General features: G+C 40.4%; 2 protein-coding genes and 1 long non-coding RNA gene across 4 annotated transcripts; 1 reads left to right on the forward strand and 2 right to left on the reverse strand.

Annotated features, from left to right (window-relative positions):
* Window positions 1-42,590: 42,590 nt before the first annotated feature.
* Window positions 42,591-43,299, forward strand: LOC127076645 (uncharacterized). Of its 2 annotated transcripts, none has more exons than XR_007786848.1 (3): window positions 42,591-42,716; window positions 42,811-43,038; window positions 43,126-43,299. It is a non-coding gene; the product is annotated as an uncharacterized LOC127076645 (long non-coding RNA). The 2 variants fall into 2 exon arrangements; XR_007786850.1 differs by having other exon boundaries at window positions 43,132-43,299.
* Window positions 43,300-43,596: 297 nt separating this feature from the next.
* LOC127076657 (formin-like protein 17) lies at window positions 43,597-44,419 on the reverse strand. Its single transcript, XM_051018366.1, has one exon. It carries the CDS (start codon window positions 44,273-44,275, stop codon window positions 43,703-43,705), a length of 573 nt encoding a protein of 190 aa, XP_050874323.1. The 5' UTR covers window positions 44,276-44,419; the 3' UTR covers window positions 43,597-43,702.
* Window positions 44,420-62,322: 17,903 nt separating this feature from the next.
* On the reverse strand, window positions 62,323-63,600 carry LOC127112391 (uncharacterized). The gene has a single exon (XM_051046345.1). The coding sequence runs from the start codon at window positions 63,598-63,600 to the stop codon at window positions 62,323-62,325; it is 1,278 nt and encodes a 425-aa protein (XP_050902302.1).
* Window positions 63,601-72,089: the final 8,489 nt, after the last annotated feature.

Below are 72,089 nucleotides of genomic sequence, written 5' to 3' on the forward strand. Positions count from 1 at the left end.
AATACAGAATGTGACTCACTCTTGTGCTTTAGGAATTTCACCCATGTCCAGCGACTGAAATCATCAACAATGACTAGTCCATACTTCTTTCCATTGACTGATGCTGTTTTCACAGGACCAAATAAATCAATGTGAAGAAGTTCCAGAGGCTTAGAGGTGGTAACAATAGTTTTCTTTTTGAAAGAAGTTTTTGAAAATTTTCCTTTCTGACATGCTTCACATAGAGCATCTGAAGAAAACTTCAGTTTAGGTAGGCCTCTGACTAACTCGAGTTTATTTAGCTGAGATAGTTTTCTCATGCTAATGTGGCCCAAGCGTCTATGCTATACCCATTGCTCTTCGTGAACAGACATCAGACATTTCACATTTTGTTCCTTTAAATCAGAAAGATTAATTTTATAAATATTGTTTTTCCTCTTGCCTGTGAATATGACAGAACCATTGTTTTGATTTATGGCTTTACATGTTTTTTGATTAAAGATCACGTCATAACCGTTATCACTTAATTGACTTATGGATAACAAATTATGCATTAATCCTTCCACGTAAAGGACATCAGATATAGAGGGAAGAGTACCATTACCAATAGTTCTGGAGCCTCTGATCCTTCCTTTCTGATCTCCTCCGAAGCCTACAAATCCAGCGTCTTTAAGTTCCAGGCTTTGGAACATAGACTTTCTTCCCGTCATGTGTCGCGAGCATCCAGAGTCCAGGTACCATGACTGGTGTTTGAACTTTGCTGCATAGGATATCTGCAACATAAACAATCTTATCTTTTGGTACCCAGAGTCTCTTGGGTCCTTTCTGATTAGTTTTCCCAGAGTTTCTTATAACTTTGGGTTTTCTAGCATTTTCAAATTTTTGTTCTTGTGTGTGTGTGTGTAGTGATATGAAAAAGGAGATTTAAGTTGGTCACTAGTAGAAGTTTTATCTTCCGTAGGATCATACCCAATTCCCTTTTTATTGTTTTGACTGACTCCATAAATCATGGATGCCATAACACTCCTTCCTATCCCATTTTTCATAAATTCTTGAAAGGCTTCTTCGTATTTATAAATTATTGTATTTGAAGTCTGTGGAGCTTGAGATAACGCTTCTTCCAGTTCTAAACGATTTTTATTTGCTGCATCTCTTTGTAATGTTAAAGATCTGATTTCATCTTCTCGTTTTAGAATTGTCATCTCAAGTTTGCCACATTCTTCAAATTTTTCTTCAAGACAGCCTTTTATTGCTTTAAACTTTTGTTTTAGTTTCTGATATGAGCTAAGAGTTTCAGACAAGCATGATTCAAGATCAGATCGAGAGAATTCAGAAAATACCTCTTCAGATTCTTCATCTGAACTGTTATTAGATGTGGTAGCCATGAATGCTACATTGGCCTGTTCATCAGAGTCAGATTCTGATGAGTCAGATTCACTATCGTCCCAGGTAGCCATTAGTCCCTTCTTGGTTCTGAGGGGATTTTTCTTGAAGCTCTCTTTTCTGGAATTGTCTTTCTTTAGCTTGGGGCATTCATTCCTGTAGTGACCTGTTTCTTTACATTCATAACAAGTAACATCTTTGTTAGTTTTACCTTTTGAGGTTGATTCTGATCGATCCCCTCTGGGTCTTGGTCTTCTGAAGTTGTTGTTCCTTTTTTTCCAGAGTTGTTTAACTCTTCTGGTCAGGAGGGACAATTCTTCTTCCTCATCAGAATCTTCTTGTTCAGAGTCATCTGCATCTTCTGTCTCGGCCTGGAATGCTTTGGTTCTGTCAGATTTGCGTCTTTCAGATCTGGACTTTAATGCTACAGACTTGTTCTTCTTCTGAGGTTCATCTTCCTCTAGTTCTATCTCATGGCTTCTGAGGGAACTGACAAGCTCTTCAAGACTGATATTGTTCAGATCCTTAGACAGCTTCAGAGCAGTGACCATGGGTCTCCACTTCTTTGGCAAGCTTCTGACTATCTTTTTGACGTGGTCTGCAGTTGTGTACCCTTTGTCTAGAACTTTGAGACCTCCAAGAAGAGTTTGGAATCTAGAGAACATTACCTCTATGGCTTCGTCATCCTCCATTTTAAGGCTTCATATTTCTGGATAAGCGCCAGAGCCTTTGTCTCTTTGACCTGAGAGTTTCCTTCATGAGTCATCCTCAGAGAGTCAAGTATGTCTTTGGCTGTTTCTCTGTTGGTGATCTTTTCATACTCGTTGTAAGATATAGCATTGAGAAGTATGGTTCTGGCCTTGTGATGATTTTTGAAAACTCGCTTCTGATCATCTGACATCTTACTTCTGGGAACTTCAACTCCATCCTCTGTGACAAGAGGTTTGTATCCATCTGTGACAATGTCCCAGAGATCAGCATCATAGCCTAGAAAGAAGCTCGCAATCCTATCTTTCCAGTAGTCGAATTTTTCTCCATCAAAGACAGGAGGCTTAGCATTGTAACTGTCTCTTTCATTTGTGTGGGCCATGGTTTTTCTCGTTCTGAATCTCTCTACACTGTTAAGTGTTTGATTAGAAAATCAATAACAGAGCTGAAGCTCTGATACCAATTGAAGGTGAGAAAAACAAGAAAGGGGGGGGGGTTTGAATTGTTTTGGAAAATAAGCGCTTTTTCAGACAAAGACCACACAAGGAATTTATACTGGTTCGCTTATAACACAAAGCTACTCCAGTCCACCCGGCCAAGGTGATTTCGCCTTCAATAAGGACTTAATCCACTAATCTTGAAAGATTATTACAACCAACGTCTAAGAGAAAGATCTCTTAGTCCTCTAAAGTATACAGACTGCGCAGAGTCACTTGAGGAAATAAAGTAATAGATAAAAAAGGACTTTGTAATCTAGAGTGCTTCTAGGATAAAGCAAATATTACAACAGTAAGAACAAAAGAATGTTTCACGTTCTAAGCAAAAAGCTTCGTGAAAAATTGAGAGAGAGAGAGAGAGGAAAAGGTTTATGTGCGTTCAGGTGTCTCTCAATGATGTTTGTTGTCCTTTATATAGAGGTGAAAGGACCGTTGAAATTGATGGCAGATAATTTTGTCTTGATTAAGAATCAATGCCATAACTTCTCTTGTTTCTTGCCAAAACAACTTTGTCTCCCTGAATAACTTCTTTCCCATAATAGTTCCTTTCCATTTAAATTCGAAGTTGACGTTATTCATTCTGAATTAGGAAATCCATTATCAGAGTCTACGTAACTCTGTTAATCTGAGATCTTGCTATGTGGCTTCAGAGCTTCTGATGATTTTGATCGCTTAGAGTTCTGATGGTGACTTCAGATACTGATGTGAGCTTCTGGAATTTGATATACCGTTGTTCAGAGTCAGATCTTCTAAAGCGTACTTCTTCTTCAGATGCTTCTGATATTCTGATAATTTGTATCTGATTTGATTATGAATCTGATGACGTAGTCAGATTCCTTTTAGAGTCCTGCACACTTAGAAACTTTTCGTTAGAGTGCCATTTTTGGTTTCATCCTTTGTTATCATCAAAATCCTGGAATCTGTTGTAGAACAATTTTTGTTCTTACAGAATAGACCCCATTCGAAACTGTTGGAAGTAACTCAAGTCTTTCCCTTGTGTTGACTGATCACCCGGATAGAACCCACAAAGTGTCTTGGATGATGTTTAAGCTTTTAGGATCTGATTCTGATTGACATGATGAAATGCAATATGAAATGTTAAATCACCTAAAAATGAATGCATGAATAAGGAGGGCAAATTTTGGGGTGTTACACCTTTATACTTTTCAAAGTCAGGTACTTTGAACTTCATTGGGATCTTGATGTTGGGCACTAAACACAACTCAACAGCACTCTTTCCAAACAAATCCTTACCTCTTAGCGTCTTCAATTCCTTGTGTAGCTCAAGAAACAGATCCTTCATTTCATCCATTTTATCGTAAACATCCGGACCCTCAGACGGCTCGGAGTGATAAATGGTGTCCTTTACACGAGGTAAGGTATGCACAATGGGAGGTGGCACGGACATGACCAGGCTAGATGCCAGCATGGAAGCAAAAGTAAGCGCAAAGCCTTCAGGCATGAAGTTGGATGGCATTCCCCACGGGAATCCGGCAGGAATAGTGGGTGCAAAATGAGCGGTAGCAGCAGGCATGGTAGAGGTAGCCACCTCTGAAATAACTCTCCTCGCAGGAGGAGTTGCAGGCGTTGGAGAATATTGACTCTGAGCAGCAAGAACTGACTCCATCATGGCAGTTAGGTGGGCGATCTCGTTCTTCAGCTCTATGTTCTCTTGCTCTAGATGCTCCATAATTCTGAGATGATTAGCGCGGGTGTTGTACCAATGAGTTAGCTTGGCTAAAGCAAAGAAGAAACACCAATGAGACATCTGGCTAAAGAGAAACCTGTTTATGCAAATGATGCATGAAATGCAATGTTTGTTTATTTATTTTTGTTTTCAAGGAACTTACTATATCATTTGCAAATATATATATATATATATATATATATATATATATATATATATATATATATATATATATATATATATATATATATATATATATATATATATATATATATATATATATATATATATATATATATATCAACAATTGTAATAACTTTTATATGACCAAAAATTTCTTTTTCATTTATATAATTGGAAGGATTACATTGAGTACAATTTCAGAAACCAAATGAAAAATACAAGAGAAAAGGAGACTAGTCATCCTAAGGATCCCTAACAACGTCAGAAGATCTGGCTGAAGGCGCGTACTTCCTTCGAATGCGTCGGATCTTGGTCTCAAAAGAAGCATTCATCTGAGTCTTCTCGAGGACAAGCTGATCAACAATCTTCTTCCAAGCAACGGAAGACTGAGGCATGCTAGAAGATGAAACCTCTGGCTCTCTTTGTCTCTTCGTCACTCGGTCTTCAAGTAACTCAATGAGTGCATCTTTGTCCTTAGACTCCAACTGCAACTCTTCATGCTTCTTGCTCAAAGCACAGGAACGCTCTTCTAATATGTCCTTCTCTTGCTTCATCTTGGCGAGCGTGTCTTCCAACTCCTTTACATCTTGGTTAGGAAGAGTTAATGGCTCAACCACAACCATAGATATAGGTCTTTCACAAGGATAAGGCATCTTCAATTCCAAAGCTCTCTTCTTTACCCAAAGAGTGTAAGCTTCCAAAGCTACACAATTGCATGGACCACGCTCAGATCTTCCTTTCCTATGCACATTATGCCAAACACGCACAATCTTTTGCTTCAAATGTTGGGGATCTTTACCCTCTTGATATAAAATACCTTCTAACAAAGTGTTATTAGGTTTGTCTCTCAAGGGGAACCCAAGTTGACAACGAGCCAAAGCAGGGTTGTAGTTAAATCCTCCTTGTGTCCCAATGAGAGGCACATTAGAGAATTCACCATAACTATCAATAATCTCCAAACTGCTTAAAGACGGATCATACCAAACTATATCATCATTAGTGAGAGGCATAAGTCTCTGAGACCACCTTAGACATTGTTTGTTCTCGACAAAAGCAGGCGTCTGAGGCAAGTGCGAAATAAACCACTTGTACAGAAGAGGAATGCAACAGACAATATTTCCACCACCCTTAGAATTCCTTAGATGCAAAGAGAAATACATATCACCCAACAGAGTAGGCACAGGATTCCCAATCAGAAAAAGTCTAATGGCGTTAACATCAACAAAACCGCCGATGTTAGGGAACAAAGCTAATCCATAAATGAGTAACACAAAGATATCTACAAAAGCATCCACACTACCAGCTTGAGCAAAAGCAGTAGCTTCCTTGATGAGGAAATCAGATGGAAACCCAAACAATCCTCCTGTCTTCACCCAATGAGCCTTTATCTCAAACTACTTCAAGTGAAGAGCTTCAGCAATAAGATGAGATCTGGGAATCTCCTCCAATCCACTAAAAGGCACTCTACTAGAAATAGGTATCCCCAAAATATGAGAATACTCCTCCAAGGTAGGCACAAGCTGAAAATCTGGGAAAGTGAAACAATGGTAAAGAGGATCATAGAACTGCACCAATACACTCAAGGGTCCTTCAACCACATCATCAGATAAGATAAACAGAAGCTTCCCATGACGTTGTTTGAAGTCCAAGGGATCTAATACAAAAGATGCTAGCTTCCTTAAATCTTTCAAGTCGGGACATCTGAAACTGTACTTCTTAGTGTTCCTTCGTCCATAATCCATGGTCTGAAAATATTTGCAAATAATACCTTAGTTCCTTGAAATTTTCGTGTGATGAATGTTATGATGCGCATGAATGCAACAATCACAAATAAGGAATCACACACAAGGCAAACAAAGGTCAAGGATTGAATCAAGTCATTGTCAAGATCAGTCATCCATTTTGGTGGATTATGGTTTGCACCTTATCAACACCCAAGTTCCATTGATATTGACAAGACTTGATTGGATCAACCAAGAATCAAGGGTTTGTTGTGAATCACGAGCATGAAGTCTGGGTAAGAACCATCCCAAAGGAGTGAACCAAGGATAAAACCTGTAGATCATGTTCTAAAAAGTTCCCAGAGTCTTAATTCCATCTATCGGATATTACAGGTTAAGATGACTGACTCATCGACCCATAATATTCTCAAGAGAAACTCGTCTGAGTGTAGTATCGCATAACAATTGTTATCAAGTCTACACTTGTGTGGTCCGCACTACGTCCTAAATAGGCCAAAAGGGGGTAAATGTTCAACGGTCCTAAGCTTCTCAGATCCAAATTAGAGATAGTAATGCCTAACCAAAAATACTTGTGTGACATTTCCAAATCCAAAAGAGTCTCCACTGAGCAGATGGATCTCAAGCCAACTTGTTAAGGACTACTCCACACAAGTCGAACATGACTATACCATCCTCCTATCTTAATTGCACTCAAGTTCGGGTTAGAACTTATCTCACCACTCAGAGATCACCAAGCACAACAAGCAGATTTTATCACACATACATATATACAAACATCACATAGATACAAATATATACACAAAAAAAGTAGGCTAAACCCACTGGAGACTACTCCCCGGCAGAGTCGCCACTTAATTTTTGTAGCGGTAAATTCATGATCATCAAGCTATGGATAAGCTAGAGGTCAAATAACAAGAGTCGCCACCGCGCTTTTATTGTTTCCAAGGGAAAGGGGAAAAAGTACGAACAAAACCCAAAAGTAAGAAGTTTTCAAATCAAAACTAATAAAATGTCAGAGATTATAGGTAAGGGGGTTGGTTACACAGAGGGAAGGTGTTAGCACCCAAAGTGTCCTAGGTCATCCTGTCGCAACCTGAAAAATACAGTGTGCGAAAAAACAACCGGCGAAAGAAAATGACAGAAGAGTCGCCACCGTGCGTTATTTATCCCAAAGGAGGGAGAAGAAACGCTCGAATTTAACCTGAAAAGAGGAAAGGGAAAGACAATGTCTCGCAACCAAATCTTGGGTTCGGGAGTCGGTTATGCGAAGGGAAGGTATTAGCACCCCTACGCATCCGTAGTACTCTACGGGATCCACTTTTGTAGTTCTTGTCTAAAGGGTGTGAGTTTATCTTGTGCTGTTTACTAAAAAAGGGGTTAAATGAAAATGACTCGCACGGATGTCGCATCCACTGCATACGTATCTCATTTGAATATGAGAATCAGAGTCTTCGTAGCTCGGCTACCTAGGGGTTAGGGGGATGTGTGCTCGCTAAGACATCGCGTCTTATGCCTACGTATCTCATCTGGAATGAGAATCAGAGCAAGCCGTAGTTCGGCTAACTACGGGGTTAAGGATTATGTTTTGGGGGCGGACGACGTTACTACGCAATCTACCGGATGCTCGACCTTTGGAGACTTACTCACCTGTAGTAGAAGGAGTAAACGTGTGTTTAGGAGAAGAAAAATCAATGAAGGGTTAGGGTTTGGATGCTCATGCAAAAAGGCAGTCCTTGACGAAGGAATCGCGCTACCTGCGGGGATACGAACACATACAAAACAAACATGTATAAAGTAAATTTTCCAACAAGGCAATCAGAATAAATCTCCCAAATGGTATCCCACAAGCAAAGTGGAATATCCAGCGAGCTATCCCTGATTGGAGAGATCGGATGAAATCAAATGGCACGGCTGGATTTGCAAACCAATGTTAGGGTTTGCTTGAGCTGAAAGTGTGTGAGTCAGAATGAACCTTTCAGAGTTGCCTGGAGGTTACTCTGAACTCTGTTAGCTCTTCTCTCACTATCTTTTTCCCCAGGGTTCTTCTCTCACTATCTTTTTCCCAGACAGGGTAATAGGAATAGAATGAAATTTTGTTTCACTGAAACTCTGAATTTATAACTTGATTTTTGTGGACCTGTGGGCTCAAATGAGAGAGGTCCAAGTCCAAAAAAAATTATTTTTTTTTTTTATTATTTTATTATTATTATTTTTTTTCGTTTTTTTTTTTCGTTTTTTTTTTTTTTCAAAACACGTGGGCTTCGCCTAGCGAGCATGACAACTCATGAACAAACCTTTGCTCCTTCAAGATTAACGTTTTGACTGACGAATAGACCCCTGTTGGAAGTAACTCAAGTCTTTCCCTTGTGTTGACTGATCATCTAAATAGAGCCCACGAAGTGTCCTGGATAATGTTCAAGCTTATCGGATCCGATTCTGATTGCCATGATGAAATGCAAATGCTAAATGACCTAAAAATGAATGCATGCATGAGGTGTAAAGCGTATGCTTCCAGGAAAAATGAAGGGTAAATTTTGGGGTATTACAGCTGCCCCTATTCAATCAACTGGAGACCTGGAAAGAAGATAGCAGCGGCTTTCGTGCTTTCGAGGTACCAAAGGATTGAATACAATAAAAGCCCGAAAAATTGCACTTAAGTGAAGTGAAGTAACAATGCCTATCAGAATCGGCAAAAAGGTGGTCTTGAAAGAAGAATCCGTCTGGTACGGTGAGAGTCAGTCTGAATACCGAAAAAGAATGTTAACCTGGATACCAAAATAAATGGTAACACAGAAATAACCATGGCCTGAATGCCGCTCATCAGTCTGAATACTGAAAAAGAATGTTAACCTGGATGCCAAAATAAATGGTAACACAGAAATAACCATGGCATGAATGCCGCTCATCAGTCTGAATACTGGAAATGACTTCGATCTGAACATCGGGAGATATGAGATTATTAATATCGGTCTGAACACCGAGAGGCTGGCCTGAATGCCACAAGTTACGTCGACCTGAACGTCGAAAACTTCTTCGATCTGAAATCGGAAAATTGGCCTGAATGCCACAAGTTGCATCGACCTGAATGTCAGAAACTTCTTCGATCTGAACATCAGAAAATTGGCCTGAATGCCACAAGTTGCATCGACCTGAATGTCGGAAACTTCTTCGATCTGAACATCGGAAAATTGGCCTGAATGCCACAAGTTGCATCGACCTGAACGTCGGAAACTTCTTCGATCTGAACATCGGAAAACTGGCCTGAACGCCACTTCGGTCTGAATACCGGAAACTTCATGCCTGTCAGCATCGGCAGAAATAGGGAAAGATAATAGAGGCGGCGCATGGGCCAATGACACTTGCTGGGGATAACAAAGGTAAGTCATGAACAATCTTCAGTCTGAGTACTGGAAACAACTTCTGGCTTATCACTTGGGATACCGAGAATGTTTTATGCTTACATGTGTATGTTTGAATTTTTCAATGGCGTAATGCTCCATGAAAATGGAAATGCTACGCGATTTGGGAGGATGCAATGCAAAGGGATGCGAAATGCTGGGTAGAATGCCAAGCCGAGGCAAGGGAATCTGCAGGGGAAATGATAACCATCTTTTGGACCCTGGCAAGGCTGTTGGAGATGCACAACGCAAAGAACTCTGTGGGGAAATGACCCGCCACACGGTGTTCTAGCAATGACGAAATACCGAGACTCTGACTGGGGAGAGAACAGTACTGAAAGCTTGTTGTTGAGGAAAGCGATAGTGGTTCTGGCAACCATAATCTGCGAGAGAGACGACTTAGCAGGGGAAGCAAACACCGATACGGTACCGAGGTTCTACTTCAAGGAAAGAAACCATGGATTTGGCATTGGGATTATCGATCTGGCCTCGAACTCTGAGGAGCAGCCGCTTCTACTGGGAAGATACAATCTGGCACTGTCAACTCCGCTGGGGGTATATAGTCTGACACTGTCAACTCTACTGGGGAGTGTATAATCTGAAACCACCGCTTGGGGGGAGGTACAGTGGTGAGAACCTGCTGGGGATTGAATAATCCAACTCTTTGATCAGCTCTGCAGGGATAACATACCGAATTCGTCTATTGGGGGCAAACATTCACGATCATCTGCAGGGGATTTTAAGGAAATGCCCCGAGGGTACCTGTTCTGAATAGACGATCCAAAGCACTTAAAATTTACAGCAATTTTAAATGTTTATTAAGCATGTACCTGTAAAGCTCTTATGTGTCATGATGCAATGTTTATCAAAAATTCGGACGTCATTTTTGCAAACAAAACAAAAAAATGAAAATGAAAATAGAGATATACTGAATAACATGATTTTATGATTGAACGGCCTCTGAATAGGCATTTACATCAGGAAGCAATCCCTGGAAAGAGGTAATCGCACAACAGATAAAAACAGACATTAATCTAATGGCAATGTGAAATGGATTTCTATTGGGTTCCAATTCTGCTATGACTTGCTCGTCTTCAAGATCCTCCAGATGATCAGCTTTCTGAAAGAGTGATTGGAATGTTTCCTATCCTTCAAAAGTTTCCAGTCGTTGACACGAGATGAGATTCAGAACTACTCAGAACGCAGTCATTCGCTTAATCCCTAACTTTTGCCTGGATCGCCCTTTTCGGGTTTTCAATCCACCGGGATACCCATTTTTGCCTAAGTTGCCTTTTCAGGTTTTCAACTTACCGGGTGTACAATCTTTTCACTTTTAATCCCTAATTTTTTCCCGAACCTTTTTCATTTTCTTGGTTCACCGGGATGCCCATTTTTTCCTGGACTACTCTTTTTATTGTCCAGCGGGTCTATTTCATGCGAAGTATTTTTTAACCGCATCTGAGTTCACCGGGGAAGTGAAGTTTTCACCATCCATCGTTGCAAGCATTAAGGCCCCACCATCAAAAACCTTGGTGACAATATACGGCCCATCATAGTTAGGAGTCCACTTGCCCTTGTGATCTGTCTGAGGAGGAAGGATCCTTTTCAACACCAAATCTCCGACCTGGAAGCATCGAGGACGCACTTTCTGATCAAAGGCTCTCTTCACCCAACTTTGATACAACTACCCATGACAAATGGCTGCCATTCGCTTCTCTTCGATAAGACTCAACTCATTAAACCTTGTCTGAATCCATTCAACTTCGTCTAACTTGACATCCAACAGGACTCTTAGAGAAGGAATCTCCACTTCAACAGGTAGGACTGCTTCCATACCATACACAAGGGAGTAAGGGGTTGCCCCGGTCGATGTACGTACTGAAGTACGGTACCCATGCAAGGCGAAGGGTAGCATCTCATGCCAATCTCTGTACGTAACGACCATCTTCTGCACAATCTTCTTTATGTTCTTATTTGCCGCTTCAACAACACTGTTCATCTTAGGGCGGTAAGGGGAAGAATTGTGATGCTGAATGTTGAAGTTCTGGCACAACTCCTTCATCATTTTGTTGTTGAGATTAGAACCATTATCAGTAATGATTCTTTCGGGAATCCCATAGCGACAAATGATTTCTTTCTTGATGAATCGGGCAACCACATGTCTGGTGACCTTCGCAAATGACGCTGCTTCGACCCACTTGGTGAAATAGTCGATGGCAACAAGGATGAAGCGATGCCCATTGGAAGTGGTCGGCTCAATCTTTCCAATCATATCGATGCCCCACATAGCGAAAGGCCACGGCGAAGACATCACATTCAAAGGATTCTACGGCACATGCACCTTATCAGCATAAATCTGGAATTTATGGCACTTTCGAGCATATTTGAAACAATCAGATTCCATGGTCATCCAGTAATAACCTGCTCTCAACAATTTCTTAGCCATTGCATGTCTGCCGGCATGAGTACTTAAGGAGCCTTCATGAACTTCCTGCATTAACATGTCTGCTTCGTGTCTATCCACGCATCTAAGCAGAACCATGTCGAAGTTCCTCTTATACAGCACATCGTCTTTGTTCAAGAAGAAACTGCCTGCCAATCTTCTCAAAGTCTTTCTATCATTGTTGGATGCCCCTGGAGGGTACTCTTGATTCTTCAGAAAGCACTTGATGTCGTGATACCAGGGCTTGTCATCAACTACCAGTTCAGCAGCAAACACATACGCGACCCTGTCAAGGCGCATCACGTCGATCTTGGGAGCATGGTTCCACCAAATCACCTTGATCATGGAGGATAGAGTAGCAAGAGCATCTACCATCTGGTTCTCATCACGAGGTATATGGTACAACTTTACTGTTGTGAAGAAAGTCAACAGTCTTCTCGTGTAATCTCTGTAGGGGACCAGAGTAGGCTGGAGAGTGTTCCAATCACCATTCACTTGATTGATTACCAGAGCTGAATCTCCGAAGATGTCCAAAGTCTTGATTCTCAAATCAATGGCTTGCTCAATAACCAAGATACAGGCTTCATACTCAGCTTCATTATTGGTGCACTCAAAAGTCAGACGAGCGGTGAAAGGCATGTGGGCACCTTTCGGAGTAGTAATGACAGCACCAATTCCACTTCCTCTGGCGTTGACGGCCCCATCAAACATTAACGTCCACTTTTCGTCTGGATCAGGTCCCTCTTCAACAACTGGCTCTTCACAGTCTTTCATCTTGAGGAACATGATGTCTTCATCTGGAAAATCAAACTTCATCGGCTCATAATCTTCAACCGGCTGTTGAGCAAGATAGTCTGACAGAATACTCCCCTTGATGGCTTTCTGGGAAGTATACTAGATGTCGTACTCTGTCAGTACCATTTGCCAACGAGCAACTCTTCCGGTGAGAGCTGGCTTCTCAAATATATACTTGACTGGATCCATTTTGGAGATCAGTAAGGTTGTGTGAGACAACATGTATTGTCTCAATCGCTTAGCAGCCCATGCAAGTGCACAACATGTTTTTTCAAGCATTGAGTATCTCGACTCGCAATCTGTGAATTTCTTACTCAGGTAGTAGATTGCATGCTCTTTCCTACCTGTCTCGTCGTGTTGACCGAGAACACAACCCATGGAATTGTCCAGTACTGTCAAATACATAATCAGCGGTCTCCCTGGGACCGGAGGCACAAGGATAGGAGGATTCTGCAAATACTCTTTTATCTTCTCGAACGCCCTTTGACAATCATCATTCCACCTGATAGCCTGATCTTTTCTCAACAATTTGAATATTGGCTCACACGTGGCTGTTAGGTGAGAGATGAACCTTGCAATGTAGTTCAACCTCCCTAAGAAACCACATACTTGTTTCTCTGTTCTTGGCTCAGGCATTTCCTGTATCGCTTTCACTTTGGCCGGATCCACCTCAATCCCTTTTTCACTAACAATAAAACGCAGTAGTTTTCCAGATCTCACCCCAAAAGTACACTTGTTCGGATTAAGCCTCAACTTGAATTTTCTCAAACGCTCAAACAATTTCTGCAAATTCACCAAATGTTCTTCTTCTGTCTGAGATTTGGCAATCATATCATCAACATAAACCTCGATTTCATGATGAATCATATCATGGAACAGAGTCACCATCGCTCGCTGATATGTTGCTCCGGCATTTTTCAGACCAAACGGCATCACCTTGTAGCAGAAGGTGCCCCATGGGGTTATGAATGTTGTCTTCTCTATGTCTTCTGGTGCCATCTTAATTTGATTATAGCCAGAAAAGCCATCCATCAAGGAGAATACCGAGAACTGAGCCGTGTTATCCACCAAAATGTCAATGTGAGGTAAGGGGAAATCATCTTTAGGACTAGCCCTGTTCAGATCCCGGTAGTCAACACACATCCGTACCTTTCCATCCTTCTTAGGTACCGAAACAATATTTGCAACCCATGGCGGATAAATTGTGACTGCTAGAAACCCTGCATCCAACTGTTTTTGCACTTCTTCCTTTATCTTGACAGCCATCTCTGGTCTTGTTCTTCTGAGCTTCTGCTTGACTGGAGGACAACCTTCTTTGAGCGGCAAGCGATGTACCACGATGTCTGTGTCAAGCCCTGGCATGTCCTGATAAGACCAAGCGAAGATGTCAACATACTCTTGCAGCAATTCAATCAACCCCTTCTTCACATTGTCTTCCAAAGCAGCCCCTATCTTGATTTCTCTCTTGGCGTCCTCGGTGCCGAGATTAATCACTTCAACATACTCTTGATGCGGTTGAATGACCCTTTCCTCTTGTTTTAATAACCTGGTAAGTTCTTCAGGGAGTTCACAGTCTTCATCACCCTCTTCTTCAGCTTGAAAGATTGGATTTTCAAAGTCGAAGCGAGCCATAGCAGAACCGTTATCAATAGGATCCGGTGACGTGCATCTGCATGAGCGATGGTATGTGCTTATGAGTGTGAACAAGAAGTGAAAACTAAATAAAACATTGCCAAATATTTTTTGATTTTTGAAAACTGCAAAAATAGAAAGACAGTGAATGAAATATTTGAATGCAAAAAGACGTCCTTTATTTATGATAAAAAATGCAAGTGTCACATAGATGAGCCCTACAATAAGTCATTACGCCCTGGCGGAACGTATGACTTGGATATGCATGAATAAACAAAGAAAATTACTCCTCCAGACAAGTGGCTTGAACAATCTCCTCAGAAGACCAATTATTGAGAACTTCACCCGGGATCCTCGGACGCACCCAGTTATCGATGTCGCAATCACTATCCCCATCTTCATTGTTGACCGCAGAGACTAATTTGACTTCTCCTTCAACCATGTTAACGTTGGCTCCACCATGCTGGGGCATGGGATTGTTGACGACATTAGGAGTTGGTGCAAAGTTAACGGCCTTTGAATCAATGAGGTCCTGAACTACGTGCTTAAAAGCTTTGCAGTTCTCAATATTGTGGCCAGGTGCCCCATAGTGGAAGCTACACCTAGCATTGGCGTCATAACCCACCAGAAGCCTACCAACGGGAGGAGCCAGAGTGCGCAACTGCACAAGTTATAGTTGTTGAAGACTAGAAAGCAACTGAACGTACAACATTGGAAGAGTGTCGAAACGCCGGTCCATCATCCTTGGCCTCGGTTGATAGGCGGGTCTGTTACCCGATTGTTGTGGTTGGTACTGAGCTGGTTGACGTTGTGGTTGTTGTTGTTGTAGTGGTGCTGCAGCTGGAATGGTTACAGCCGCAACATACGGTTGCTGATGATAGTTCTGAAAGTTATTCCTCCAGTTATCCCTGTTCTGATAAGAAGATATGGCACTTGCATCCCCTTCTCTCCTCTTCTGTCCCTGAATGAACGACTTCTTCACCCCTGATGAGGATCCACCTCCACTCTAGGTCTTGTATGTCCTCAGGTAATTCTCCACCCTCTCTCCGATAGAGACTACATCAGCAAAATTGAAGGCATTGTAACCCACCAGGCGCTCCAAATAAGGTCCTGGCAGAGTGTTCATGAACATGTTAGCCATTTCCTTCTCCAACATAAGAGGTTGAACACGGGAAGATGTTTCTCTCCAGCGTTGAGCGTATTCTCTAAAACACTCATTGCTTTTAAGAGACTGATTTTGAAGTTGAGTTCTGTTCGGAGCCATGTCTGCATTATACTGATATTGCTTCACGAAAGCCTCAGCCAAATCCCTCTAGCAACGGATGTAGGCTCTGTCCAGCCTCATATACCATTCCAGGGATGCCCCAGCTAGGCTGTCTTGGAAAAAGTACATACGCAACTTTTCGTCATCGAAGTATGCAACCATTTTACGGAAATAGGCTTGCACATGGGTCTTTGGGCAAGAGTTGCCATTGTATTTGTCAAATATCAGGACATTGAATTTCGGTGGCACTCTCACACCTGGGACCAGCCCCAAGTCAGCAACATCTACTCCCAGAGGATTCTGTCCTTCCACTGCCTTCAACCTCTCTTCCAATCTTCTAAACATGGGGTCCACACCATGACCCATACCAAAGTCTTCCTGCAGCAGGGGGGACTGATCGTCCTGATCATCATGAACGGGTTGTTGACCGGAGGTGACATGTAGGATTGGGATAGGCCCCGGTCCATTAGGTCCATTAGCCTCTCCAGCTAGAGGATCAGTCACCGTCTCTGATTGAGCAGGGGGTTCCTCTGTATCATCTGCCTGAGCTCTTATTGTCCCTGAGCCACCCCTTGAACCACATCCATGAATTGATTCATGCGGATTTCCATCTCGGCGAACTCTGCCTGTAGGCTTTCCATTACTCTCTGTTGGTTTCTGCGGGTACCGTACCGGTGAATGCCTGGGTCAGCTATCCTGCTGATGGAACACCAAACAAACTGAGAACACTGTGGTGGTACCTGTTATGCAAGACATGCTAATGAATATGTAAATGCAATGACATGTTTATCAATTCCAAAGGTATTCTACCCCCTTGATTCCAGTCTCTCAATAGATAAACGATGTTAAAAAAAAGACTAAGCCGTTGATGAGAACCAAGAAAATTCCGACTAGAATCAAGTAGAAGATATAAACCCCACAGAAATGGATAAACATGTGTGAATGATTATGAATGCAAAATGATGTGATGCAAAATGATGTGAATGCAGTGCAGTGGCATGGGAATCAGAATCGCTGTATTTGCTTGAACATCTGTCAGGTTGCACTGTCTAGAGAGAAATTAAGAGCACACCAAACAAAGGTCATGGGATGGATCATGTTATCCTTAATATCAACCACCCATTTTGGTGGATTATGGTTTACACCTTATCAACACCCAAGTTTCATTGATATTAAGGATACCTGATCGGATCAACCATGAATCAAGGGTTTGTTGCAAGTCACGAGCATGGAGTTTAGGTTAAGAACCACCCAAAAGGAGTGTACTAAGGTTTAAACCTGCCAAACATGTTCTACAAAAGGTTCCCATAGTCATAATCCCATCTTTCGGATATTATCGGAGGAACGACTACTCGTATTCCAAAATATTCTCAAGAGAGACTCTTATGAGTGTAGTATCGCGTAACAATCGTATCAAATCTTACACTTGAACGACTTTCGCACTACGTCCTACGAATAGGCCAAGATGGGTTTGGTAAACTAAGGTCCTCGGCTTCTAAGGTCTATATTGGAAAAAGTAATGTCTAACCACAATTTACTTGTGTGACATTATTGATCTCAACATGACCTCCACCAAGTGAATGGGCTCGCAAGTCAACTTGCTAAGGAATAACTCCACACAAGTCGACAAGACTATGCCATTCTCCTATCCTAAGTGCACTCGAGTTCGGGTATAGAACTCATCTCACAAAGATCACCAAGCAGCCATAGCCAGCCAACAGATACAGCAATGATATGTACACAATGCAATCAGGTAAAGCCGGTAAATAAATAACTTTACAAAAGCATGAACACCCAATAAACAAACAAACTACAAAAGCTATGAGGGACTCGCTTAGGGAAACCGGATCCCTAGCAGAGTCGCCAGCTGTCGCAACCTGAAAAATACAGTGAGCGAAAAAACAACCGGCGAAAGAAAATGACAGAAGAGTCGCCAATGTGCTTTATTTATCCTAAAGGAGGGAGAGGAAACGCTCGAAGTAAACCTGAAAAGAGGAAAGGAAAAGACAAGGTCTCGCAACCAAATCTTGGGTTCGGGAGTTGGTTATGCGAAGGGAAGGTATTAACACCCCTACACATCCGTAGTACTCTACGGGATCCACTTTTGTAGTTCTTGTCTAAAGGGTATGAGTTTATCTTGTGCTGTTTACTAAAATAGGGGTTAAATGAAAATGACTCGCACGGATGTCGCATCTACTGCATACGTATCTCATCTGAATATGAGAATCAGAGTCTTCGTAGCTCGGCTACCTAGGGGTTGGGGGGATGTGTGCTCGCTAAGACATCGCGTCTTATGCCTACGTATCTCATCTGGAATGAGAATCAGAGCAAGCCGTAGTTCGGCTAACTACAGGGTTAAGGATTATGTTTTGGGGGCGGACGACGTTACTACGCAATCTACCGGATGCTCGACCTTTGGAGACTTACTCACCTGTAGTAGAAGGAGTAAACGTGTGTTTAGGAGAAGGAAAATCAATGAAGGGTTAGGGTTTGGGATGCTCATGCAAAAAGGCAGTCCTTGACGAAGGAACCGCGCTACCTGCGGGGATACGAACATATACAAAACAAACATGTATAAAGTAAATGTGCCAACAAGGCAATCAGAATAAATCTCCCAAATGGTATCCCACAAGAAAAGTGGAATATCCAGCGAGCTATCCCTGATTGGAGAGATCAGTTGAAATCAAATGGCACGACTGGATTTGCAAACCAATGTTAGGGTTTGCTTGAGCTGAAAGTGTGTGAGTCAGAATGAACCTTTCAGAGTTGCCTGGAGGTTGCTCTGAACTCTGTTATCTCTTCTCTCACTATCTTTTTCCCCAGGGTTCTTCTCTCACTATCTTTTTCCCAGACAGGGTAATAGGAATAGAATGGAATTTTGTTTCACTGAAACTCTGAATTTATAACTTGATTTTTGTGGACCTGTGGGCTCAAATGAGAGAGGTCCAAGTCCAAAAAAAATTCTTTTATTTATTTATTTTCGTTTTTTTTTTTCAAAACACGTGGGCTTCGCCTAGCGAGCATGACAACTCATGAACAAACCTTTGCTCCTTCAAGATTAACGTTTTGACTGACGAATAGACCCCTGTTGGAAGTAACTCAAGTTTTTCCCTTGTGTTGACTGATCATCTAAATAGAGCCCACAAAGTGTCTAGGATGATGTTCAAGCTTCTTGGATCCGATTCCGATTGCCATGATGAAATGCAAATGCTAAATGACCTAAAAATGAATGCATGCATGAGGTGTAAAGCGTATGCTTCCAGGAAAAATAAAGGGTAAATTTTGGGGTATTACAAATCCTAGGGAGCCCTTTTTGTGTGCATATGTATTTGGTACAAAATGATGTTTACAAATAAATAGAATGGGGGGATGAGAAAAGAATTCATTAATTATATTTTTGTGTTTGGCAAGACCTTCGGTCTTGTGCCTACGTACCAACATAAAAATGAGGGATCAAAACCTCGTAGTTAATGATACAAATTTCAAAATGGATGCATTGCTTTTAACAAAAATTAAGTTTGAAAGGCACAAAGGCCTAAAAATGGTTTGAATGAGTTAGTTCTTTTTAGCCTTTTGAAAGTTTAAGTCAAGTATAGTTAAGTTTATTTACAAATTTGATTTAATAAAAGAAGTTTGAAAATGCAATGGCATAAGGCCAAAGTTTTTATCTTTTTGCAAAGTGGTCAAAGTTTGGAACAAAATAAGTTCAATCAAAGAAGATTTTGAAAAAGGAGGGAGAGATTTTGAAATTAAAGAAATAGGGAGAAGATGAATGGACTAATCCTATGCACAAAATTAAAAGTTAAGAGTTGAAAAGATCTGACCAAATGGGTAGCAATCCAATAGACAAGAATGTTAATAGAAAACCCAAAATTCCCTTGGACATTTAGAATCAAGCAACACACAAATGCACAATTATATTATCTTGAAGAGCAAAGGCATCAAACAAAGATAGCCACATCCAAGCTTTGGCCATTCCATGATCTTCTTCAAGATTATCCCATGTAGTAAATGAGTTCCACAAGTCACGGGTTCAAAATAATAGCTTCCCAAAGATCATGTTGTAGATGAACTCAGAGGGATCTTGAATGATGTATCAGATGAAGTTTCAAATTGCAAGCACTTGGTTTCTCAATAAGTTGGCATTGGCCAAGTCCTTTAGCATAAGAATGTTGCCTAAGTTCTAAGTCCATTTGTCCAAGATCAAGCCAACAGTCCACACAAAAGTTTTTTAGGGTTTTTTGTTGTTATTATGTATATTAATGGTCAAAGACCACACAAACAAACAAAGTGTATACAAACAAGATATATCACACAATATGGTCCAAGGGGACAAAGTGAAAATTGCATTAACATAAACAATTAGAATGATATGAATAATGGCAAATGAATAAAGGCCTAGAATTAAATGACATTAAAATAAATGGCTTGAAATTAGAAGTTAGTTGTTAATGAGTTAGAAGTTAGTATTGTTTTGCTTTTGCTTTTCATTTTAAGACATTCCTTGGAGAACACTCAACCCACTTATCACAAGCATGAATCCTTGAACCAAGACATCTTCCAAAGGAAGGGAAAAAGGCCAAGTTTCCACATAATACCATGAAAGAAGGGAGCCTTACAATCTCACTAACTAGAATGATATGTCTTTTGTGTCACAAATTTAGCGCTATGTTAAGCAATCGTAATTGGACTTATGTAGAAGTCATAACTATATGAGGTCGGGCTATAGAATTTTGGTGTTAATGCATGTTAGAGACATAGTATAATGGAATATGCTCATGAAACATACCACACACAAAAAGAATATGCAAAAGAGGTGGCCTAATCTCATCCATACTCATGTTAATTTTTCAATCAACTAGCTTTAGGACTTTGAGATATCATAGGCCAAATGAGATGAATGCATAAAGAAGGGGAATGAGATGAAGGGGGAGGGGAATGGATCAAAACTCAAATTGATCAAAGGATGAATTTTACCAAATTAATATCATCCATTCATTTTGGGAGATGGAATGTACATTCCATCAATCCCCTAAATCCAATTATATTAACTTGACAAAGTCAAATCAACCTTGACCAAGGCCCAACAACAAGAGTCAAACTCAAACAAGTCATCACAATTGGTCAACAAAATTATTTGGCATTTATTCAAATTAAAAATATTAAAATAAGGCATTTAAATTAAATATGGTTTATCAAATTCCTAAAACCTCACCAAAACACCATAGAAATGGCCATGAGATTTATCATAGGTCAAACAAGGTTAAAGGACCTTGGAGAAAAAATTTCAGAATTTTTAAAGACATAAAAGTATTTTTAAACAATTAAAAACAAATGCAAAATCAATTAAATCATGAAAAATATTAATAATGATCCAAAAAATAATTTTAATTCAGAATATGAAAGAGGAAATTATTTGACAATTTTTGGTGAAACTCTCATATTTTTTGGATCAATATTAAAATTAATATGAATTAGTGAAAATAAAAGGAATAAAAGAAAATCAGAAAAATAACAAAAAACGTGGACCACTTGATATCCCTCATTAATTGAGGTGGCAGATCAAGTGGCAGAAGCACGCGTTCCATGGTGCACTGCAGTCAACGCGGCATAGGCTTGATATTTAAAAGCAACGCACGAGATTAAAACAATTTGAACCAGATCAATGGCTCTGAACACTTCCAGCGCATCGCCAACGTCCAAATGCCGGTCATCTTCTCCAGTGACCCTGGCCGGGCTGGTTCACTCATCACCATCAAGAAAATGAAAAAGGAGGACATGATCTGAAAGAAAAAATGGCGTAGAGCACGAATCTGACCTCAATTTTAACTAACTTCACATATATAGAAAGATATGAGGAGTTGAATTTGAGGTGTATCAACTGAGTTGCTTCAATTTGACCTCTAAGCAACTCAATCTTCTTGCCTACATTGGTAGGACTTCAGACAACCAAAGATCCAAGAGAATTGATTGAAATTGAGAGAGAATCAAAGAGATGAAATTAACTGGAAAATACCTTCAATGCATGTCTAGATTCACTTGTTCTTGCTTTGGCTCGTGCTTGATCTTGCTCAGTATGCTTGCAGAAGTAGATTAGAATGCACAAAAGGTCTTTGATCCCTGGAGTTTTGAATCTCAAAACAGTTAGATTCCAACTCAATTTTCAAAGGAAATTCTCAGGATTATCCTCTCAAATGGAAGGGTTTGGTGTTTGGGATCAAAGCTGGCGCGAAGGGGTCCTCAATTCTGAGCATATGGAGCTCTATTTATAGCTGAATCATGTGATATTTGCACCTTCCAAATGAGTTTCCAAAATTGGCAATGAGTGATGCATGTGTGCATGGGTTGTACAGGCCCATGAGATCATTCCATTTGATCCATAATTTAGTGTGAACAAGTCTGAATTCAAATTGCAGTGCTAGGCAATTGTACATGGAAGCTTGAAGTTTGATTTTTACCAAATGATGATGCAATGTTCAAGTCATGTGCGGCCCATTCAAACCTTATCCAAAATGGATGAAATTGGACTTTTTGGAAATGTTAGATCAAGAGGAACAAATTTCATGTTCAACACTTTTCCATTTTAATCTTGTATCATGATGAATTTTGAGGTGGAAGTTTGGAAATTTCAACATATCAAAAAAATCTAAGTGTCAAGCCATATATCTCAATATTCCACCTTGCTTAACTTTTTATGTGAGCTTCAAATGACAAGAGTGTATTCACCAAACTCGTAGATATTTCAAATTCCTTCAAAATGGTCACAAATTTAATGTAATTTGGATTTGAAATGATAGAGTTATGCATTTTTTAAGTTAGGAAAAATCACTTGTTCAATGGTATAGGTCAAAAGTGACCTATAATGTAACTTCATATCACATGCTCATAAAAGTTGAATTAGCTCTCACTCCAAACATCAAAGTTGCATTAGACATCTTGAATTTTATTGTGAAACTTGGAAATCTTTCATCTCATAAAAATTGAGCAAGTTATGGCCTTGGGAAGTTAACTTTCAAATTAGGGTTTAGACAAAATGACCTATAATGTTTCAACATAGAAAATGATTTTCCAAGAAAGAATAGCTCTAGGTCTCAACATGAAAGTTGTTTGGAATGTCATTTAGAGTCACTTTTCTCTTGTAATCATTTTAATATGGTGAAAATTGTAGGAGATGGGGTTTAGGGAGACCCAGTTTTGATCAGATGAATTCATCTGGCCAACGACCATCAACCAACTTGCTAACCTTCAATTCTCTTGAATTTATTGGCTCATGCTAGATCATATATGCATAATATGATGAATTTTTAATTGTACCTTGATAAATTTGATCAAATGGCAAGATAGATTGTTGGAGAGGTTACTCAAGATACCCAGTCAAACCAAGGTTTCCAAGACAAATCACCCTCAAACTCTTGAAGAAAATTTGATCAATATAACATGTAAGAATTAATAGAACTCATATATGATGCTCATAACTATTGTTGGATCAATTCTGGTTGTGCTCTTTGCCATGAGGGTCTCAAACCCTAGATATGAACTTGATAGATCAATGGAGATCATGCCCTACCTACAAAAGAGCTAGGAAAATGCAAAGACATATTTTTGGTATTTTGGTTAGTAAAAAATGATAATATACAAGTATGATACAATCATAAAGTGCTTGGTGATCTCTCCCAAAACAAACCCAATGAATGAGGGGTAAGGAGGATGCCAAGGTATGATCCCAATGCTAATGCTTATGATGAAATTGCATGAGGGATCTTAGGGTCAAAATTGGGGTCTTACAGGTATTTGCGTCGTATTCTAGCCAATACTATTTTTGGTCAAGAGAATATCGGCAACGTGAATTCTAAAGACCTATTTTCTTATTTATTGTGCATTGTCTGGAACAAAAGTTAACCCGACACCATTCCTACTCGCACACTTCCAGTCCACCTATGCTCGGACTAGAGGTCCTATTTATGTTTGAGGGCTAATCACATCCATATCCCTTGCTTTCAACCTAGGCATAGAGTTGGCTACGCTTAAGCCGTTAGAGACTCTATTTGTCGATCTTGATTACTGTTGCAGCATGCGCCTCATTAAAAATAAATGGGACGACAAGTATTTCCTAATGATTAGTAACCGAGAGGTTAGGGGAGTTACTTTATCCTGCGCCACACGTATCAACGTGAGAATGAGCGCTAATTGGACCTTTGTCGCCCCGAGCTTGATAACACGGAGCAAGATGCTCCACACACTGTTACCCATGCACACACCGCACCTGTTTTTCCTTACTCTTTTGCAGGTACCTCATTCGGACATCAACCCTGTGTCGCAACCTGAAAAATACAGTGTGCGAAAAAACAACCGGCGAAAGAAAATGACAGAAGAGTCGCCACCGTGCGTTATTTATCCCAAGGGAGGGAAAGGAAACGCCCGAAGTAAACCTGAAAAAGGAAAGGACAAGACGGGGTCTCGCAACCAAATCTTGGGTTCGGGAGTCGGTTATACGAAGGGAAGGTATTAGCACCCCTACGCATCCGTAGTACTCTACGGGATCCACTTTTGTAGTTCTTGTCTAAAGGGTGTGGGTTTATCTTGTGCTGTTTGCCAAAAAAACAAAAAAGGGTTAAATGAAAATGACTCGCGCGGATGTTGCATCCACTGCATACGTATCTCATCTGAATATGAGAATCAGAGTCTTCGTAGCTCGGCTGACCTATGGGTTGGGGGGATGTGCTCTCGCTAAGACATCGCGTCTTATGCCTACGTATCTCATCTGGAATGAGAATCAGAGCAAGTCGTAGTTCGGCTAACTACGGGGTTATGGATTGGGTTTTGGACGAACGACGTCACTACGCAATCTACCGGATGCTCGACCTTTGGAGACTTACTCGCCTGTAGTTGAAGGCGTAAACGTGTTGCTTTGGGTTTTAGGGTTTGGGATGCTCGAGGGCAAATAGGCAGTCCTTGACGAAGGAACCGCGCTACATGTGGGGATATGAATACAAAACACAAAACATGTATCTCAAAGTAAAATGCCACCAAGGGGCCCAAACATTGCCTCCTATCGAGGTCTTCCAGCTAAGAAAGCGATAAAGTACGAGAAAAGGAAAAAATTACCACACGGATAAAGATCCGAAGTTACAGCAATTAAAGGATTAGCAACCCTGAGATCTCTCCAGCTAGACCATCAAAGAAAACCAGTCAATACGATTAATCAGGATAAACCTCCGGATGGTATCCCTGCAAGAGTATGTGAGCCCTCACGAAAACTCAACAGAAAGGTTAGACAAACAAGGTGAAATCCAGGGAAAACAATGCCATGGCAACGCAAAGACAGGTTAGAGAAACAAAATAGGGTAACCCAGAGTTGCCCCTAAATCAAAATGTAACCACATGAATAATTCCATCAAAATTCACAAAAGGCTCACAAAAAAGGTATCAAATTCACCCATAATACCTCATACATTTAGAGCATTCAAATTAAAGGCATAAAGATGATGGATATAGGGCAAACCTAATTGGAGAGCTTAATTGAAATTGAGTTGCACCCGTGAGGTTTACAAGTTGAGTTCCCTTCAGGGTTTGGAGGTTGCTCTGAACTCTGTTAGTTCTTCTCTCACTATCTTTTTCCTCAGGGTTTTGTTCTAAGGAAACCTCAGAGTATTTTGCTTCTCTCCCTTTTTCTCAAGTGAATCTCCCAGTGTAACTCCAAGTGTGTTTTCCTCTACTGAAACTTCAGTATTTATAGACTGATTTTCGTGGGTAGTGGGCTCAAATGAGGGAGACCCAAGTCCAAAATAATTTGTTATATTTTATTTATTTAATTAATTAATTAATTAATTTTTTTTCGTTTTTTCGTTTTTTTTTTCAGGAAAAATGAAGGGTAAATTTTGGGGTATTACACCCTGCAAGGAGTATGACTATACCGCCATGAGGACAGCTCTTGACGATGTCCAAAGTGAGCTTAGACACCTGAATGATACCGAGATGGACCGTGATGTCCTACTTAGGAACATTCAGATGCAGCAGGCAGAGATAAGGGCCTCCATTGATCATATTAGGCAGACTCAGCTTGACTTTGTTGAGCGGACGGATCTCCACATAGCCGACCTCATCGACAATATGAATGAAGTGCATATGGAGGTTGCAGATATGAGGGAGTACATGCAGCATGTGCCCAACCCTGCTTTCGGTAGAGAAGGTTATGCGTGACATAGAGGTCGCGATCGACCTCATTGATCCATCCTACCAGGTTTCACTACTCCTTTCTTCGCCTTGCACTGAACATTGGGGATAATGTTTGGTTCAAGTGTGGGGGAGGAGCTTTACCGCTTCCCTGTTATTTATTGTTTTATTTTCATTATTTTCATACTTAGTTATTTTTAGCTTTTGTCGAGTCATACATGTGATGTCGAGTCCTATTGCATGATATATTTTTTCTTTTATTTTAGAATTCCCTTAGATTTGACCCCCAATGATAAAAAATTGTTCTGATTCAAAGGCATGACACACCTTTAGTATAGTCTTTAGGCTTCGTTAGATAGACTTAGGAAAGTGTCGATAATATCGGTATCGTCCTAACACCCTGAATTCCCTAAGTATGTGAAATTGATTTGAATAACCATTATGCCAAGACCTTAATTCTAAGTTTCTTTAAGTAAACCCTTGAGTAGTTTATGCTAGCAGTCAGCATCATCCTAAAACACACATGAGTAAGAAAGTCGATGCAAATAAGTGTATGATCTCAAGCAAAAAGACAAAAATGAAAAACATAATGAATAAAACATAATATTTGGCCCTTCTAAGTTTGGTGGTCCTAACCCAATCATTTATCTCAATGGTACAAATTCTTAAAAATTCAATTGATACTTAAGCAAAATTTGCTATGTGCGAAAAAATTGAAAGCGAGATCATAGTCACTAACAGGTTCACCTGCCTTGAATGTGTATGGATAACGGGCTTAATGTGGTTGTGCTAGAATGAAAAAAGAGGTTAAAAAAGAATGAAGAATGTAGGTCGGGTTATAATGGCATGATTCGAATTAGTTTTGCATAGGGGGGTTTTTATTCGTGAAATGCGGATGTGTGTCACTACGGTATCCTTATTTTTGGTATCTAGTACCTATTTATCTAACATTAGCCTACCAGTATTGTACTACTTAGAGTGTCGTCGTGACTATGTTTCAGACATTGCGTTTAAATGTTTATCTTGTGCGTTGGATGTTTGCTTAAGGACAAGCAACGGTCTAAGTGGGGGGGAATTTGATAACGAGAAATTGTATCGTGTTTTTAGGCTCATTTCACATGTTATCTATATTTGTTTTATTGCATTTTATTGTCTTTTAGTTCCATTGTATGTGTTTCGCAGTTATTATCCGATATCATTGAAGTTTTGGAAGCCTCACACAAAAAGAAGCAAAATAGGAGCTAAAAGGAGAAAAGGAGCAAGTTTTATGCATTTTGTCCATATGGCGTTCGCCATTTGTTCCGTTTCCATGTCATTTAAAATCTTGAAGGAATGGGGTTCTCCATTCCCCTAATGGCGTTCGCCATTATCGCGCAGTAACAGAACTGCGCTAGTGAGCAGTTCTGAACAGTTTTTGATCCATTATTTTCCCTCCACTTCTCATGCACGATCCAAGGCAGAGATTGCGGTGGACTTTAGAAGGTATCCAAGTTGTACGGAAGCTCTCCCAAATTGAGTTTTTAGATTTAAACATAAATCACCTGTAAAAGTGACAATAACTCACATCGAGGAATTGTCACACATGTTCTAGCTTTAATTTTATTTTCATCTTCATTGTACTCTTGTATCGAAGAATAAGTCGGCCGTTATTTTATTTTCAAGTCAATTCAAATTCAAGTTCAAGATTTATTCCAGTTTTATGTTAAGCAATTTCAGGTTCTTTTTACTACTTTTCATATTCGCATGTTCTAGTACTTAAATTACTTGTATGCCATGTTGTTCCTAATTTTGAATATGTTAATTATGTTGTTCCCAAATAATACCATGTCTTGCTAATTTATTCTGAGTCTAGCGTATGAGGACCGTCGTTACCGACGGGACTCGGTAGAAATAATAGGTGCAAATTTATGGTTTAACAATGTTATGGCTTTAGTTTCCAATCGTATGTTTTATTGTCAATAGCGCGAGAGTGTGAGACAAATTAAGGTTCAATCTGATAGCGCAAGAGTGTGAGGAAGGAACCAGATATTGGAAACTAGGCATCGATCCTAAAAACAGCGAGAGTGCTTTAGGCATCGTTTAGGATCTCATTTACTTTCAAAATGTGCTTTCTAATTAGAACGGGCGAGCCAGAGCAAAATCCTGTGGTTAGGAAGTGTGGTATTTGTCAATAGCGCGAGAGTGTGAGACAGGATCTTTAAGTCGGTATTTTCTACTTAACACAATAGTGTTGGTTCTATGTGTTGGCATCAATTTTGGTAAAACTTAGAATTATCACAAGATGTCACGCGTGTTGTCTTGACATGTGATATCAGCTTCCTGCAGGTTGTTTAAATATGGTTGTGCAGGATTTAGCTAAGATGTCAGACCCGATGTTAAGACATATGTATAAAGAACATTCAGTCTGAATGTTATGTATTTTGGTATTGCGCTTTTCATGCAAATCTGTGTGTGCCTATGTGGAGATTGAATGCGCTATTCAAGGAGTAATTTGATTTAAAACCAGATTGTTCTATTTTCCAATAAGGGATGATTAGTTGTTGTTTCTTAGGAGATACACAAGGAAAATAGAATTAGGGTTTTATGCTACCCAGGCCCCTTCAAAAAGCTTCTATTTAAAGGCCATGTAAAACCTGGTTTACACACACAAGAGACGACACTACGCCAAAAACTGGAATAGACAGCGCCCCTTAGAGGGCGCTTTATTACAAAACCGCACTCTAAAGTGAAGAGAAAAAATAAGGAGCATACTATTGGAATAGACAGCGCACTTTAGAGGGTGCTTTTGTATTGAGATTTATGAGAGATATCATTGCGTTGAATCGTATAGACATCCCAAAAATGGTATGGAATAATAACTTAGGGTTTATTTTAATATTATCGGATATTTCATCTAATTTGTTACTAAATCATGAATATGTTTTATTCTCTTAATTGTAGTACTTTGAGGAATACAAATCTTACTCAAGAGCTCATTTGGATGAAATGAAGGATGAATTGTGTCAATTCATTGTTGATCAAAGAATCATATAGCTAGGTTGTATATTGTTGTACATATATGTATGGAATGTTGTTGTTGTATGCTGTTGTTGTATATATGTTGTATATTGTTGTTGTACTTTTACTAAATCATGAATATGTTGTTGTATATTGTTGATCAAAGAATCATATATTATGTTGTATATATGGAGGATTAATGTTGTATATAAATGGATTCATGTTGTATATATCAATGGATTAATGGTGTATAACATTGGATTAAAGGATGAAATCAATATGAATTTTACACTTTTGCAGCATGCGAACAGGTTACCAATTAAATATCCACTGTTTTTCAAACAAATTTTTTTAAAATAACTAACACTTTAGAGGGCGCTTTCTGTAGGAAGCGCCCTCTAAACATTTTACATTGACAACTTTAGAGGGCGCTTTGTCCAGAAAGCGCCCTCTAAACACTTTACATTGATAACTTTAGAGGGCGCTTAACACTTTAGAGGGCGCTTTCTGTAGGAAGCGCCCTCTAAACATTTTACATTGACAACTTTAGAGGGCGCTTTGTCCAGAAAGCGCCCTCTAAACACTTTACATTGACAACTTTAGAGGGCGTTTTTACCAGAAAGCGCCCTCTAAACACTTTACATTGACAACTTTAGAGGGCACTTTTTCCAGAAAGCGCCCTCTAAGGTGTCCCTTTATGGACCACTCCAGATGGCGCTTTTTTCTGAAAGCGCACTATAATGTGGCCCTTAAAGGGCCACTTTAGACAGCGCTTTCTCCAGGAAAACAAAGCGCTGTCTTTACCTATGCCAGCGCCACTTTAGAGGGCGCTTAAAAGCGCTGTTATAGGCCAAAATAAGCGCCCTCTTTTCCCTTATTTGGCGTAGTGCGAACGATAAAGAGAGAGAGTTTTATGGTTTTAGTCTTGTGTGAGCTTGTGTATTGTGAGCCATTCATTCATTTTATTGATGTATGAATTGGACTGACTTTTGTGTTATAATTTGTCCACTCTAAGCTTTGAAGTACGAGTGTATTTGTTTACTTGGTTGAAGCTTTTAAGCAAGATCAAGTATGTGTCTTTGAAGTGTGTCTTCTTTCTGTTGTATTTTTTTATATCACTGCTGTGATTGAGGGGGAGTGAGTAGGGTCTCATATCTAAGAGTTCTTAGATAGAAGTCACACGGGTAGAGATTAGGTGAAAAGACTGTAACTTGAAGTTGTTTACTGAGTGTCTTTGAACTAATTCTGTTTAGTGGATTTCCTTCCTGGCTTGATAGCCCCCAGACGTAGGTGAGTTTGCACCGAACTGGGTTAACAATTACTTGTGTCGCTTGTTCAATTGTTTCTTTGTTTTTATCCTGTTTATATTTTATTTGTTGTTCAGATATTAGTGTCGTGACATTACTTTCGACATCTCATATCTGATACCAGAATTTCAATTGGTATTAGAGCAGGCATCATGCTCTGGTTCTGGGTGAGATCTTGGGACGTTACTTTCTGGTACTATGGATAGAGATGGAGGATCTGTACACAGACCACCAATTCTGGATGGATCTAACTATGACTACTAGAAACCTCGAATGGTAGCCTTCTTGAAATCTTTGGATAATAAGGCTTGGAAGGCTGTTCTAACAGGCTGGGAACATCCCTTCACTGCGAAGGAAGGAGAAGTTACAACTGATAAGAAGCCTGAGAAAGAATGGAGCAAGGAGGAGGATGAACTAGCTCTTGGAAACTCTAAAGCATTGAATGCTATATTCAATGGGGTTGATAAGAACATCTTCAGACTGGTGAACAACTGTGAGGTGGCTAAAGATGCTTGGAATATTCTCAAAACCACTCATGAAGGTACCTCTAGAGTGAAGATGTCTAGATTGCAGCTGCTTACTACTAAGTTTGAGAATTTAAGGATGAAAGAAGATGAAAGTATTCATGACTTCCATATGAATATCCTTGAAATTGCTAATGCCTCAGAAGCCCTGGGTAAGAAGATGCCAGACGAAAAGCTTGTGAGGAAAATTCTCAGGTCACTTCCCAAGAGATTTGCCATGAAAGTGACAGCCATAGAAGAATCTCAAGATATCTGCAAGATGAGAGTGGATGAGCTAATTGGATCCCTCCAAACATTCGAGTTGGGAATGAGTGATGGATCTGAAAAGAAAGTCAAAAGCATAGCCTTTATGTCAAACACTAAAGAGAAAGTGGAAGACAGTAGTCAGGATACTGACGAAGGTCTGGCAAATGATGTAGTATTACTTAGGAGACAATTTAACAAACTCCTGAAGAGGATGGATGTGAGGTCAAAGTCTAATGTCAAGAACAACTCATTTGACATCAGTAGGCCCAATGATTCTAGAAGAAGAACAAAATCTGAGGAAAAATCCAAACAGGGCAAAGGAATTCAGTGCCATGAATGTGAAGGGTATGGACACATTAGAGCTGAATGTGGGACCTATCTCAAGAAACAGAAGAAGAGTCTTGCTACTACTTGGTCTGATGATAATTCTGAAAGTGAAACAGAAGGAGAGTCTGCCAATCTTGTGACTGCCTTGACTGGAAGATGGGATTCTGATGAATACTCCAGTGATGATGAATTAACCTTTGATGAATTAACTACTTCCTACAAGAAGTTTTGTTTCATAAGTGAAGAAGTGTGTCAACAAGTGGAGAATCAGAAGAAACTGATAACTCAACTAGAGGATGAGAAGACAGAACACTTAGAAACCATTTCTAAGTTGAAGATCGAAGTTGTGTTCCTGAACTCCAAACTGGATGAGATGACGAAGTATGTCAGAATGCTAAACAGTGGATCTGACACCTTAGACAAAATCCTCCAGACTGGAAAGATGGCAGGAGACATGACTGGCCTTGGGTTCAATGAATCCTCTCCTGATTGTAGTCCCACTGGTAGCAAACCAAAGATGTCACGTCAGGTGTCTCAACATCACAAGGAAAGACAACATAAAGGAAAACACCAAAGATGGAGATGTCATTACTGTGGGAAATTTGGCCACATAAAACCATTCTGCTTTAGGTTGTATGGTTATCCTAGTCCTACTAATCATTAACCTAGACCCAAACAACACATCCCTGTTAACAGAAAACAGTGGGTTCCTAGGGCTGGTGCTACTAACTTGATAGCTCACACCTCCTTCAGAGTCTCAGCCAAAGAAGATTGGTACTTTAATAGTGGATGCTCCAGACACATGACTGGAAGCAAAAACCTACTAATTGACCTCCAACCTCATGCCACCAGCTATGTAACTTTTGGTGATGGAGCAAAGGGTGAAATCAAGGGGATTGGAAAGTTGAACTGTCCTGGAGTCCCTAACCTTGATAATGTGTTTCTTGTTAAAGGATTGACTGCAAACCTGATCAGTATCAGTCAACTATGCGACCAAGGTCTAAATGTGAACTTCACAAAAACTGAATGCTTAATTACTAATGCAAAAAATGAGGTGATCATGAAAGGAGTCAGGTCTAAGGACAACTGCTATATGTGGAATTCTCAAGAAACTAGCTATTCATCAATATGTGCTCTAGCTAAAGAAGAAGAAGTGAAACTATGGCATCAAAAACTGGGTCATCTGCATCTTAAAGGAATGAAGAGGATCATATTTGTTGAAGCTGTCAGAGGAATCCCAAAATTAAAGATTGATGAAGGAAGAGTTTGTGGTGAATGTCAGATTGGAAAGCAGACAAAGATGTCACATCAGAAGATCAAACATAACACCACATCTAGAATGCTGGAACTTCTCCACATGGACTTGATTGGATCTATGCAGGTGGAAAGTCTTGCTGGGAAAAGGTATGCTTATGTTGTGGTGGACGACTTCTCCAGATATACCTGGGTGAATTTTATAAGGGAAAAATCTGATGTGTTTGATGTGTTCAAAGATCTTTGCCAAAGGCTTCAAAGAGAAAGAGAGAGTCATCTTATCAGAATCAGAAGTGATCATGGGAAAGAATTTGAGAACAGTAAATTTGCTTAATTCTGTTCATCTGGAGGAATTGGTCATGAGTTCTCTTCTCCCATTACCCCTCAGCAAAATGGTGTGGTGGAAAAGAAAAATAGAACTCTCCAAGAATCTGCTAGAGTTATGATTCATGCTAAGAAGTTGCCTTACCACTTATGGGCCGAAGCTATGAACACGGCCTGTTATGTTCACAACAGAGTAACCTTGAGGAAAGGGACCCCAACCACTTTATATGAAGTCTGGAAGGGAAGAAGACCTACTGTTAAATACTTCCATGTGTTTGGTAGTAAATGTTATATCCTGGCTGATCGTGAACAAAGAAGGAAAATGAACCCCAAGAGTGATGAAGGAATATTTCTGGGCTACTCAACAAACAACAGAGCCTTTAGAGTTTTTAATTCCAGAACAAAAGTTATGATGGAATCTATCAATGTTGTTATTAATGATTAAGAGACTGATGTCACGGACGATGTTGAAACATTTCTGAATGATGCCCCAGCTGATCTCCTGGACAAAAGTAATGAGAGTAAGTCCACTCAAGCTGAACCTGAAGCTGATAAAGTTAATAAGGGATCCTCTATCAGAATTCATAAGGATCATCCTAAAGATCTCATTATAGGAGACCCAAATAAAGGGGCCACCACTAGATCAAGGGAAGTGATCTCACATGCCTGTTTTATGTCCAAGATTGAGCCTAAGAATGTCAAAGAAGCCTTAAATGATGAATTCTGTATCAATGCCATGCAGGAAGAGTTAGTCCAATTTAAGAGAAATGAAGTGTGGGAATTGGTTCCAAGACCTGAAGGAATAAATGTTATTGGAACAAAGTGGGTTTACAAGAATAAATATGATGAAAAAGGTGTGGTTACTAAAAATAAAGCAAGATTGGTAGCACAAGGATACACTCAAGTTGAAGGAGTTGACTTTGATGAAACATTTTCTCCTGTAGCTCGCCTGGAGTCCATTAGATTATTGCTAAGAGTGGCATGTTTTCTGAAGTTTAAACTGTTCCAAATGGATGTGAAAAGTGCCTTCTTAAATGGCTACTTAAATGAGGAAGTGTATATTGAACAACCTAAGGGGTTCACATACCCAAATCTTCCAAAGCATGTGTATAAGTTGAGGAAAGCTCTCTATGGTTGAAACAAGCTCCTAGAGCTTGGCATGAGAGACTCACAGTGTTTCTCATTGACAATGGATACAGGAAGGTGTCGCAGCCTGAAAAATACAGAAGGTGCGAAAAAAACAACCGGCGAGAAAGAAAATGACAGAAGAGTCGCCACCGTGCGTTATTTATCCCAAAGGAGGGAAAGGAAACGCTCGAAGTAAACCTGGAGAAAAGAAAAGGAAAAAGACAAGGTCTCGCAACCAAATCTTGGGTTCGGGAGTCGATTATGCGAAGGGAAGGTATTAGCACCCCTACGCATCCGTAGTACTCTACGGGATCCACTCTTGTTTGTTTCTTGTCTAAAGGGTGTGTGTTTATCTAATGTATTATTTACTAAAAGGGTCAAGAGAAAAATGACTCGCATAGATATGGCATCCATTGCATACGTATCTCATCTGAATATGAGAATCAGAGTCTTCGTAGCTCGGCTGCCTATGGGTTAAAGAGGAGTGTGCTCGCTAAGACGTCGCGTCTTATGCCTACATATCTCATCGGGAATGAGAATCAGAGCAAAACGTAGTTCAAACTAACTACGGGAACAAAAGTCTCGATTGCAACTAGGGCAAGAGAAAGAGAAGGTCTCGATCGCAACGAGGGCGAGAGAAAGGATCGCAACGAGGGCGAAAGAAAACAAGGATTAGTTGTTAGTCGTTAGTCAAACTCGGCTAGACGTCGCATCTTGTGCCTACGTATCTCATCTGAACATGAGAATCAGAGTTGCCGTAGTTCGGCTACACGCACGCCAAACAAACAAACACACAAGCAGGCAAACCTGGAGCCTGAGTGCCAATCACTGGACTTACATCAGCATCCGAACCAAAACACACACAAAAAGGCAAACGTGGAGCCCGAACGCCAGTCACTGGACTTACATCGGCATCCGAACCAAAACACACGCACACTGGAACCCGAATGCCACTCGATGGACTTACATCAGCTTCCAAGCACACAACAACCAAACAAGTTAATAGGGAGTCGGGAACTCGAGCCTATAACTGTCAAGCACACACACAAAAAGGAAGAAAAGGGTGCCCGGAGAGATCTCGCACGATCTCCTGCCTACGTACCTCATCTGGTATGAGAATCAGGGCGACGTAGTTCCCCTACATAGGGATACAGGACTAGCCTAACCAGATAACAGAGGGAGACACAACACTAGGGAGACTACGACTCGAGCCTAGATGTTGTCATGCAAAATCATCCCTAAGTTAAGGTTTCTAGCTAACTTGCACAGGAAGCAAGCCTATCCTAAACATGACTTGCACAGGAAGCAAGCCAAACCAAACCTAACTTGCACAGGAACCAAGCTAAAGCAAACACACAAGCACAGGTATCACGCACTATATGCAAGCAATGGGCTCAAACAAGGTTAGGTTTTAGTCGAGGGGTCATATCAACCTCAACAAACAAACCACTGTAACTGGATAGTGTTAGCTCTTAACCTTGCCATTGAGGGGCTAAGGTGAAGCAGATGAAAGGTGAGTGAAGATGAGACTTCACAGCTCTTATCCCTGGCCTGGGAGAGCTTAAGACAAGAATGTGTGGGTTCAGAAAGTGGGAACCCTTCTACACATTTGAAACTGACTCAACTGTACAATTGTACAAGATCTTGGGTTTGTATCTGCAATGCATCAACACAGTGGTGTGAGCAAAACAGATGACACACAGAATAGCAGGGGATAGGTTGCATATCCCTTGGGTTCTGCCAATTGCCTCTTCACTTAGGAGGTCTTTGAACATACAAGGACAAATGTAAACAGTCACAAACATTGCCTCTTAAGGAGGACTTCAGACAGTTGCCTGGCCAAGTAACAGGCCAGGTCTTCCAGACTACATGAAGATAAGAAAATATACCTCAATGCAAATTGCTCTTAAGCAAAGCAAAGCAAAGCAAAGTTCTTAAAGAACTATAAGCAACTAAAGGTACCTGAAACCAGTCAGACGACATCAGTATTCAATTCGAAGTTAAATCAAAATGAGATGGATCAACAGTCGACACAAGCAGTTAAATGTGCAATGCACAAGGCTCAAGCATATGAGCCAAGCAACCTACAAAACAAACAAGTTAGTCATGCTAATCAATCAAGCATCAATCGATTTGTATTGATCTCTCTAAGGCAACTGCTTCTTATCCTGAAAAAATGAACTCAAACATGAGCAACAGGACCACTAGGACAAGCCTAGGGTCAAAAGGGGATGAAAAAGTCAAAACAGCAAGTGACAAGTGTCCAACATCAAGTTCAAACAATCAAGAAACAAACTCCATTGGTTTCATGTTCATATCATTCATCATCATGATTTCATAAACAGATTAGGTCAAAGCATGGCATATGGAAGCTCATAGAAGTCAACAGCAAGACTCAACTCAAAACTAATCATAAACAATTCCAAAAATTCTCAAATAATTCATGATCAAACATCACCCATAACATGATAAGCACACCAAATTTCAGCTCAATTGGATCATGGGAAGTAGGGAAATGAAAATCAGAAAGGAAGGGCAGGTTCAAACATGCTCAAAGAAGTCAATCAAACATGCACCAACTTCAATAAATCATAAATCAGTGATAACATATGAGAAATGAATGGGATCAAAACCATGACAAAGCTTAAGATGTCTACTAATCACATGTCAAATTTCATGTTCATCCAATAATGTATGAGAATTTCACAAAGCATATGGCATCAAGTCACACAAAAGTCAACATTTTGGTCAAACAGGGGAGAAAAATCCAAACAATTAGGAAATGCATTCCAAAATTCCAGAAAAATTCATACATATTCTCAACATCTAGAAGCATGTTCATGCAAAAATTCAGACCAAATTGAGTTCATTAGGCAAGGTAAATAAAATCATGAAATTGGACATCAATGGTGTGACACAAATTGTCACACCCTAATTCAAAAATTCACAACTCACAAACCAGCAATGATAAATTCACAAACTCTATACCAAAATCACCATGAGTGTGTCTAGTCTAAGCACAAAAAGTTTCAAAGCCATTGGACAAAGCATCATCATTTCACAAATGTTTTGGCAAAGTGTACAAAAAATGAGCACATGTCACAAACCCTAGCACAATTTAAAAACCATACATGCAAAAGATCTGGAAAAATCATGATTAAAAACTAGAGATTGAGATGAACATTATGCAAAAAGTCTCATTAATTTTGGATTAAAATTGGATGTGATATGATTTTTGCAAGTTGGGTGCATAAAATGGAATAAAAATTGAAATGAAATTATTTAAATGGATTAAAAAAGAGGAACTGGTGGCATAATGGTAATTAAGGGCTCCCTGAAGTGAAACGCACCGTTTCACTTAAGGAGGTGGCAGGCGCGGGTTGGATACATGGCTATGTAACAGTATGTTCATGCAAGCAAAAATGTTCAACAGCCAAAACACGAGCAGCAACATGAATTCTGGGTTTGGAAATAGGGTTTCACTACTGTTCATCACCATCCCAAATCGTGGAAAATAATTTCGCCCAGAAAATGAAATTAAACACATCATTGTAACCAGTAAACATCATGCATTCATAATTTAAACTCCATTTTCATTAACTCAACTTATCATGGAAGAATCAAGTAGAAACATATATGAACACCAAGTTTCAAATCAACATATCTTCTTAATTACTTAACCATTTTCAAAACCACGACTACCATTGAGCTCAGCATACAAAGACCTTTCTAAAACATGTCAAGATTTTGCAAATGGCCAGGTTCGAAATCTTACCAATGTTGAAGAACAGTTGAGATTCAAGGGTTGTTTGGTCGTGTAAGCTCAAAATAGTTGCTCCTCAAGCTCCCAAATGAAAAATGGTTGAAAGATTCTAGCTCAGCAAGGCTTGGAATGGCTCAGAACTTGAACTTCCATTGATGTGTTCTTGATGAAACAGTGGAAGGCAAGGCTTTATAGTTGAAGAATACCACTTGCAATGATCTCAAAATGGTGATGAGTGGTGAAGGCACTAAACCCTAACTCGAGTTCTTGAAGTTTTTTTGACAGAAAGTTCAAATGAAGGAAAATGAATTTTTTGAGAGAAAGAAGTTTTCAGTTTCGAATCTTGTGGCTGCTAGGGTTTCTTCTGCAGAAAATGAAGAATATATACTGTGTTTTAGTGTCCTTAAGCTTGGTTAGTTATGTGGTAATTGGATTTTTGTAATTGGAGGTGTTTTGGTTAATTTGTCAATTTTCACTCAAATGGCAAGGTCTGTGGTTACAGTTGCGAAAGGGGGCCTTGTACACACTCCAAATATGATTTCTTAGCAATTTCAATTGGCAGAATATATTGGAAAGGCTTAAATTGCAAAATCACTTTTTCACCTCACTTGAAATAATTCAAGTCACTTCAAAAAGTGCCATTTTGATTGGTGAGTTTTTGGTAAATTGTGATGATATATTTGGAAAGAGGGCATCAAATGTGACTTGTAGCAAAAAACCCCACCCAATTTGGCCAAATGGTTTGGAAGATATGCCACTTTGAAGTTCAAACATTTTTGAGAATGATTTGATCATAACTTGCCAACCATACATGGGAATTGAGTGTTCTTGGACTTTTTGGAAATGGGAGAACAAGATATTCAACTTTCATGTTGGGCAAAAATTCATTTGAAGCTTGTATGATGATGTAAGTTTGAGGATCAAGACTTTCCATTTTTGGCAAATTCCAATTACAGGTCAACTTTCTATTTTTGGAAATTTCTTGTTTGACTTCAAATTCTTCAATGATGATGCTTGACATGTTATATGAGGTTTATATGGACATGAACGAGACCTCTCAAACCAAATCCCACCATCCAATCACTGATTAAATGCACAGTTGACCAACAATTGACTTTCTAGGGTTTCTGGTGGACTGCACACTGACTGATGACTTCTGAGCAATCAAACCTTGACCAAATCACTTCAAAAGGACCCCTAGGTCATGTGAACATGGTGGACCAACCCTAGGGCCTTGTCTCAAAGGAAAATGCACTTGCTTGCTTGATTGACTGATCTCCTGACCAGTTTGACCTAATCTGTCTGATGAACCTGCACTTGGGCAAAAGGGACAATGCAATGTTATGCAGTGGACTATGTTAATGTTATGACCTAATATGAGAATGTATGTACAAAGGGTAGGTGCAAATTTGAGGTACTACAGAAGGGAGACATTGATAAGACTTTATTTGTCAAAGATGAAGGAGGAAAGCTCATGGTGGCTCAAATATATGTGGATGATATTTGTCGCAACCAGAAAAATACTAGGGTGCGAAAGAAACAACCGGCGAAAGAAAAAGATGACAGAAGAGTCGCCACCGTGAGTTATTTATCCCAAAGGAGGGAAAGGAAACGCTCGAAGTAAACCTGGAGAGAGGAAAGGAAAAGATAAGGTCTCGCAACCAAATCTTGGGTTCGGGAGTCGATTATGCGAAGGGAAGGTATTAGCACCCCTACGCATCCGTAGTACTCTACGGGATCCACTCTTGTTGTTCTTGTCTAAAGGGTGTGTGTTTATCTAATGTACTATTTACTAAAAGAAAGGGTCAAAGAAAATGACTCGCACGGATGTCGCATCCACTGCATACGTATCTCATCTGAATATGAGAATCAGAGTCTTCGTAGCTCGGGTACCTATGGGTTAAAGAGGAATGTGCTCGCTAAGACATCGCGTCTTATGCCTACGTATCTCATCTGGAATGAGAATCAGAGCAAAGCGTAGTTCAGCCAACTACAGGAACAAGGGTCTCGATTGCAACTAGGGCAAGAGAAAAGGAAAGTCTCGATCGCAACGAGGGCGAGAGAAAGGAAGATTAGTTGTTAGTCAAACTCGGCAAGACATCGCATCTTGTGCCTACGTATCTCATCTGAACATGAGAATCAGAGTTGTCGTAGTTCGGCTACATAGGGATTGCCATATGAACATGGACTTACAAAGGAGGACACTAGTTGTGTCAAAGGAGAGTGGGCAATATGTTCACGTCCTAGCAGTAGGTGTCGCAGCTCGCTGAATCGAGTCTTAGGCAGTTACCTCTTTGCAATAGGATGGATTGACATGCCACAAGATCGGAGACGCACGGAAGGTATAAAAGAAATGGGGAAGTTCTGCCCTAGAGTTGTCATGCAATATGTACTTAGGTGTTAGGATTTACAAATCTACATTCGGAAAAGCGTCATCTATCTCTACTCAACAATCGTGGCCGAAACAATGTTTTGTATCTCTTAAGGCAATATATCTTTCATTTTAAAAGGTTTTTGATTGGTCGCACGGCGGCGAGAAAAAAAAGAGTTTGATTGGTTGGATGTGCTTTGAGTGATGGCGAGAACTAGGATTGGCGAGATATACATCTCGAATCCTAGCCTCAGGAGTGCATGGTATACACCATGTTCCATTTCCATCTTTATTTGCAAAAGTGTTTAATAAAGATTAAGTATTTTTAGGTTTGATTGAGAAAGGGTTTGAAGAAACCGCATTGACAATTTTAGACGATGGCGAGAGCTAAGATTGGCGAGATATACATCTCGAATCCTAGTCTCAGGAGTGCATGGTATACACCATGTTCCATTTCCACCTTTATTGAAAAAGTGTTAAATAAGAATTAGGTATTTTGAGTTTTGTTGTGAAAATGACTTGACCTAGATCAAGTATTGATGGACGCTTGAGAAAGATTTGAATGAGTGTTTGAGAAAACAAAGTGGGTAAATTGGATGATGGCGAGAGCTAGGATTGGCGAGATATACATCTCGAATCCTAGTCTCAGGAGTGCGTGGTATACACCACGTTCCACTTCCATCTTTATTGAAAAAGTCTTGACTATGAATTAATATTTTTTAAGTTTTTATTAGAGAAAATGGCTTGACGTTGAATTAAGCATTTGATGAAAGTTTGAGAAAGATTTGAATGAGTGTTTGAGAAAACAAAGTGGGTAAATTGGATGATGGCGAGAGCTAGGATTGGCGAGATATACATCTCGAATCCTAGTCTCAGGAGTGCGTGGTATACACCACGTTCCACTTCCATCTTTATTGAAAAAGTCTTGACTATGAATTAATATTTTTTGAGTTTTTATTAGAGAAAATGGCTTGACGTTGAATCAAGCATTTGATGAAAGTTTGGAAGAACTGTAATGGAATAGGAGGGAGAAATGAATTGATTTGTTTATTGAGAAAATACTTGACGTTGGATCGAGTCATATTTTTGTATTTTTTCAGAAATGGTGGATTTTACTCTTTGGTTAGTGTCTAAAACAAATAGAGAAATAAAACAATACAACATTATATACACATTGGGGAAGTGGGGTACATTTTGTCAAATGGGGATTCAAAATCATGAAATAATTAGATCAGGCCCAAACAACAAATGATGCGAAATATGAGTGTAAGTGCAAGAGAACCGGCTCATTGTAAGAAAGCCCAAGAGTAGGCTATGTGAGGTTGATGGCGATGCTTAAAAAGCAATCGTCTTACAAGGGTGTGGAAAAATGGGCTCGATATTAAATCGAGAAAAATATGATTTTTATAGTTTAAAAATGGTTTTGAATGAATGATGAAATTAAAAGACAACAAATCTATGTTATGATAATGAAACTATGAAAATAATAAAGCATAAACATAACAAAAAAAATGTTAAAAGAAATGAAATACTAAAAGAAAATAAAATGCTAAAAGAAAAATAAAATACTAAAAAAAATGCTACACATGAGTATTGAACCCACCCCACTCAAGACTATGATACTACCCTTCTCCACCAGACTACTCATGACTAGTTATTATTTTGATGCTGCTTTAAATATATAAACCAAAATAGATTAAACATTAGAATAAAAACTAAAATAAAAAAAGTCTGTTGGACTACCAGTAATTAAACCCAGCCGCTTGGCTGTTGGGTTTTAGAGATTAATGGGTTGGGGAATACCAAAATGATGTGTTAATGTCTACTGGAAATACTCAAAGGTCACTTAAATGGAGTTAAATGGTTTTGGTTTTTAACATTCCTAAATTAACTAATAATAAAAAGAAATAAAATGGAAAAAAGCTAGCGTCATTGAACTGAACTCTTCCTCTCTCAAACTCTCCATCGCTCTCAATCTGTACCAGACCACTCTCACGCTCTCAAACTCGCTCATACCTATCTCTCTCAATCTCACGATCGCTCTTAACTCAGTCATCATCCCTCAATCTCACGATCGCTCTTACCTCAGTCATCATCCCTCAATCAAAGCGCGAAAGGATAAAGAAAAATGGACAGGACGGCTCACCTTCGACGGTGACGGCGAGCTCAGGTAGTCCTTGAATCGTCAAATACTGGTTTCTTGCTTCGATTTTGGGATTAGGGTTTGTGTGGTATCTTTTTCGCCTCCTTATTTCGTGTTCTCAACTCACTATTTATCCCTCACGAATTAGGGTTTTCAGGTTTGGTCTGGTGGAGTTCAGAAGGGGAAAATTTCCAGAAACGCTTTTTGTGCTCAGCATCGAGTTTGTCTTGTTTCATGCTACAATCCGGAAACGGTAATATGAACTCAAACTTTTCTTTGAATTTTGTCTCTATTCCCTTTTGGGATTTTTTCTGACTTTTAACGCTTTGGTAATTAATTGTTACTGCAGTGAAATTGGTTACAAGTGGACACATTGAAGAAGCTGAGGATTTGATGAAGATTCCCTCGTGTTTCCAGTTATCCATCGCAAACTTTGTGTATACTTGCTGTAAGTTCATGTCCTGTTGCACTTGAAATGTTTGCCTTTATCTGTTTGAATTGTGGCTCAAGTTTGGTTCATGGTATGCTCGTCTATCTTGTAGATAATAGTGCCAACAAGATCAAAACTTCCAGGCTGCAAGAATTTACTGACTGCAAATATGTATGGGAAGGTAGCTTGGGCTGAGACTGGTACAGAACCATTGTTGAAAACCTGGGCAGTAAGATTCTGAACATACAGACGATGATCGACAGGAAGGTGAATGCTGGCCTTGATCGAGATGGACTGACGCCTCTTGAAATAGAAGGAGATACCGTTGTGGTCCTACTAGGTGAGGCGGGACGTGACTTTGGAGATATCAAGGCTTGAGATTTGACTCCAGTAAATGATAATCCTGTTTTATCCGATGAAATGGCAGGAACAGATTTGAGAAGTCTTAGTGCCTGGAAGCTGTCATCAAATGATTTCACTTCGCTTCCTATTCTACCATTTTCAACAAGTGACAATAGCCTTGCAACTCAGTAGCAGTTTTCTGCAAGGGCCTACTTGCATCACCTGGTAACGACAATCTTCTAAGTGAAGATACACCAATTCCCGGAACAGAACTGAGGTAGTGAAGTGATAGGTGCTGGAAAACAGGGTTGTAATGAAATGGCTATTGCTTCTTCGGTGTTACCGGTTCGTCTTTGATTAACATTCTCTTTTACTAACTTTCTGCTGTTTTCTTCATTTCAAGCTCTAGCTGTTTGTAGTTTTCTTCGTGGGCTTTGTTGAACATTTGAGTGAAGTTGAGCAAAGTTGTGACAACTTGTTCGAATAGACAGCGGGATGGATCTTCGCCAAAATAAAGAATTAATGCGTCCACATTCCTGCCCACCCATGAAATGAGCGGACTTCAGCTTCAGCAGAACAGAGGAAGTCTTTCAATTTCTTGCGGAACTTTTCTGATATAGGACCATCATTTTCAGAAGTGGATAATTCCTGTACAATTTTCTCTAATCCTTGTTTATAGTTTGCATCTCCTCTGCCAGGAACTTCAATTGGATCTTTGCCGTTGGCTCTAGATTAGCAAGATCCTTAGAGAAGTCTAAAACTTCAGGCAATTTGTCATCTAACACCTTACAAAGATAATGCATGAGAGTCATTTTGTTGTTCCGTGCACGTGTCTCAGTCAGTTTAAGAAGGCTATCTAATCTGAATCCAATGGCAGAACCCCTGGCAGTTCCTTGGTTCAAAGCATTTCCTAGAGTAAGTATTGTTTGCATAATTCTCTTTAATTTGACAAAACTCCTGATCTCTTCTGAAGCAGCATTCACAGCATTCAAGCTATTCTTAAGATCGGAAACCTGATAATGGAACTGAATCTTGAATGAAAATACTCTGAGCTTAGATTCTACCCCTGGTACTTTCATTAACTCCATGAAGAACTGTTCACATTTCCCTAACTTCTCCTTTTCCCCTTTATAACTCTTGATTATTTCCATCTCCTCTTTTGCAGGACAAAACTTTATGAGGTTCTCAACCTGATCAACGTCAAGCGACTCTTCCAGTGCTAGCACTGAACTCATTAAATCCTACAATGGCACCTTCACTTTCGAAAGCATGATTTCACAATTACATGCCCGCCTATGCTCAATCAGTTGCACTTTCTCAGATTTAGGCCTAACCGAGCTTTGGACATTTGACTTCTTGGCAAGGCCTGAACTCGGGGCTGCTGCGACTGAGATGGTAACAACTTTGATGCATTGTGTTGCAGTTGTGGCTGCATTGAAAACTTTGGTTGTTGCAACACGTGTGCAAAATGATGGCTTGTTTGGATACCTTGGTTGCCAGAATCAGTTCCAAACTTCCGTTGCTGTAACCCGGGTACATCATTTCCCAAAAGTTGTAGATGTATATTTGTTAGATTATTTTGCTGATTTATTAACAGTTGTTGCAACATTGATGTTTGTTGCTGTTGCTTTGAATTGGAGACAACATTATGTAATATGGGTCTTCTGATGCTTATGAACAAAAATTAATTGGATTTTCAGTCCAAGCAGGCAGCTTTACAGTATCAAGCTTTCCTCCCCATTGTGACGTGCCATATGATGCTTGCTATGAATGCTTATGCATACTATGATGTGATGCAGGGCGCTAATGCATGGCAGCTGTTCTTTTTTTGAATAATTGTGTGTTTTCTTGATTTATTTCAGGGATATAGACTTGTGGTATTGGACACTATTTCAAGGAAATTCCAAAGGCATGACAAGGTATTCCCACCAATGCAAAGTTCAAGACATGACCTATATGCAAAAGATGAGATTTCTTGTTTATGAAGTAAGTGACCGTGGAACTTTATGTAAAAGTGAAGATGTAATGAGTACTAGGGCTTAGGTTATGAAGTAGTATGTTGGTTGACCAAAAAAAGTCAACAGTTGACCCAAAAGTCAATAGCTGACCAAAAATCAACTTTTGGCCAAAATTTCATTTTTTTTGTGAATTTCTTGTATAAATGTCATAAATGCAAATTGAATGAATGAATGTACACTTATTTGGAATGGGAATGATCTTCATTGAATGGAAACATGCTCGATTTTAGAATGAACTTTTTCTTTCATGTATTTGTTTGAAATCAAACTTGCCATGAGACTTTGAATGGACTTATGGGTTAATAATGAGACTTAAGACACTTAATCCTGAGGGTTATAAACATATGATGACACAATGGACCAATACAAATGGATTGGGAATCAAGAGCAACAAGAACCCATGCACTATGAACATGAACCAATGAATGCACCCAGACATTGAGATCAATGGACCATGGATGAAGCATGAAAAACCTGACCCAATAGATCATGAGGTTTGACTCCATAGAACTTGAATGTGAACGAAATGCAAGCCATGGATTAGGGTTCTAGATAGGTCAAAGATCCAAGTGTCAAGCAATAACTAAGAGTCTCAAACCGAGCAATAATCAACATAAGTAGTGTACAATGCCATGAACCACAACTAGGGTTATCACCCCCTTAAAGCAATCTAACATGATTCGTGAACTTCAAAGATCAATATCTAGGGCTTTGATGAATTCCATGTTCAAAAGTCAACCAACATGGCACATGAATACCAATTATCCCTGATTAGGGTTTCAGATCAAGCACAAAGCTTCACCAATAATATCTCAAACCACGGGCCCACAACTAGGATTTAGAAGCCCAGTCAATGCACATAAACCAATCAATAAGATCCCTCAGGATCAAGAGTTAGGGTTGCAATCCACGTGATGAGCAATACCATAATCTTCAAGCCAAACCCTGGTTTTATCGATCACACCTGGAAACTGATTTTATCAAATGATAATGGGTTCCATGTTCTACTTGACCAAGGGAAAATATTCACCCTACCAAGACAAATGGCAAGGCCCAAACGTTTATGGGATAGCGGGTGGTAGTTGGTCAAAAAATGGTGGATAATTTCGTGACCAGATGAAGTGATCAAGGAGAACTGTAAATGAATGATTGATGGGAAAAAATTTCAGGGTCAAAATCGGGGTATGACAGTTGCCCCTATTTAAGCGTCTTCAACTAGAGAATATGAAGCAGGACGTTCTTCATATTATCATAGTGGGAGATGGTTAAATACTAAGAAGACCCGGATTTTGATCCTGAATCCCTATGAAATAATTAACAATGCCTGTCAGAATCGGCAAAGAAGCAATCTCGAAAGAAGAATCCGTCTGGTGCGGTGAAAATCGGCCTGAGTACCGAAACAGAAAGTTGACCTGGATACCAAAATAAATGGTAACACAGGAATACCCAAGGCCTGAACGCCGCACATTAGTCTGAACACTAAGCATCGGAATATGAGAGTATCAATGTTGGTTTGATCAACGGAAATCTGGTCTGAACACCACTTCGATCTGGAAATCGGAAAACTGACCTGAATGCCACAAGTACTTCGACTTGATCGTCAGAAACTTCTTCGATCTGAATATCGAAAAAAAAAACTGGCTTGAATGCCACTTCGGTCTGAATACCGGAAACTGGCCTGAATGCCACAAGTTGCATCGACCTGAATGTCGGAAACTTCTTCGATCTGAAAATTGGAAAAAACTGGCCTGAATGCCACTTCGGTCTAAATACCGGAAACTGGCCTGAATGCCACAAGTTGCATCGACCTTAATGTCGGAAACTTCTTCGATCTGAAAATCGGAAAAACTGGCCTGAATGCCATAAGTACTTCGACCTGATCGTCGGAAACTTCTTCGATCTGAACATCGGAAACTGGCCTGAATGCCACTTCGGTCTGGATACCGGAAACTGGCCTGAATGCCACAAGTTGCATCGACCTGAATGTCGGAAACTTCTTCGCTCTGAAAATCGGAAAAAACTGGCTTGAATGCCACTTCGGTCTAAATACCGGAAACTGGCCTGAATGCCACAAGTTGCATCGACCTGAATGTCGGAAACTTCTTCGATCTGAAAATTGGAAAAACTGGCCTGAATGCCATAAGTACTTCGACCTGATCGTCGGAAACTTCTTCGATCTGAACATCGGAAACTGGCCTGAATGCCACTTCGGTCTGGATACCGGAAACTTCATGCCTATCAGCCTCGGCAGAAATAGGGAAAATGATAATTGAGGTGGCACGTGGGCCAACGACCCATGCTGGGCATAATAAGTCATGAACAAACTTTCAGTCTGAGCACCGGAAACAAACTTCTGGCTTATCACTTGGGATACCGAGAATGTTTTATGCTTACATGCATATGTTTGAATTTTGCGATGGCGTAATGCTCCATGAAAATGGAAATGCTACGCGATTTGGGAGGATGCAATGCAATATGATTCTACATGCAGGGATGCGAAATGCTGGGGAAAATGCCAAGCCGAAGCAAGGAATCCTGTTGGGGAAATGATCACAATCTTCTGGACCCGGACACTACTGTTGGAGATGCACAACATAATGAACTATGTGGGGAAATGACCGGCCGCGCGGTGTTCTGGCAATGACGAGATACCGAGACTCTGACTGGGGAGAGAACGGCGCTGGAAACCTGTTGTTGGGGGAAGCGATAGTGGTTCTGGCAACCATAATCTACGAGAGATGACTCAGCAGGGGGGAGCAAACACCGATACGGTACCGAGGTTATGCTTCCAAGAAAGAGATCATCGATCTGGGATTGAAATCCTCGATCTAGCATCGAACTCTGAGGAGCAGCTGCTTCTGCTGGGAAGATACAGTCTGGTACTGCCAACTCCGCTGGGGAGTGTATAGTCTGACACACATACTTAGGAAATTCCCCGAGGGTATCTGTTCTGAATAGATGATCCAAAGCACTTAAAATTCACATCAACTTTAAATGTTTATTAAGCATATACCTGTAAAGCCCTTATGTGTCATGATGCAATGTTTATCAAAAATTCGGACGTCATTTTTGCAAACAAAAACAGTAAAATAAAAATGAAAACAGAGATATACTGAATAACATGATTTTATTGATTGAATGGCCTCTGAATAGGCATTTACATCAGGAAGCAATCCCTGGAAAGAGGTAATCGCAAAACAAGAATTAATCTAATGGCAATGTGAAATGGATTTCTATTGGGTTCCAATTCTGCTATGACTTGCCCGTCTTCAAGATCCTCCAGATGATCAGCCTTCTGAAAAAGTGATTGGACTGTTTCCTACCCTTTTGAAAGTTTCCAGTCACCGACATGAGATGAGATTCAGAACTAACTCAGAACGCAGTCATTCGCTAAATCCCTAACTTTTGCCTGGATTTCCCTTTTCGGGTTTTCAATCCACCGGGATACCCATTTTTGCCTAAGTTGCCTTTTCAGGTTTTCAACTTACCGGGTGTACGATCTTTTCATTTTTAAATCCCTAATTTTTGCCCGAACCTTTTCATTTTCTTGGTTCGTCGGGATGCCCATTTTTGTCTGGACTGTTCTTTTTACCGTCCAGCGGGTCTATTTTATGCGAAGTATTTTTTAACTGCGTCTGAGTTTACCAGGGAAGTGAAGTCTTCACCATCCATCGTTGCAAGCATTAAGGCCCCACCATCGAAAACCTTGGTGACGATATACGGTCCCTCATAGTTAGGAGTCCACTTGCCCCTGTGATCCGTCTGAGGAGGAAGGATCCGTTTCAACACCAAATCTCCGACTTGGAAACATCGAGGGTGCGCTTTCTGGTCAAAGGCTCTCTTCATCCGACTCTGATACAATTGCCCATGACAAATGGCTGCCATTCGCTTCTCTTTGATAAGACTCAACTCATTGAACCTTGTCCGAATCCATTCAGCTTCATCTAGCTTGACATCCAACAGGACTCTTAAAGAAGGAATCTCCACTTCAACAGGTAGGACTGCTTCCATACCATACACTAGGGAGTAAGGGGTCGCCCCGGTCGACGTACGTACTAAAGTGCGTTACCCATGCAAGGCGAAGGGTAGCATCTCGTGCCAATCTCTGTACGTAACGACCATCTTCTGCACAATCTTCTTTATGTTCTTATTTGCTGCTTCAACAGCACCGTTCATCTTAGGACGATAGGGGGAAGAATTGTGATGCTGAATGTTGAAGTTCTGGCACAACTCCCTCATCATTTTGTTATTGAGATTGGAACCAGTATCAGTAATGATTCTTTCGGGAATCCCATAGCGACAAATGATTTCTTTCTTGATGAAACGGGCAACCACATGTCTAGTGACATTCGCGAACGACGCTGCTTCGACCCACTTGGTGAAATAGTCGATGGCAACAAGGATGAAGCGATGCCCATTGGAAGCAGTCGGCTCAATCTTTCCAATCATGTCAATGCCCCACATAGCAAACGGCCACGGTGAAGACATCACATTCAGAGGATTCGGCGGTACATGCACCTTATCAGCATAAATCTGGCATTTATGACACTTCCGAGCATACTTGAAACAATCTGATTCCATGGTCATCCAATAATAACCCGCCCTCAACAATTTCTTAGCCATTGCATGTCCGCCGGCATGAGTACCGAAGGAACCTTCATGAACTTCCTGCATTAACATGTCCGCCTCGTGTCTATCCACGCATCTGAGCAAAACCATGTCGAAGTTTCTCTTATACAGCACATCGTCTTTGTTCAAGAAGAAACTGCCTGCCAATCTTCTCAAAGTTTTTCTGTCATTGTTGGATGCCCCTGCAGGGTACTCTTGATTCCTCAGAAAGCACTTGATATCGTGATACCAGGGCTTGTCATCGACTACCAGTTCAGCAGCAAACACATACGCGGCCCTGTCAAGGCGCATAACATCGATCCTAGGAGCATGGTTCCACCGAACCACCTTGATCATGGAGGATAGAGTAGCAAGAGCATCTTCCATCTGGTTCTCATCACGAGGTATATGATACAGCTTTACTGTTGTGAAGAAAGTCAACAGTCTTCTCGTGTAATCTCTGTAGGGGACCAGAGTGGGCTGGAGAGTATTCCAATCACCATTCACTTGATTGATCACCAGAGCTGAATCTCCGAAGATGTCCAGAGTCTTGATTCTCAAATCAATGGCTTGCTCAATACCCAAGATACAGGCCTCGTACTCAGCTTCATTATTGGTGCACTCGAAGGTCAGACGAGCGGTGAAAGGCATGTGGGCACCTTTCGGAGTAGTAATGACAGCGCCAATTCCACTTCCTTTGGCGTTGACGGCCCCATCAAACGTTAAAATCCACTTTTCATCTGGATCAGGTCCCTCCCCAACAACTGGCTCTTCACAGTCTTTCATCTTGAGGAACATGATGTCTTCATCTGGAAAATCAAACTTCATCGGCTCATAGTCTTCAATCGGTTGTTGAGCAAGATAGTCTGACAGAATACTCCCCTTGATGGCTTTCTGGGATGTATACTGGATATCATACTCTGTCAGTACCATTTGCCAACGAGCAACCCTTCCGGTGAGAGCTGGCTTCTCAAATATGTACTTGACTGGATCCATTTTGAAGATCAGTAAAGTTGTGTGAGTCAGCATATATTGTCTCAATCGCTTAGCAGCCCATGCAAGTGCACAACATGTCTTCTGAAGCATTGAGTATCTCGACTCGCAATCTGTGAATTTTTTACTCAGGTAGTATATGGCATGCTCTTTCCTACCTGTCTCGTCGTGTTGACCGAGAACACAACCCATGGAATTGTCTAGCACTGTCAAGTACATAATCAGCGGTCTCCCTAGGACTGGAGGCATGAGGATAGGGGGACTCTGCAAATACTCTTTTATTTTCTTGAAAGCCCTTTGACAATCATCGTTCCACCTGATGGCCTGATCTTTCCTCAACAATTTGAAAATTGGCTCACACGTGGCTGTTAGATGAGAGATGAACCTTGCAATGTAGTTCAACCTCCCTAAGAAACCACGGACCTGCTTCTCTGTTCTTGGCTCAGGCATTTCCTGTATTGCTTTCACTTTGTCAGGATCCACCTCAATCCCTTTTTCGCTAACAATAAAACCCAGTAATTTTCCAGATCTCACCCCAAAAGTGCACTTGTTCGGATTAAGCCTCAACTTGAATTTCCTTAACCGTTCAAACAATTTCTGCAGATTCACCAGATGTTCTTCTTCTGTCTGAGATTTGGCAATCATATCGTCCACATAAACCTCGATTTCATGATGAATCATATCATGGAATAGAGTCACCATAGCTCGTTGATATGTTGCCCCAGCGTTTTTCAGACCAAACGACATCACCTTGTAACAGAAGGTGCCCCATGGGGTTATGAAAGTTGTCTTCTCCATGTCTTCTGGTGCCATCTTGATTTGGTTATAGCCAGAAAAGCCATCCATGAAGGAGAATACCGAGAACTGAGCTGTCTTATCCACCAAAACATCGATGTGAGGTAATGGGAAATCATCTTTAGGGCTGTCGCGGCGGGATTTTTCACGAGATTAAGTATTGATTGAACTTAACCCGTTTGAAAAATATTTTAAATGCAAGAGTCGCCACCGTCTTTTATTTTATCCAAAAAGAGGAAGGGAAAAATAACGATAAATCCCTTTAGAGTTACGGGTTCGGGGGTTGGTTATGCAAAGGGAAGGTATTAGCACCTTCTACATCTGTGGTACTCCACAGGAACCTTTTTGCTTATGTTTATGTGAATGCTTGGTTTTTTCGCTTTGATCGTTTGATTGGGGAGATGAGAAAAGAACTTGATTTTATTGCTTTTGGACTCGATAAAGTCGTAGACTTCATGCCTACGTATCTCCAAGGCGCAATGGAGAAATCAGAATCCACGTAGTTCTCCCAAAAGAAAAAGGGAAAGTCTGTTTTGTTGATTTTAGATTGGCGTGTCTTGCCATCTCTCGCTCGACCTAGGCGGGAGGCTTCGAGACTGACACGTCCTTTTGAAAATGTTTTTAAACTGAAAAGCCAAAGCTGGCAAAAGATTTGAATGAGCCTAAACCCTGAAACAATAAATAAATGGGCTCATTATAAGGAAGCCCAAGAGTAAGCTTGTGAGTGTGTGAAAAGGGTTTCTTAATACGTGAACAATACGATTAAACACACAATACAGAACATAAAAAATGCGAGAAAGTAAATTATTACAACACAGTTAGCTATGAATAGTTAGTATTATGAATAGTTAGTGGAGTTAATCGAGCTGAAACTTGTGTGAAGAGGATGAATTTCTGATCGTCCAAATGATCGACCGAAAGCTGGAAACCATCACCGACGCAGTGCTGACTGCCGTCGTGAGTACCTGACTTCAACGTCGCTTTTGATCGGTGAAACGACGCCGGAATGAAATGAAACTTGGATATTTGTGACCTGGACTCAACGAACTTCAAAGATATGAAATCGGTTTTGTGTTTCGGTGAATAATCGGGACGATTTTGGGTTACCGAAAATGAAGAACAAGTGAAATACGGTAATGCTTTTGGAAAAATATTTCTTTTCAATTCTCTGTTTCTCTCACCACACGTTTTTCCTTACTGATCCACCACCTCCCTTTTTTCTTACTAACAACATCTATATATATATATATATATATATATATATATATATATATATATATATATATATATATATATATATATATATATATATATATATATATATATTTAGATTACTTAAACAACAGGAAACCTAAAAAATATCTAACATAAATTAATAATATATATTTAGATTACTTAAACAATAGGAAACCTAAAAAAATATCTAACATAAATTAATAATATATATTTAGATTACTTAAACAATATGAAACCTAAAAAAATATCTAACATAAATTAATAATATAATTTATATATTATATAATAATAATAATAATAAACTAATATAATATTAATCCTAATTAAATAAACTAATTAACAACTAAACACAATTAATATTAAGCACAAATAATATTAAACGGCACACGATTAAAATACGATAAAATCGAGCGACACGAACGCGATAAAAATGATGACAATTTGCACAGCAAAACAGACAAATTGATAAAACCAATAAACCAGTAAACCGATAAACCAGTAAACCGATAAACCAGTAAAATCAACAACACGACTCAAACAGACTCGATTAAATCACACGGCACAACACGTAATTAAATAAACAACCCTAGGCAATAATAAAATCAACACGACATCACGAAAACGCTGACAAACACAATCACAAATAATCGGACAATACGAAAACTCTAATATATTCGAAATACAGTCAAAATACCGACAAACAAACAATTAAATAGATAAAAACGCACAAAACCTAATCGAAGCGATGCCACGCACAAAAGAGATAAGCGAGATAAATACGAGGCAACGATATCGGCCAGGTTTTGCTAAAACAACGAAATACAACACGGTAAGCAACGAAAACACACAAAACCTAATCAAACCAGTTGTCACGCGAAGTTTAAGAAATTGAGATGAATACGAGACAACGAGATTAATCAAGATGTGGTCAACAAAGCCAAAGTCAAATTTTGGGGTGCGACAGATGCCCCTATTTAATTAACTTAGGCCAGATAGCCGGAGCCTATCGAATGGCGTAAGGTAATTAAATATGACAAACGCCACAAAATTTGACCGCAAATGCATGTATGCATGATGCAAAAGACAGACAGACACAAAGACACAGGAGTGCAAACTCTAATGGGGAAGGACATACACCGACTCAATGCATGAAGGTAAACACTGAGAATACTCAGCTGGGGAAGATTCACTACCTATTCATAGATGGAAAATAGGAGGAAAAGAGATATCGACTCAATGTTGACGATACATCACTATCTCATAGATGAAAGTGGGAAAAGATCAATATAACAAGAGTACTGATGTGACAGTACATTACCAACTCAAAGATGGAGGTAACAGAAAAGATGAATACCAACTCAAGGATGAAGGTATAACAAGGGCATAATAAGAATCGAACTGCGTTAACTCATGGTTGACAGCTTACTACCCACTCATTGATGAGGTAAACAGGACATGCCAACTCAAAGTTGAAGGCAAGCTTCAAAAGATTGATAATAACACTACTAGGGAAATCAAATTCCAACTCATTGATGATGGTGTAGATGAAGAATCAGATCTAAGGATCATTGTGCAGACTTACAGTTGAATGCACACTACCAACTCATTGATGAGGTAGACAGAGAAATGTCGACTCAAAGTTGAAGGCAACCACCGATTCATTGACAAAGGTGTTTAAAAGAATTTAGAACATATTTTCCTGGAGATGTTTATCATTACCGACTCAAAGATGACGGTGGAAGGACAAAATGTACCTAACTCATAGATGAAGCTACTCCATCAACTCAAAGACGAAGATGGAATCAGAAGTTATCTGTGCAGACTCAAAGATGAAAGCACACTATCAGTTCAACAAGGATCAAACATACCCTACTCATAGATGAAGGTACTCCATCAACTCAAAGACGAAGATGGAATCACAGGAAAATGTGCGAACTCAAAGATGAATGCATACTACCAGCTCATAGATGAGGGCTCACTATGTACCTAAATCATAGATGAAGGTACTCCATCAACTCAAAGACGGAGATGGAAACATGAGAAAGTTGTGCTGACTCAAAGACGAAAGCACGTTACCAGCTCAAAGATGAAGGTAACAGGATAAAGTGTACCTAACTCATAGATGAAGGCATTCCATCAACTCAAAGACGAAGATGGAATCAAAAGAAACCTGTGCAAGCTTAAAGATGAATGCACACTACCAGCTCATAGATGACGGTACTTCACCAACTCAAAGACGGAGGTGGAATCAAAAGAAATCTTGCTAACTCAAAGATGAATGCATATTACCAGCTCAAAGTTGCAGGTACTTCACCAACTCAAAGACGAAGGTGGAATCAAAAGGAATCTGTGCTAAACTCAAAGACGAAAGCACGCTACCAGCTCAAAGTTGCAGGTAGAACCATGGAACTTTCTGTGAGGATGTTATCAACTCATAGATGGAGATAGTAATTAATTTATCCGAGGGATAACAAAGGTTACCACTCATGGATGTAGGTAACTCAAGTTTGTAATGGGTACCAACTCAAAGATGAAGGTATAAAGGACTTGGACACAATATCTGTCATGTCTGTTTTACTGAATGAGAGTTACAAAGACTATATTGTTGCCTTCTTTTACTGGCAATTTCTGAGCTTTATCTGGAGACACGAGGTTCAAACTAGGATAGAACTAGAATGAAACGGTCAAACAAGACTTCAACTGAAGAGGAATGAACTCATCAGGATTTACAACTGAAACAACCATCTTCCACGAGGCCTAGATCTCTGTGGGGAACATGACCAATAAAAGGTATTTTGCTGCTTATGAGGATACTCTATATGGAGAGATTGACTCAACCCCCAATATAAACAAGGAAACAAGGTGCATATGAATGCAAGCATGATATGTCATAGATATGCATGAATATTTAGTAATGAATGCATGATGGACAGACAAAACTAAAAATGTTAACAGCTGCATAAGGACTCGCTGAGGAGTTATACAGGAACTTGTTGGAGATTTGTACTGAGATTCGCTAGGGAGTAGTACAAAGACTTGCTGGGGAATTGGTACAAGAGCACCATATCCAGGTTTCTTTAAAAGTCTGTCTCTGCTGAGGATTCCGTAGAAGAATGGAGATGCCTTCTACTTCAAAAATGCAGGAGATTCCCTGTGGTTCTTGAATTTGTGAGGTATATGAGGATTGGACCTTTCTGAGGACTCCGCTGGGGATACAAGGTGTTATCCTCTGGAAATAAGATGATATTGTAAGAGAAGTCCTGCAATTCTTGAATTTGCTGATAATGCAGAAGGGATTATTCTTCTGGAAGACTCTGCTGGGGATAAAGTCCGCTGGGGATAGGTGGTATCTTTCCAGGGAATAAGAATATAGGGGAAATCTATCCTTGATTTTTTTGCTTTAATTATCATGGAGACTTTCTGTATCTGAAGACTCTGCAGGGGATTATGGTGTCTGATATCTAGTTACGAGATCTTTCCTCTAGGAGACTCTGCCGAGGAATAGTGATGTCTGACCTTTGAATATAAATGAGAATTTAGGAGAAATCCTGCAATTCTTGAATTTGCTTAAAATGCATAACACACTCTTCTTTTACTACAAAACATTACTGAGGAGGAGACATATCCTTCTATTGAATGGACAGAGAACAACAGGAGATTCCCTGTAGTTTCTGAATATCAACTTTCTTCACTCGCTGAGGGATGGAGACCTCTGTATTACTCCTGCTCAGGGAAATCAAATCTTCCTTCTCATCCTCTGCTGGGGACATTGCTGATCCCGCTTTAATAAATTACTGGGGAAATACCTGTAGTAATCCCATAGGCCAAATCTGTAACTTAAAACCTGGATCAAAGTCTTCATGATCAATTAACCGGGGAGTCTTCATGATCAATTAAACTGGGGAGTCTTCATGATCAATTAACTGGGGAGTCTTCATGCCCCAAGTGAAGGGAATAAACTTCTTGAAATATTTCTTGCATGATCTCTTGAGGAAAACTAGGAAGCATAGCTGGGGATATCCAGAATCACAACCTCTGCTGGAGAAATATTACTTCCAAGACACCTGTGGAGATTTTTTCATCATATACATATAAGGATAGTAATATGAACATGTCTAGTTGGAATCACATGATTTCAGAATTACTGGGACCACATGTCTCAATCCTTTTATTGATGTCCACAAATCAAAATAAATAATCTTTATATTTTTCAAAAACTGTTTTTAATTCAAAACTTTTGTTTCAAAACATATCTGTCAAAGTAAAAGAACTTTCGTAAATTGAAATGAAAATTAAGAGTGCCAAGAAATATAGAAAGGCTCAAATTGATTTGATAGGATGGTAATCAGCCAACAGCGTGATTCCATAGATCTTTACAAATTGGAAAATGGTAATTTCGTGGAAAAAGGGTACGTTGAACTACAATGACATCATTCTCTCTTCCACTTTTGACCTGTATTGCAGCCTTGAGAAAGTTGGAGAACTGTTGAAAATATTCTGATACTTCAATGATCTTATCTCTGTTATGCAGTTACTTGCCTGAAATCCCTAACTTTTGCCTAGATTGCCTTTCGGGTTTTCAATCTACCGGGATAATATTCTCTTTGTTTTTTTATGTCTCTAATTTCTGCTTGGACCGCCCTTTCAGGTTTTCAGTCCACCGAGACGCTCATTTTTGCCTAAGCCGCCCTTTCGGGTTTTCAACTTAGCGAGCTGTTCTTTTCATTTTTTAGGCGAAGTATTTCTTGACTGCATCTGTATTCACGGGACGTGGAAGCTCTTCACCATCCATGTTTGTAAGAATTAAAGCACCGCCTGAGAAGGCTTTCTTGACAACATAGGGTCCTTCATAGTTAGGAGTCCACTTGCCCCTAGAATCATTGTGAAATAGTATCATCTTCTTGAGCACAAGGTCACCCTCTTTGAATTCTCTCGGCTTAACCTTCCTATCAAATGCCTGCTTCATTCTCTTTTGATATAACTATCCATGGCACAAGGCAGTCATTCTTTTTTCTTCAATCAAATTCAACTGATCGTATCTGCTTTGACACCATTCAGCCTCTGACAACTGAGTTTCCATTAGTATCCTCATTGATGGAATTTCAACCTCTATCGGTAACACAGCTTCCATACCGTATACAAGTGAAAATGGGGTTGCCCCAGTTGAAGTACGGACTGATGTTCTATATCCGTGTAGTGCAAAAGGCAGCATTTCATGCCAATCTTTGTAGGTAACAACCATCTTTTGAATGATCTTCTTGATATTCTTATTTGCAGCTTCAACTGCCCCATTCATCTTGGGACGGTAAGGAGAAGAGTTGTGATGCTCGATCCTGAAACTTTCACATAATTCATCCATCATTTTGTTGTTCAGATTGGAGCCATTGTCAGTGATGATCTTGTTTGGAATGCCATATCGGCAAATGAGATTATTTTTGATGAATCTGACCACCACTTGCTTTGTCACCTTTGCATACGAAGCTGCTTCCACCCATTTGGTGAAGTAATCAATTGCCACGAGAATGAAACGGTGTCTGTTGGAAGCTTTGGGTTCAATCATACCGATCATGTCAATGCCCCACATTGAGAATGGCCAAGGAGCAGAAATCACATTCAAAAAGGTTGGTGGTACATGAACCTTATCAGCGTAGATCTAACATTTGTGACACTTCTTTACAAATTTGCAGCAATCTGATTCCATGGTCAACCAGTAGTAACCAGCTCTCAACATCTTTCTTGACATAGAGTGGTCGTTTGCATGAGTACCAAAGGACCCTTCGTGAACTTCTTTCATCAACATTTCTGCTTCCTTTTTGTCAACACATCTGAGTAAGACCATGTCATAATTCCTCTTATAGAGCACATTCTGATTAAGGAAGAAACCACCTGACAATCTTCTCAAAGTCTTTTTATCTTTTTCTGTTGCTCCAAGAGGATACTCCTGAGTCTGAAGGAAATGCCTGATATCGTGGTACCATGGTTTATCATCAAAACTGGCCTCAGCTGTAAACACATGTGCTGGTCTACCAAGTCGCTTGATCACAATTCTGGGTACTTCGTTTGGAAAACCCACTTGATACATTGAAGACAACGTAGCTAGAGCATCCGCCATATGATTCTCATCCCGAGGAATGTGATGCAATTCAACCTTGGTGAAGAAAGTCAACAATCTTCTTGCATAGTCTTTGTATGGGATCAAGCCAGGGTGGCGTGTTTCCCATTCTCCTTTGATCTGATTGATAACTAACGCTGAGTCACCATAAACAGTAAGATTTTTGATGCGGAGGTCAATGGCTTCTTCAAGACCCATGATACAGGCTTCATATTCAGCAATGTTGTTTGTACATTCAAAGCAAATTCTTGCCGTGAAAGGAATATGAGAACCTTCTGGAGTGATAATGACTGCACCTACTCCATGTCCATAAACGTTGGAAGCTCCATCAAATACTAAACCCCATTGAGAATCTGGTTCAGGCCCTTCTTCAGGAAGTGGCTCTTTACAATCTCTGGATTTTAGGAACATGACATCTTCATCAGGAAACTCATCCTCATTATCATCGTGATCTTCAACGGGTTGGTGAGCAAGGTACTCAGCCAACACACTGCTCTTGATAGCTTTCTGGGTATGATACTCAATGTCGTATTCTGATAACAGCATCTGCCATCTTGCAATCTTACCAGTGAGTGCAGGCTTCTCAAAACTGTACTTGATTGGATCCATTTTGGATATCAACCAAGTGGTGTGACTTAACATATACTGCCTCAATCTCTTAGCAGCCCAAGCCAATGCACAACATGTCTTCTCGAGTAAGGAGTATCGTGATTCACAGTCAGTAAATTTCTTGCTTAAGTAGTAAATGGCATGCTCTTTCTTTCCAGTTTCGTCTTGTTGACCCAGAATACAGCCCATAGAATTCTCAAGCACTGTCAAATACATAACCAACGGTCTTCCAGCAACAGGTGGTAACAAGATAGGAGGCTCCATGAGGTACTCTTTGATACTGTCCAATTCTTTCTGACAATCCTCTGTCCAAACACAATTCTGACTCTTTCTCAGCAATTTGAAGATAGGTTCACAAGTGGCAGTCATGTGAGAAATAAACCGGGATATGTAATTCAATCGTCCTAGAAAACCTCTCACTTGCCTTTCTGTTTTTGGTACGGGCATCTCTTGGATAGCTTTTACTTTATCTGGATCAACTTCAATGCCTTTTTGGCTGACAATGAAGCCCAAGAGTTTACCTGACCTGACGCCAAATGTGCATTTGTTCGGATTGAGGCGAAGACGGAACTTCCTCAATCGTTGAAACAGCTTCAATAGATCTACTAAGTGACCTTCTTCTGAACGAGACTTCGCGATCATGTCATCCACATAAACCTCAATCTCTTTGTGCATCATGTCGTGAAAGAGCGTTGTCATGGCTCGCTGGTAAGTAGCACCTGCGTTCTTCAACCCAAACGGCATTACTTGATAACAGAATGTTCCCCATGGTGTTATGAAGGTAGTTTTTTTCCATGTCTTCGAAAGCCATTTTGATCTGGTTATACCCGGAGAATCCGTCCATGAAGGAGAATATGTCAAACTTTGCTGTATTGTCTACCAACATGTCAATGTGAGGCAGGGGGAAATCATCCTTTGGGCTTGCTCTATTTAAGTCACGATAGTCGACACACATTCGTACCTTCCCGTCCTTCTTAGGAACTGGCACAATATTTGCTATCCACTCTGGATACACTGAAGTGGCAAGAAAACCAGCATCTATTTGCTTCAGAACTTCTTCTTTAATTTTGACGGCCATATCTGGATGTGTTCTTCTTAATTTCTGTTTGACCGGTGGACATTCTGGCTTCAAAGGTAGCTTGTGCTCTACGATGTCAGTGTCGAGACCAGGCATATCTTGATAAGACCAAGCAAACACATCTACATACTCTTTCAACAGGCTGATCAATTGCTCCTTGACCTGTGGGGATAACAATGCTCCAATTTTGACTTCTTTCACATTTTCTTCCGAACCCAAGTTGACTGTTTCCAAAGGCTCCTTGTATGGCTGAATAGTGTCTTCTTCATTTTCAAGCTGGCGGGCGACCTCTTCTGGAATCTCATCCCACTCTTCCTCTTCAGCTTCGAATACAGAATGTTCAAAGTTGGGAGAGGGCATGATGTCATTGTGTTCAACGGGTTTAAGTAACCTGTACAAACAATTGTTTTTAGAGGACTGACCATGACATGCAAAAATGTGTTCTTTTTAAGGTTTTTTTTGTGTTACCATTTTCCGAAAAAGCTGAAAAGATAAAAGGACACAAGTGTATAGGAACACAAAAGATCTTTTTCATGGATAGTACGTTTTTGACAAAAGTGCCCATTTTACAAAATTAATGCTTCGCGCTTTGGGCTAAAGCGGAAGATTTTTGAAAACTGAAAAGCTTAATTACTTTGATATGTGGACACAATGTGGGATGTCAACTGCGGTCCAGTTCTTCATAACTACTCCTGGTGTCACAAATTTGGGGCCTTCGTCTTCTGTCTTTTTCTCAAAAGTATCCTCTTCAACTGCTACCATGTTGATAAACCCACCGCTGTGAAAGATATCTTTGAAAGGTCGCACCACTGAAGTCTGCACTTTTTTTCCATCAACAAAGCCTAATCCTGCATGGTTAACGTTTTCTGGCAACTCTATCACCTTGCCCCACATTTCTGTAGGACCTGTCTTGACAATCTGCTGGGCGTCTTTGAATGACGCGATTGAACCTTCACTTTTCTTGTAATCATCGATGGTCAGGGCCTGAAATGGAGTTTGAACAGCCGTCTCGTCTACTTCTATCACACTAAACGATGAAAGGTGGCTAATCAGCATAGCCTGCTCCCCATTAACCGTCACTATTTGCCCATTCTTGACAAACTTTAACTTTTAGTGTAACGTGGATGTAATGGCACCCGCCTCATGAATCCATGGGCGTCCGAGCAGACAGCTATAAGCTGGAACTATGTCCATAACCTGGAAAATGATCTGGAATACGTGTGGTCCAATACCAATAGGCAAATCAACTTCTCCAATGACTGTTTTTCTTGATCCATCGAACGCTTTCACAATAATTCCACTGTGCCGCATTTGCCCCCCTTTATACTTTAGCTTCAACAAGGTAGACTTGGGCATGACATTCAGAGATGAACCGGTGTCAATTAGGATATTAGACAAAGAATCCCCTTGACAATTGGCTGAGATATGGAGAGCAAAGTTGTGATTCTTTCCTTATTCTGGCAGTTCTTCATCACAAAAGCCTAAGCCATTGCACGAAGTGATGCTGCCTACAACATTGTTGAACTGCTCTGCTGTTATATCCTGTTCTACAAAGGCTTGATCAAGCACCTTCAGTAGTGCTTCTCTGTGGACAGCTGAGTTCAATAATAAGGACAGGATCGAGATTTTTGACGGTGTCTGTAGCAACTGATCTACCACTTTGTAGTCACTGAGCTTGATAATTCTGAGTAATTCATCTGTTTCTTTGTCAAGGGTTGAATTGCTTGTTTGCCCTTCTGCTTCTCTTGTCACTGGTACCACGACTACTGGATCTTTCTCAACATTTCTACTTGGGATAACCGGCGGAGTGAACACGCGGCCACTGCGCGTCATTCAGCTATTTGCTGCGATATTGGTAACTGAGGCTAAGGTTTTAATCTCGACCTCTTTACCGTTCTCAATAATAGTTGCTGCATAGCGGTAGCGGACCGCTTTATCTGAAGTGTAAGGCATTGGGCCCGGAGGGCAAATCACCACTGGCTCCCTCGGATGATAAGCTATCTCTACTTTCTCTGGAATGTTGAAGCAAGGAATGATGACATTCACCTCTTGTTCTTGTGATTCTGGAGAACTCACTTGTCTAGAAATCTGAATCAAACCCTGATCAAGGACGCCTTGCAAATCATCTTGAATCTTTCTACAACCTCTTGAATTGACTGAACATGTACCACAGATCTGGTGGTCATGTTGGAATAGACCATGAGCACATAAAACAGAATGAATTTCAACCAAAGACTGCCGAATCTCCTCTATCTTCGTAACACGTTGTTCATTGAGACAAACTTCTATATTGTTCACTGATGAAGGACCATGACTTGGCATTGGATTGTCCTTCACATTGGGACCCATGTTCTTGAAGGTCAGGATACCTGCTCTTGTCAACTTCTGTACTTCCAACTTTAAAGCAAAACAGTTGTCTAAGTCATGACCTGGAGCATTCTGATGAAAGGGACAAGATACCTCTGGCTTGTACCACCAAGGTAGCACTTCTGGTACAGGAGGTCGTGGTCGTGGTTGCACAAGGTTTTTAGCGATCAAAGCTGGATACAATTCTGCATATGACATCGGAATTGGATCAAAATTGGTTCTTCTTTGTTGCTGTGGTGGACGTTGTTGTAACTGATGTTGATGTTGTTGAGGTTGATGTTGTTGCTGATACTGAGTATTCTGTTGGAAGCGGTTGATACGCTGCTGAGGGTATTGGACTTGAACTGGAGCGGAAGTGATTACTGGAGTCACGGTTGCTATATGTTGGTGTTGGGAATGGTAAGGATAATTGATCCTTCTTGGATGATTATAGGACACAACATTAGTTTCTTGTTCCTTCTTTTTCATAAAACCGTCATACCTCTTTGCCCCGCTTGAAGATGAACTTCCTTCTCTAACTAGACGCCCTTCTCGAACTGCTTCCTCTAAACGGACTCCCATGTTTACCATGTCAGTAAAGTCTGTAGGAGCGCTTGCAATCATCCTCTCGTAATAAAAAGTATCAAGAGTCTTTAAGAACACTTTCGTCATCTCCTTTTCTTCCATAGGTGGAACAACCTGTGCTGCAATTTCGCGCCACCTTTGCGCGTATTCACGGAATGTCTCCTTTTCTCTTTGTTGCATGGACCTCAACTGATCTCGGTCTGGCACATTATCAAGGTTGTATTTGTAATGTTTGATAAAGGCCTCGCCTAAATCGTTGAAAGTCTTGATCTGAGAACTGTCTAATCCCATATACCAGCGTAAAGCTGCACCGGTAAGGCTGTCTTGAAAACAATGAATGAGCATCCTTTGGTCGTTGGTGTACATTGACATCTTTCGCACGTACATAACCAAATGGGTCTGTGGACAAGAACTTCCTTTGTACTATTCAAATTCTGGTAGTTTAAATTTTGCTGGCATCCTTACGTCTGGAACCAAACACATATCATTTACATCTCTGCCAAACAGTTCTTTCCCACGAAGAACTTTTATCTCTTTTTGTAATTTCGCAAACTGATCCTGGAATTCATCCATTCTATTATTGAGACCAGGATCCTCACTTGGGGTAGGGCCGTGATAGACAGGTTCTCCTAGGTGAGGAGTATAGTGAACAACGGGAGGCACATTAGTGAAGACAGGAGCATTTGGTGGAACGAACTCTTGTTGATATCTATCTTGATTAAGATCCCTGGGTATTTCCCAAGGACGGGATGCTGTGATGGTAACAGAAGTGACTGGGACAGCGTTGATTTCTGAAGCGATGACTGTAGTGACGGGTGCTGCTGTTGTCTGATTCTGAATTTGAGGTTGATTCTGTGCCGAAGTCTGTCCTGAATTATGAACTTGAGCCCTAGCCTGGGCTTCCTCTGCTTGTAGACGGGCGGTTAACATTTGGTTGCGCATCTCTGCTGCCTGTGCTTGCGCCTGGATCTGTGCATCTTGTGCTTCGGCAACCTGAGCTTGTGCTGTTTGAAGTTGAGCAGCTTGGGCTGCTTGGTTTGCTATCAATGTCTCGACCATAGCAGAAAGGCGGTCAACCTGAGCTTTCAATTCTCGGTTCTCGTTATCTGTTATCTCCATTCTTCTTTTGTAGTTGGCTCTTGTGTTGTAATTATGCGTCAGCTTGAAATGGATCTGCTGGCGGGAAGCAACTGTTAGAAGACTGGACCAAGACAGACAACCTGTATGCACGTGATGCATGGATATGCAAAATGAATGATTTTCCAAGGAACTCTAAGTGAAGGAAAAGATAGAATTGCAAACATTTTTGATAACAAAACAAAAAAAATCATTTTAAGCATTTTTATCAAAATATACAAAGTTATCAACCCAAAATACAACCAAGAAAACCATTTAAGGACATGTGTCATCAGGACGAGCATAAACAAGTAGGAGTTGTCCTTCAAGTCTCTCAATTCTTTCTTCATAGGCCTTCTGCATAAAAGCTTTCTCCTTCACCAAACTGTCTACAAGACCTTTCCATGCACCTGAGGACTGTGGAATCTGGGAGTAATCTGTTGTGCCTGAGGAAAATAAATCCTCTTGCACCCTTGGACGTTTACCTGCACGATCTTCTCCACTCTGCTCCTTAAACTGTCTCTGAAGTTCTTCATTTTCCATTTCGAGCACCTGGGCCTTATCCTTCCAAGCGTCTCTCTCTTTCTCGACCCTCTCCAAGGTGGCTTGGAGTTCTTCTTTGTCATCTAGCGGAAGGTAGGGGGTCTTCAACGGAGCGGGTTTGATAGGATCATGATGTGGGTATGGCATTTTCAACTGTATAGCTCTGGCTCTGATCCACTGGAGGTACGGCTCATAGGAGGTACAATCTTTCTTACCCAATTCAAGTCTCCCTTTGCGACAAACACGATGCCAAGCTCTTACTACTCTCTCTTTCATGGTAGGGTCCTCCTCGTTATCCCTCAAGAAAATACCTTCTAAAAGAATGTTAGGAGGCTTGTCCTTCATAGGGTAACCGAGTTGTCTCCTAGCAAGTACTGGATTATAAGAAATGATTCCCTTTGTGCCCATGAGGGGCACATTGGGGAACTCCCCGCAACTATCAATGATCTTCACATCGTCTAAAACTCTACTATACCATGCAATATCTGACTGGGTAAGAGACATAATCCTCTGTGACCACTGAAGTCCTGACTTGCGATCCCAAAAAGTAGCTGACTTAGGAAGATGAGAGACAAACCATTTGTAGAGTAACGGTATACAGCAGACTATGGTTCCTCCTCCTTTCAAAGTACGGTAATGGATGGAATGATAGGTGTCTCCGAGCAAAGTTAGAATAGGATTACCACTTAGGAAGATGCGTATAGCATATGAATCCATAAAACCTTCAATATTAGGAAATAGTAACAAACCGTAGATCAACAAGGCGAACAGATGCTCCACAATAATATCACAACCTTGACTGGCAAAATAAGAAACCTTCCCCATTAAGAACTTGGCAGTGAAACCTGGAAGTCCTCATTTGGTGGTGAAGTTATTCTTGAATTCTGACTTCTTCATGTACAACACTTTTGCAAGAGAACTGTGCTCGGGTAACTTTTCTGAACCAGAGAAAGGTACTGTATCAGCAACTGGGATGTGAAGCAACTGGGCATACTCTTCCAATGTAGGCATGAGTTGATAGTCTGGGAATGTGAAACAGTGATAGACTGGATCATAGAACTGTACTAATGTCTGCAATAACCCTTCTTCCATCCTAAGTGTCAATAAAGATATAAGTGCCCCATATCTGTCTCTGAAACCAATAGGATCTGCGATCGAAGAAACCAGTTTCTTTAGTTCATCTATCTTTGGATTGATGAGATTGTACTTTTTCACACTTCTCTGTCCAAAATCCATGTTTCCTGCAATATTTGCAATCCTTACTTTAAGTTCCTTGGAAAAAGGTTGAAATGATGGGAATGAATGCATGTCATGCATGAATGCAACAAACACAAACATGGTCAAACAATACAAGGCTCAAAGTTCATCACCAGCATGGAGTTTAGGACAAAGCCCCAAGATAAGTTCTAAGGTTCACCTGCCAAACGGGTTCTAAAAGTTCCCAAGGTTATGGATCCTTCTTCGGATAATACCGGGTTAAGCAACTGCTCGCTTTCCAATATTATTCTCAAAAAGAATCTCGCTTGAGTGTGATATCGCGTATCAACCAAACCAGACTTTTGGTCCGAAGTGGTCACCGCATCACATCCTAAGTAAGGCCAAGATGGGGTAAAGGTAAACTAAGGTCCTTGGCTTCACGGGCCCGTCAAAAGCAACAATGCCTCACAAATGACTTGTTTTAGCACTATCACCCTCAAAGAGGCCTCCACCAAGCGGACAAAGGCTCAAGTCAACTCGGTAAGGATTGTCTCCTATCAAGTCAACCTGAATTATCATCCATCCTATCTCAAATGTGCCCCAAATCCGGGTATAGGATTTATCACAAGTATCCCCCAAAACCCAAAATAACACACATTACAAACAAGACAATTTAGCAAATATTCACAAAGCAAACATATAAACAAGCAAAGATAGGCTAAACCCTCAAATAAGTTTAAGCATTGTATTCCCCAGCAGAGTCGCCATTCTGTCGCGGCGGGATTTTTCACGAGATTAAGTATTGATTGAACTTAACCCGTTTGAAAAATATTTTAAATGCAAGAGTCGCCACCGTCTTTTATTTTATCCAAAAAGAGGAAGGGAAAAATAACGATAAATCCCTTTAGAGTTACGGGTTCGGGGGTTGGTTATGCAAAGGGAAGGTATTAGCACCCTCTACATCTGTGGTACTCCACAGGAACCTTTTTGCTTATGTTTATGTGAATGCTTTGCTTTTTTCGCTTTGATCGTTTGATTGGGGAGATGAGAAAAGAACTTGATTTTATTGCTTTTGGACTCGATAAAGTCGTAGACTTCATGCCTACGTATCTCCAAGGCGCAATGGAGAAATCAGAATCCACGTAGTTCTCCCAAAAGAAAAGGGGAAAGTCTGTTTTGTTGATTTTAGATTGGCGTGTCTTGCCATCTCTCGCTCGACCTAGGCGGGAGGCTTCGAGACTGACACGTCCTTTTGAAAATGTTTTTAAACTGAAAAGCCAAAGCTGGCAAAAGATTTGAATGAGCCTAAACCCTGAAACAATAAATAAATGGGCTCATTATAAGGAAGCCCAAGAGTAAGCTTGTGAGTGTGTGAAAAGGGTTTCTTAAACGGCGACCGTTGGAATCGCATCGGGTTTCTCTTTTTTTGATTTTTCGATTTTTTAACATAAAACGTGAACAATACGATTAAACACACAATACAGAACATAAAAAATGCGAGAAAGTAAATTATTACAACACAGTTAGCTATGAATAGTTAGTATTACGAATAGTTAGTGGAGTTAATCGAGCTGAAACTTGTGTGAAGAGGATGAATTTCTGATCGTCCAAATGATCGACCGAAAGCTGGAAACCGTCACCGACGCAGTGCTGGCTGCCTTCGTGAGTACCTGACTTCAACGTCGCTTTTGATCGGTGAAACGGCGCCGGAATGAAATGAAACTTGGATATTTGTGACCTGGACTCAACGAACTTCAAAGATATGAAATCGGTTTTGTGTTTCGATGAATAATCGGGACGATTTTGGGTTACCGAAAATGAAGAACAAGTGAAATACGGTAATGCTTTTGGAAAAATATTTCTTTTCAATTCTCTGTTTCTCTCACCACACGTTTTTCCTTACTGATCCACCACCTCCCTTTTTTCTTACTAACAACATCTATATATATATATTTAGATTACTTAAACAACAGGAAACCTAAAAAATATCTAACATAAATTAATAATATATATTTAGATTACTTAAACAATAGGAAACCTAAAAAAATATCTAACATAAATTAATAATATAATTTATATATTATATAATAATAATAATAATAAACTAATATAATATTAATCCTAATTAAATAAACTAATTAACAACTAAACACAATTAATATTAAGCACAAATAATATTAAACTGCACACGATTAAAATACGATAAAATCGAGCGACACGAACGCGATAAAAACGATGACAATTTGCACAGCAAAACAGACAAATTGATAAAACCAATAAACCAGTAAACCGATAAACCAGTAAACCGATAAACCAGTAAAATCAACAACACGACTCAAACAGACTCGATTAAATCACACGGCACAACACGTAATTAAATAAACAACCCTAGGCAATAATAAAATCAACACGATGTCATGAAAACGCTGACAAACACAATCACAAATAATCGGACAATACGAAAACTCTAATATATTTGAAATACAGTCAAAATACCGACAAACAAACAATTAAATAGATAAAAACGCACAAAACCTAATCGAAGCGATGCCACGCACAAAAGAGATAAGCGAGATAAATACGAGGCAACGATATCGGCCAGGTTTTGCTAAAACAACGAAATACAACACGGTAAGCAACGAAAACACACAAAACCTAATCAAACCAGTTGTCACGCGAAGTTTAAGAAATTGAGATGAATACGAGACAACGAGATTAATCAAGATGTGGTCAACAAAGCCAAAGTCAAATTTTGGGGTGCGACAAGGGCTAGCTCTGTTCAGATCCCGGTAGTCGACACACATCCGTACCTTTCCATCTTTCTTAGGTACTGGAACGATGTTTGCGACCCATGGCGGATAATTGGTAACCGCTAGGAGCCCTGCATCCAACTGTTTCTGCACTTCTTCCTTTATCTTTACAACCATCTCTGGTCTTGTTCTTCTGAGCTTCTGCTTGACCGAAGGACAACCTTCTTTGAGAGGCAAGCGGTGTACCACGATGTCTGTGTCAAGCCCTGGCATATCCTGATAAGACCAAGCGAAGACGTCAACATACTCTTGCAACAGTTCAATCAACCCCTTCTTCACATCATCTTCCAAAGCAACCCCTATCTTGATTTCTTTCTTGACGTCCTCGGTGCCAAGATTAATCACTTCAGTAGACTCTTGATGCGGTTGAATGACCCTTTCCTCCTGTTTTAATAGCCTGGCAAGTTCTTCAGGGAGTTCACAGTCTTCATCACCCTCTTCTTCAGCTTGGAAGATTGGGTTTTCGAAGTCGAAGCGAGCCATAGCAGAATCGTTATCAATAGGATCCGGTGATGTGCATCTGCATGAGTGATGGTATGTGCTTATGAGTGTGAACAGTGAGTGAAAACTAAACAAAACATTGCCAAATATTTGTATTCTTTTGAAATTTTGAAAACTGCAAAAAATAGAAAGACATTGAACAAAATATTTGAATGCAAAAGACGTCCTTCATTTATGATAAACAATGCAGGTATTCACATAGATGAGCCCTACAATGAGTCATTACGCCCTGGGCAGAACGTAAGACTTGGACATGCATGAATAAACAAAGAAAAATTACTCCTCTAGAAGAGTGACTTGGACAATTTCCTCGGAAGACCAATTATTGATGACTTCACCAGGGATCCTCGGACGCACCCAGTTGTCGATGTCGCAATCACTATCTCCATTTTCATCGTTGATCGTAGATATCTGGCCATACTGAATGATGCCAGCGCTGGAGAAGGTAATCGGCCCCTGACAAGTCTGAGGTGCTGAAGTTGTAGATGTCAAAGCTGGCTGGTACCCAATCCCGAACTTGTCGTCCTTCATTGGTAACTCCAACAGACGTCCCCAACCGGGAGCAATACCTGAATCCACCAAGGCTTGCGCCTGCTTGAAAGATGAGATAGGAGCTCCTGCTTTAACCCCTTCCACCGGAGCTGCATCCTTGATCTGAACTGACTCAAAGGCCTGACAGAGAGTCTCATGAATTTCACCTTCTACCTCTACGTACTTGAAGGTAGACAGGTTACTTACCAGTATGTCCTCCTCACCACAGACGGTGACAATTCTTCCATTGGCTGGGAACTTGATCTTCTGATGCAGTGTTGATGAGACTGCCCCAACATTGTGGATCCAAGGACGACCCAGCAGGAAACTATACGAGGGACTGATATCCATCACATAGAAGACAATGTTGAAGGTTTGTGATCCAATCAGGATTGGCAATTCCACCTCTCCAAACACCGACCTCTTAGAACCATCGAAGGCTCTCACCATGAGATCGGAAGGTTTCAAGATCAAACCTTCTACTTCTAACCTTGACAGGGCTCTCTTGGGTAGCACATTGAGAGAGGAACCTGTATCCACCAGAACATGAGATAACACGGTGTCTTTGCATTCCATTGAGATATGCAAAGCTTTGTTATGGTTGCGTCCAGCTGGTGTTAAGTCAGAATCAGTAAAACCCAACCCGTTGCTTGCGTGAACATTTGCAATGATCCCTTCTAGTTGGTTTACTGAGATCTCCTGAGGCACATATGCAGCGTTAAGGACCTTCAGAAGTGCCTCCCTGTGTGCCTCTGAACACAATAGGAGTGAGAGAATGGATATCTTAGACGGCGTCTGAATCAACTGATCGACTACTTTGTAGTCGCTTTTCTTTATAATTCTTATGAGCTCGTCCACATCATTCGAGAAAGTAGGCTCTGAGCCAGTCCGGGGTGCAGAAGTGCCCTCATTTATAACTTGCTTGCCTTTGGCCTTAATCGCGGCATCAATGTTCTCAGTTTGGGTAACAGGTGGCGAGAATAGTCTGCCACTCCTGGTGAATCGCCCGATTCCACCAACATTGTCCACTGCGGGACCTTCAACTTCGAGTTCAGACTTTTGACCCTCTTCTACCTTCAAAGGCCGTTCCACCCCATGATCGTGTGTGTATACACTCCCCCCATAATGCCACGGAATGGCCCTTTCACTGGTGAAAGGTAAAGGACCAGGGGTTGTGATGGTCATAGTAGACGGTCGCACTGGCGGCACTGGTCGTGCTTCCGGCACACTGATCTGATTAGTCGGGTAAAAGATGGTGATAGTAGCGACATCATAGTCATACTCAGGAATCTCATTCATTGAAACAAAAACATCCAGAACATCGGAATCAAGTTCAGTTACATCAAAATCAGACATATTGTTTGGTATATCAGCAACAACATTTGAAAAATTAAATACATCAATGGGAAATACACAGTCAGCAGGAACAACATCTGTGAATTCTTCAACAGCATCCTCAAACACCTCTTCAACTACCCCTTCAGCAAACTCTTTGACAGACAAGTCTTCAACTTGGAGGGTACCATTGTCAAGCAAGACCTGGATACCCTGCTGCAGCTTCAAGCAATCCTTACCCTGTGTAGCGCAATCCAAACAACCTTTCCCACAACCGGGGAAAACATCGGCCTTCAGCAAGCATTCCTTAATTTCCAACAACGGAGTCTTCAACTTCGACACATCCTTAACGGACTTGGATTCTTCTTCCAGCATATTCACGTTTGCACCACCATGATGTGGCATGGGATTGTTGACGACATTAGGAGCCGGTGCAAGGTTGATAGCCTTTGAATCTATGAGGTCCTGAACTACGTGCTTAAAAGCTTTGCAGTTCTCAATATTGTGGCCAGGTGCCCTAGAGTGGAAACTACACCTAGCATTGGCATCGTAACCCACCGGAAGTCTACCAACCGGAGGAGCCAGAGTGCGTAGCTGCACAAGTTGTAGTTGTTGAAGACTTGTAAGCAGCTGAGC

Source organism: Lathyrus oleraceus, chromosome 1 (genome assembly GCF_024323335.1).
Source record: "Lathyrus oleraceus cultivar Zhongwan6 chromosome 1, CAAS_Psat_ZW6_1.0, whole genome shotgun sequence".
Taxonomy (NCBI): domain Eukaryota; kingdom Viridiplantae; phylum Streptophyta; class Magnoliopsida; order Fabales; family Fabaceae; genus Lathyrus; species Lathyrus oleraceus.

Bases quoted from the DNA above. Each gene is read 5' to 3' on its own strand.
- LOC127076657 (XM_051018366.1), bottom strand. From the start codon at position 44,275: ATGAGTTCAGTGCTAGCACTGGAAGAGTCGCTTGACGTTGATCAGGTT.
- LOC127112391 (XM_051046345.1), bottom strand. From the start codon at position 63,600: ATGCAACAAAGAGAAAAGGAGACATTCCGTGAATACGCGCAAAGGTGG.